The sequence below is a fragment of the Dipodomys spectabilis genome, unplaced genomic scaffold, assembly GCF_019054845.1.
Source record: "Dipodomys spectabilis isolate Male_0828 unplaced genomic scaffold, ASM1905484v1 ptg000052l, whole genome shotgun sequence".
In the NCBI taxonomy this organism is placed as follows: Eukaryota; Metazoa; Chordata; class Mammalia; order Rodentia; family Heteromyidae; genus Dipodomys; species Dipodomys spectabilis.
This window is the reverse complement of record NW_024870729.1, coordinates 1,555,726-1,620,859: the sequence shown is the minus strand read 5'-3', so window position 1 is coordinate 1,620,859 and position 65,134 is coordinate 1,555,726. Positions and strand designations below refer to the sequence as shown.

Here is a 65,134-nt window from a genome sequence, read left to right as displayed (position 1 = left end):
ACTTGGGGCTGGGAAGGTGGCTCAGTGGTAAAGCGCTTGCCTTGCATGCTTGAGGCCCTGGGTTCGATTCCTCAGCACCCATAAGCAAAAAAAAGCAGGAAGTGGTGCTGTGGCTCAAGTGGTAGAGTGCTAGCCTTGAGCTGAAGAGCTGAGGGGCAGTGCCCCGGCTAAGAGTTTAGGTCCACTACCGGACCCCCCCCCAAAAAATCATTATACACTAGTTCTTTCTGACCCTTTATCAAGCCTTAGTATTTTCCTGACTGATATTTATGCCCAATCTTGACCTCTGCCAAATCTATATGGAGATAAAAACTCTTACTGAAGATATTAGAAAATATTTTAGCATCAGAATTTGTTACTGGACATAGACTTTTAAATGCATGTTTCTGTGTGCAAAAATGAAATTACACAGTTAAAGCACAAACACTGTCTTCTACTTACTGTATTCTGTTTAAGCTGCTATCTTCCATAGTCCTCATAGAATAATAGGTTCCCAGACTCAGGTAAAAGCAAAAAAATGTGTAAGGAACTCTTTTAAAAATGCGAGTGGCATCTAAGTTTGTATAGCATATGTGAACAAAACTGAGGATACATCAGCTGCAGAAGGTACGTGGCAAGATTCATTAAAAAAGAAAACAGTAACTAGAACATGAGAAGAGGTAAAAGAGGTTATAAAGAAAGTATTCTTGGAAAAGAAAGTATTTTTAAGTAAATAGGGTAAATATTTTTGGGTAAATACAAGTTAGGTAAATATCTTTGCCCAAAAATAAGTGATTAAAAACTCAATGTTGTCCTGATGGATTTACTCTTAAAAACTTTTGAAATTCTCACTAAAACACTCCGTGTTGTATTTGATGTTAGGACTTAAATTAAATATGTATTTTTTTCTGGCTCAGCGCTTGTATGAAACTTAGATATTTTCTTGTTCTTGGCTCAGATCCTTTCTTGTAAGTGATTTGGACCAAAGATGACAGTTTCTGACTTGGATACCTTCCATTGTGTGACTCACACAAGTGTGCTTCTGGAAAAGCTAAGAACCATCTTCCTCTATTTGTATGGAGGACAGGTCTATTTACTCTGATCTGCCTTAGAACTCATTAGAGTTGATTTTTGTCTCTTATTAAAATGATGCTTCAAATATTCCCCAGATGTGGACTTTCAGGCTTTTTTCTCTTTTACTAGACCTCTCAGGTCCTACTTTTCAGTCTTCTGAATATGCCTAGGCTTCTTCCTTCAGACCTCCAACATGACATTTTCTTGTTGCTTCCTTGCTGCCTAGTCTTTTGAAAGGTTTCTCTTTGTGTTAACATGGTCAGGCCTCTATATAGCAAGAAAAAATCCTCTTCTGCCCTCCTTACAGTTTTGTATTGCTCCTGTGGCCACAAATGGTCCTTTTAGAAGAAATACGATAAAAAAAGACAAAAACACATTAGTACTTTCTGGGTCAGAAAATAACAATTGAGAATTCTGGTGAAGACTGGTAAGGTAGAAGAGCAGTGTCAGGTCAAACTGGGAGAAGCTGTCTACAATTTAGACAGGCCTTTCTCACTTGGAGTGCCACTTCAGTAACAAGGATAGGCTAGGAGAGGAGACATCCTGTCTAACCCCCTACAGAAGGAAGGACATTTGAGGATGCTCAGACAGGGTTCTCTTCTTCATGTAGATGAGGTTACTTCCTTTATTACATCGATCACTTATACTTTACTGGAATTGGTAGCAATTAGATTCACAAATGTATGAGAGAGAGAAGAAAGAGAGAGACAGAGTGATGCTATTCTGCATCTGTATATATCCTATACATCTGCTCAAGGCTCAGAAAAGGTAACCACCTGAGAAGATAAACTTCAACAGTATTCTCTAATGGGATTTGTTTTTGTAGATCTGACAAACTTCCAGATTAAAAGGTCTGACCTCAAGAGAGTACTTTTACCTGATTTTTTAAAATCTGAAGTCACCTGTGTTCAGTTCTTCATGTCTCTCTTACAAGATCTGGACCTAAAGAAGAGTTACCATATGTATGTATCTAGCCTATTTAAGATATTCAAGATGGTGTACAGCTTTCTTCTGTCCCAAACTGCCACTATATACAGTCTTTCAGCCTTTTGCCTCTAGCACCAACCATGTTGTTTCTATCATTCATTTTAGAGGACTAATGATTTAAAAAAAAAAGTGGCTTATGTTCTGTTTCTATAGAGATTGTCTGGTCTACATGTTTAAAATTCCACAAAGGCTGTTCATTAAATCCTCTCTTGTTCTGAGTGATTCCACAAAGGCCATTCATTAAGTCCTCTTGTTCCTGAGAGATTAACCTCCTCTCCTTGTTTTACCAATCTAATTCTCTGGACAGACTTTACAGGTCTATGCTATTCCCTGGGGAGGGGAGTGATGGCTTTCACTCACCTTTGTGCTTTTGACTAAAGTCCAGACATACCTGTTTTATCTTGTTTTTCAAAAAACAAGTTCTTCCTAGTTGGGGAGAATCTCTTGATTCTATCCTAAGTGGCCAAAAACTATATATAAATTTCCAGTTTGTGTATTCTAGTTTTTTGTGTGTTTATATGCTATAACATGGCTTATGTAGTCCATATAGAAGTCTTGAAAAAACAACCTGTGATCAGGGACTCACTGGAAAAGGCATACACACAAAAATGCTTCTACCATGGCAGAGATACCATGCTTCCTAAAGTGGCCAACTCCACAGTGGCTATCATTGCCAGAGTGATGGTAAAATACCAGACATGGGGTCTGCCTATCTTGTTAGCTCCCCTTTAGGAAAATTAGTAATTAACCTATGACCAAAAGAACCTATCTAAAGAAGACTGAATTAATGCACAGGTTATGTTCTTGTACACTGATCTATCAAACATTGGCCAAAGACCTCAATTACCACTGAAATTCAAAATAAAAAATTAACTAATTAGCTGAGTACCGGTGTCTCATGCCTATAATCATAGCTACACAGAAGGCTAAGATCTGAGGATCGAGGTTCAAAGTGCCTGGGCAGGAAAGTCCATGAGACTCTTATCTCCAATTAAGCACCAGAAAACTGAAAGAGGCACTGTAGCTCAAATGGTAGAGCACTCACCTTGAGCTAAGAGCTGAGAGCGCTCAGGCCCAGAATTTAAGCCCCATGACCCACAACAAAAAAATTAATCATTACGGCCAGTTTTCATTTTTCATTCAACTTTTTATGCACATTTAAAATACCTAATCTAAAACTAATTTTGTACTAGTCGATGCATGTGTATATAAACATTTTCAGGATGGCTTGCTATTTTTCACAAATAAAAGTTATTGTCACTCTTAAAATATAGTTGTTTTGTCCCAATCAGGTCAAACCAAAATACAGACATTCAAAATTTAACTCTGACTCAAGTCAAAGGATAAAGGGGGCTATTTTAAACTCAAATGGCAGAGAGGTTCTTGAGTTCTATTTTATTCGGGATTCAATTCTCTTACAATATATGAATCGTACAGAATGTTTTGATTAGGTTAACTGTAATTTAAAATTTTATCTAAAGATTTCCCTGAAGATTAATATACTGGTATAAAACTAGCAGCCAATTCTCTATGACTATAACAAGGATATTGTTTTCTTCTTAGTAATATTTATAAACAACTTGTTTGAGCAAAATATGATTTATCAAAGTAATTGTGTACTATTCATCTTTCAATTTTTGATTACTTAGAAAATTGCATCTTCAAGTCAATTAATATAATTCAACAAAATAACATAAGCAAAGACAAAATTTACATCATCTCAATAGATACAGAAAAGGTACTCAACAAGATTCAATACCCTTTCATGATAAATGCTCTGGAGAAGCTAGGAATCATGGAACATTCCTCAATATAATAAAGGCTGTGTATCACAAACCTATAGCCAGCATTATACTTAATGGTGACAATTTAAAACCTTTTCCTATAAAATCAAGAAAAAGACATTCCTCTTCAATATAGTACTAGAATTCCTAGCAAGAGCAATAAGGCAAGAGATAAACCTAAAGGGAATAGGGAAAGAAGTAAAATTATTCCTCTTTGCAGATGAAATAATCCTGTATTTAAAGAACCCTATAGATGGCTCTCCCAAGTCAAATGAGCTGATCCAAAACTTTTGCAAAGTGGCATGATAGAAAATTAACCCATAAAAATCAGTAGCTTTTCTGTATGCCAACAATGAGAGGAGTGAGACTGAAATCAGGAAAGCAACTCCATTTGTAATAGCCTCAAAACAACAACAACAACAACCAAAAACCTAGGAATTAACTTAACCAAAGATGTGAAGGACCTCTGTGATGAAAACTTTAAAAACTTGAAAAAGGAAATAGGACAAACTTCCATGCTTCTGGATCAGAGGATTAATACTGTGAAAATGGCAATAATGCCCAAAACTATCTACAAATTCAATGCAATCAGAATCCCAACAACATTTTTCAATGATATAGAGGAAGCAATCCAAAAATTTATATGGAATAATAGAAGACTCCAAATAGCAAAAACATTCCTTAGCAGGAAGAACAAACTTTCAACTCTACTAAAAAGCCATAGTTATAAAGAAGCTTGATAATGGCACATGAACAGGCCTGAGCACCAATAGAATGGAATTGAAGATCCAGAAATGAACCCACAGACATATGGCCACCTAATCTTTCATAAGGGGGCCAAAAACACAGGATGGAAGAAAAAGACTCTTCGACAAATGGTGCTAACAGAATTGACTAGTCACATGCAGAAAAATAAAGCTAGATCCTTATATATCATCCTGCACCAGAATCAATTACAAATGGATTAAAGACCTCAGCATAAGACCAGATACCCTGAAAATACTACAGGAAGAAAGGGGGGAAACAACAGGGCACCTTGACACAGGTCAAAACTTCCCAGGTAAAGATCCAGAATCACAACAAATCAAAGAAAGACTGGACTGGTGCGATTGCATCAAAGTGAAGAGTTTGTGCATGGCAAAGCACATGGGTAGCAAGATAAATAGAAAGTCTACAAATTGGGAGAATATATTTACTAGCTATACATCAGAAAGGGCCTCATATCTAAAATATACTTAGAGCTCTAAAAATTAACCTCCCCAAAAACAAATCCTCAAAGAAACAACCCAATTAATAAGTGGACCAAAGACCTAAAGAGAGACTTTTCAGAAGAAGTAAGAATGCCCAGTAAACACATGAAGAGATGTTCAACATCTCTGGCCACAAAAGAAATGCAATTCAAAACAACATTGAGATTCCACTTCACCCCACTTAGAATGGCCATTATCAAGAAAACTAACAATAACAGATGCTGGCAAGAATGTTGCCAAAGGGAACACTACTACACTCTTGGTGGGAATGCCAACTTATTCAACCACTCTGGAAAGCTGTATAGAGGTTCCTTAAAAGACTAAACATCGATCCTGGGCATTTACCCAAAATGACTATAAACCAGGTTGCACTAAAGCCACCAGCACAACCATGTTCATTGATTGCAGCATTGTTTACCATAGCCAAGATATATAATCAACCCAGATGCCCCTCATTAGACCAATGGATCAAGTAAATGTGGTATGTATACACAATGGAATTCTATGCTTCAGTCAGAAAAAATGACATTACCCCATTCATAAAGAAATGGAAAGAAACACTTGGAAAAAATTATACTAAGGGAAGTAAGCTAGACCTACCCAAAGAAACACAGGTTAAACCCCTATATATATATTCATTTATACTATATATTAATACTATGTAAATATTTATATATTTATATTATATACATTTATATATATTTATATATTTATGATATATAAATTTATATAGTAATGGATAGTAAAAGACAAAAAATTACACTGGGACATGATTAATTAAACGGGACTTTAAATATTCAAACAGTGAGGCCAAAGGAGGATATTCTTAGGAGAGGATCACAATGGCTCAACACTATGTGCATATGATCATATAATGATGCTTATAGAAATGAACACCAAGAAAGGGAAACAAAAGGTTGTTTAAATATTAACATACTCAAGAAACTTTATTCCATTATACTCATATCATATTTTGACTTTTATGAAACTGTTCATTTTATAAATATAGGAATATAATTATTTTGTAGGCATGTTTTAATAGCTAAGTCATTTTGCTCAGTTATTTCATTTTTTAAGTCAAAACATCTTCTGAATTTTCCTTAAATTCATTAAATACAGATATTTTGGTATAGTTTAGAATTCCCTTTCTAGAAAAATTTCCTGAAATAAAAGGCAATATTATGTGAAATAATTACTTTCCTTTAAGACAACACAAAGTTACTTGTTAAATCAAGTTACTTGTTCTAATCAAGGAAAGCCAGGATTTGGAATAAAGAAAGTGGAGGGGATGGAAGAAAGACTGCAATTTCTGTTGTATATAATCTGGAGGTTGGTTATTTATTTACTTTGTATTATTTTGGTGTGATTCACAATTGATAGGAGTTGTTCCTGTGTAGAGGATAAACTGGTAACCATAGTTCAGTTGTGGCCACACAGATCTACTAGTTAGTTTACTGTGTAGTTTTACCAACATTTTTCACAAAAATAGATGTCAAAAACTGGGGAGATTTCAGAAAAGTCTGTTATCCCATGGTGGTTGCTGGGCATCCCAATTCTCTATCACATAGCAATGGATTAGGAGTGGATTCTTTTTAGGGAGAAACAGTGCTGCTTATCATAGTGCTTCTTTTTGTTGCATTTATCACTAAGAAGTCTCATCACAGAAGAGGGAAGTACTAAGGTCTTAAGCACACTAATAGTGCCAGATTATCTTCCTGAAATTACCCTAAAGAAGAAATTACTTAGACTTCTTTTTCCTCTTCTGAAATGATGTTGACTGTATTAGTTATTTCCTTGAAGGAGTGTGCCTTTGGATTTGTGCTTACTATGTTGTTAAACCCCAGATTATCTAGTTTTACTACTGGGCTATCTCTCTCGATTTTATGTCCATAGTAATCTCAAAAATAAGCATTTTAGGAAATTATTTCAAATAATTATTTAATGAAATACATCAAGGATAAAGAGGCTTATTGTATTTTTGAAAGCGCATTGGTAGAAATACTTTCTCAGAAATATAAAACAGTAGGCAAAATATAAAACAAACACACATTTTCAAGATATGGTACCATGTGGTGTTTTCAAATATTTTGGAGTCAGACTGCCTGATTTACATCTATTGTTTTTCGAAGTTGTTTGACATTTGAAGAGGACTAACTCTTCAATTTCCTTACAGGAAAAATTAACTAGTAATAAAACTAATATCAAAGACCCATTGTGATGGCCAAATAAATTAATACATCTTAAACTTTTAGAATAGTAATAGCAAAAGAATTAAGTATGCACATAATTCTGAAGAATCCATATTTTTATGCCTCCTGAATTGTAGCATGGCTACACAATGCCATTAGTTACACCAACAAAGCTTGCTTTATTTTGTAGTAGAAACACAGAAGAAAATGTCCTTTCGGTTTGCAACATTTAATTAAACTTTGAAGAAGTTAACACCCTAATTCCTGCAAAACTTGTCTTCAACTTTCCAACCAAACTAAACCATCTCCTATTCTGAGCTTCTTTTACACACTAATTGGTCTGAAAATTAGAAAGGTAATGAACCAGTAGGAACACACTATAATGTTAATATCGATGATCTGGTTGTGATTAGAAAAAAGTATTTCATTAACTTTAGACTATTATATGAATCCCAGAACTCAGGAGGCTGAGGTAAGAGAATACACTTGAGGCTAGAATAGGCTAGATAGCTAAAGCCTGTTTTTTTTAAAATAAGATAAATGAAATGAGATGAAAGTAAAATAAAATATTTAGTGACTATAAGAGTGCCTAAGTAAAAATTACTGGCTATGTGTTAATGAAACTTCCTTCTTTATAATCATTCCCACAGAAAGGGGAAAATTTCCTCCTATATCTTACAGTGGTGTAAAGCTCAATCTTTGGAGCCAAACTAGCTGAGCTTAAACCCTATTTTTGCCCTATTTTTTCTATTGTTGAAAAAATGGCATGATCTCTTGGCCATCTCAATGTACTCATCTGTAAAATGAGGAAAAAAATCTGTTTTGACAGTTAAATGGGTTAATGTATATGAGTGGTAATTGGAGTCTACTCTAAATAAAGAAGCTCCTACATTATAAAAAGTTTTAGAAGTGGGGTACACACCTTCTGTGAGCTATTTTGTCTTACAGTTGGCATTAGTTTTAGAAACCTTTAAGAGTAGGTTGATTAGCCCATTTTTGGTCTGTCTGAACTTCTTTAGTTTTTTAATTCCTTATTGTCTTGTATAATAATTCTACAGCAGTGAATAAATCTCTATTTCCAGCTCATAGATGATCAAAATAATTGTAAGATTATATACTAGCTCTTTTATAAAGGATATGAGGAGTGTGGAGTGGGTATTAATTGAGCAATATTTTTCTCACTTTTATATAGTAGATTGAAAAAATAATAGTACACAAAATAATATATATGAGCAGGGTGCCAGCCACTCATGTCTGTCATCCTAACTACTAGGGAAACTGAGATCTGGAGGATTGTGGTTTAAGGGTAGAGTGAACAGAGAAATCCTCAAGACTTCATCTCTAATATAACCAATAAGGAGCAGGACTAGAGACGTGGCTTAAGTGATAGCCAGCCATGAGCAAACAAGCCAGCTCTCAATTCAAACTCTAGTAAGGAAGAGCAAAAACAAGAAACTTAAAAATGTACAAAAGTTTTATAGAAAGTAGGAACTAAAGAATACTTAAATTTCTGAATGCTTGATTTGAAAGAGGCACATATTTTTACCCAAAATCTGTTTACTTAAAGAAAACATGTAGGGCTGGGAAGGTGGCTCAGTGATAGAGAGCTTGCCTTGCATGCATGAGGCCCTGGGTTCGATTCCTCAGCACCACATAAGCAAAAAGAAAAAAGCCAGAAGTGGCGCTGTGGCTCAAGTGGTAGAGCGCTAGCCTTGAGCTGAAGGGCTGAGGGACAGTGCCCAGGCCCAGAGTTCAGGCCCCATGACTGGACCCCCCCCCCAAAAAAAAAAGAAAAGAAAAAAAAAATGTAGAAGAATATACTAATATGGATTTCTGATTTTATTGAAACATATTGGGATACAATTATCATTAATTCCACTAAAATGGCATGGCAGTTTGATTATAGTTTGTCCTTTGCAAAACTTCATGTTTAAATTCAATCCCAATTTTGAGGTTTAATCTGACAATAGTGTCTAAACAAGAGACCTTTTGGGGAAGGCAAAGATTAGACAGGTCATCAAGGTAGAGCCAATAATTAAATCTTGTGGTTTTATTTTTTTTAATTATTTTTTGGGTCCAGTCATGTGGCCTGAACTCTGGGTCTGGGCACTGTCCCTCAGCTCTACCACTTGAGCCACAGCACCACTTCCAGGTTTTTTCTTTTTCCTTATGGGGTGCTGAGGAATTGAACCTAGGGCCTCATGCATGCAAGGCAAGCGCTCTACCACTGAGCCACCTTCCCAGCCCCAAATCTTGTGGTTTTAAAGGAAGAGGGAATGAGACCAGCAGCACTCACATATGCCCTTCAAGATGATCTCTACCGTCTCAAGACTCTGCCACAGAGTCAGTGGACCAGCTCTGTGAGCCAAAGTAAACCTCTTCCTTCTTCTTGGCTTGCCCAGAGTTATCTTTGTTTTGCTTTGCTTTTTAAGATACAGTCTCACAATGAAACCCAGAATGGAGAGGAACTCTAGATTCCTGAGTGCTGGAATTTACAGGTGTGTGCCACCATGCCTGGCCAGTGTTATCTTAAATGCCACTCACAAAGCTCATTACTAAAGGGACCCATTATTAAAGGTTTCATAAATTCAAAGTGCTTTCTAATTCCACTGTGTGTTTTTAGTCTTTCTTATACCTGATTTCTGGGTAACCATGTGCTTCCTGATGGGTTCCTGCCAAATTATTTCATTTCCTGCCTCCCTTTCCAAATTGCTTTCCCTGTAACCTAGTCTGTTTCAAGTAGAGTGAAAAAGATTTGTTGTCTAAAAACTCATTTTTCCTCCCCTCTGTCATTGTATGATTCATTACACTTATTGCACTCTTATGAGCCCCAGCGTTGTCATTTCTGAAATAAAATGTTTAGCTCAAGTGATTGTTAAGCTTTCCTTAGACCCTGAGATTCCATGATTCCATTATTAAATAAAATTATACTAAGAGTATGAGTGCCCAGTGAACTTGCTATTTCGGGAGAAATTGTATTTCAAAGGTGACCTCTGCTTCTTAGTCCTGATTGAAGTATTCATATTCTCATGCATTCTTTTTATGTTTTGTTTTGTTTTTGGGTCCGGTCATGGGGCCTGAACTCTGGGCCTGGGCGCTGTCCCTCAGCTCTTCAGCTCAAGGCTAGCACTCTACCACTTGAGCCACAGCACCACTCTGGCTTTTTTCTTTTTTGCTTATGTGGTGCTGAGGAATCGAACCCAGGGCCTCAGGCATGCAAGGCAAGCGCTCTACCACTGAGCCACCTTCTCAGCCTCTCATGCATTCTTTTATACATTCAATTGATATTTATTTTTTGTTTGCTTTATCTTTGTTCCTCATTTTGAGATGGTGTCTATCTCAGGCTGGCCTGGAACTTGCAGATCCTCTTATTTCAATCCCAAGACCTGAGATAACAGGCAAGGGCCAGTATAGCCAGCAGATACCTGAGAACTATCAACTATAACTAGAATGGAAGGTTAAAGATTACAGAGTGTCTCCAGCATCCTAAAGTGTACCATGTAATGATAATATATGTTAATAGGTCATTATGAACAAAAACTAATATTAACATTTAAAAGTACAGAAATCTGCTGACCCGTGGAACAGGTAATACTTTAGATCTCACCTGCAAGACTATTTAATGTAGTTGAAATCGAAACAAAAATTAAGCAAGATTTATTTAATCTTATATTAATTTTTATTTACTGAATTTTACCATTATATTTTTATATTAATTTTCAATCTGTTCATAAAGATCATTTTTATTTTTTTCTTACATGAAGTCAGAAGTTAGCAACTGATAATTCATTTGTCTGCTCCAATGATCAATGAAAAGAATTCTGTGCAATGAGCAAACTTTTTTTGATTTTTGGGATTTGAACTCATGTTTTCTTGGTGCTCTACCTCTTGAGCCACACCTCACTCCTAAATATACTCATGCTAGGATTACATTAATCTTCCTTCAGTAAGGCTTTCTGGGTTGTATTTCTCACAGCCATGAGGAAACTCTTGAGGTCAGTGCCTCCTGTCCCTCTGCTTTCTGAGTCTGGTGACTCCTTGGATGCATTGGCCTGATCACGTGCAGGAGTTAGAATGTACTTCTCAACTATGGTCAGATGATAACTCCTCAGGGAGACCAGAGCTTGCACACAGCTATTATATGCTTCTTGCAAGTCAGCATTGTGGCTTGAGATGACAAACTTCCGGAGTGATGGGCAAGTCTCTAAGTGGTGCAGAAAGGCCTGGTGCGCTGGTGGCATATATGTTCTCATTTCCTGGAGGAACTTATCAGCAGATTCTAAGGCGACAAGACAAAGGTGAGAAGCAGAGCAGCCCTGGCTTCCTTGGGGAATCATTATCCCCCATCCATAATAGGAGCTCTGAGGGTAAAATCACCACACATGAAGACTAAATAGCTATTTGTCTTCTACTAGCAATGGCAGTTATGAAAATCTACTGTTCTTCTTGAAAGTAGAATGAACAAAACTCATTTAAACAATTTTAATTGTGATTGTGAAGGTGAGATACAGAGGGGTTACAGCTACATAAGCTGGTTAGGTACAAAAGTCAGACACATTTCTTTTAGGACAATGTCACCCCTTCTCTCACTCTTCCCCAGAAAACTCATTTTTAATCATAAGAATCTTGGCTTGTGCTGTTTTTCTTATTATCTTTCGTATTGGCTTCTGCCAAGAGATCAAAGTACAGACAGGATTGGCAGATGATGATGACACTAAGCTTAAGAAAGCTTAAAGGATCACATGTGTATATCTGTATGTGTGTGTGTGTGTGCGTGCTCACACTTGTGCACACATGCACATATGCACACTAGTCCTAGGGCTTGAACTTAGGGCCTGGGCATTGTCGCTGAGCTTTTTGCCCAAGGTTAGCATTCTGTCACTTGAGCCACAGCTCCACTTCCAACTTTTTAATTGGAGATAAGATCTAATGATCTCAGCCTCCTGAGTAACCAGAATCGCTTTGAACTGTGCCCAGATTAAGAAAAAAATGTTTTCTCCTAGCCAAGGGCTTTCCTCTTGGTTTGTTCAATAGAAACTTAAAACATTCTTTTTCTTCATCACTGAAGCCTCTAGAAAGCACATAAGAAACATGGTCCATCTTCCCCTCTGTTGTGTGTCTCAATGACCCTGTGCCACTGGACTAGCTGGGTGGCTTTCTGAGGTCTCTGCCTCTGACTTCTGTCCATGGTTGTGTTTCATCTACAGGCAACTTTCTATGCCTGACTCTACATGGTCATAACATAAGATGCCTTTCCCAGAACATCTTGCTACTTAGCGAAGTCTCAAGTTCAAGAGGGTAATGAACTCAGGTTTGGGATTTTGTTTTTCTAGTTGATCAACAAGGAGTTTCCCATCCTCTTTTAATGAATGAGGGCTATGTAGTCCCTACTTGACTGACAACCAGAAATGAGTAGCAATGAAATCCTAAGAGTCTGTCATGGCTAAACATCAGTAGTTCATACCTGTAATCCTAGTTACTCAGGAGACTGAGGTTTGAGGATCCTGGTTCGAAGCCAGCCTGGGCAGGAAAGTCCATGAGACTCTCATCTCCAATTAACCACCAGAAAAGCAGAAGTGGAAACTGTATCTCAAGTGGTAGAGTCCCAGCCTTCCTTAAGCAAAAAAGCTCAGAAACTGTGCTAGGCTCTAAATTTAAGCCCCAGGACCAGCGCACACACACACACACACACACACACACACACACACACACACACACACAGTCATATTTGTGTGAGAGATGATTAATATTTGTCATTTCACACCTACCTCCACTGGCACTCTGCTCTACTCCCAGAAGGATATCAAGGCTCTGAAAGATGCTGCTTTGGGCTGCACTTCCCCCTGCAAACTTTTTGGGGGTGTCCCAAACCCCTTCATACAGCAGACCTTCTGACAGCTTGGGATTGCCTTTCCAGCTGGACCAGGAAGGAAGAAAAATCAGATATAAAATCTTTCAGTAAAGGTAATAGAAGGTGACAAGCAAGATTAATAGTGCGGCAGGCACCAATGGAACTTTGGTGTGTTTCTACTGTTAGATAAAAGCATAAAATTCAAGCATAAAAGTACATACCCAGACAAATATATGCGTAGAACATTGAAAAATTGATTGGCATTCACATATTCTGCAAAAATATAAATGATTAATTGAATGATAGCAGAGTTACCTAGGGAGTTCAAGAAACTGTGAAAAACTGCCTAGAGCCACAGCCTACTATTATTTGATTTGAAGAGCTGTCTCTGCCATGGTCCAGTCCTTAATCACACTGAACACACCTATAACCTATTTATTGTCTGTCCAATAGGGCAGATTTTGTTTTGCAAATCACTGTTTATCTGCTGTTTTCAGATTTTATACTTTCAAGCTGCTGATTTTGCTGAATTTTAAACTCAGTTGGTTTTCTCTGTTTATGAGTGAGATAGTGAAGAAGCAGGGCTTACTGGAAGCTCTTCAAACAGGAGCTGTTTTTCAGCACTTAAATTGCTTTCATGTTTTGAAGGTCTCTACTTGATTTCTAATAGCAGGTAGGAAACTCTTTAGAGTTACAAAGGTCTCCTAGTAATCCTGTCTGTGCTGTTCACTACCTAGAAAGCCTTAAGAAGTCATTTTACTTCATCTCACTGACTGACGTCCCAGTCTACAAATCTCAGATAGATAAAACAAAAATAAATAGATAACAACAAAAATAAAATAGATAAGACAGACCAAGTAGAAACATCTGTACTCAGTGATAGCTACTTGTTGCTTCTCTTTTCTTCACAGTACTTCACCTCAATCAACTAGAAATGTTAACAATTAGCCTAGAATATTCTTCAGAAGATACTTACTGCGGATTTCCTCAAATACTTTGCGGGCTTCTTTCAGACAGGAACATATATGTAGCAGTGCCATTTTTGAGGTCTCCTGGTCCTCACATATCACAGCCTTGATTATCTTGGGAATTTCCTGAAAAAGGAAAAAAAAACAAAGCCAAATGTATAAGAGCTTCAAGCACCAAACATTGACACAATTTAAACTTTTATCATCTTTGCAGATTGGCAAATTAAATTTATGTTTCCATTATTTGATATATTTCTAGATTCATTTGGCTTACAAAAATTGAACCCAAAGTATATTTTGCTTAAACAAATTTATAACTAGCAACAATGGTAGCCCCTTTGTATAACTACTTAACAATAAAATATATATAATTAAGAAAACATCACACATGATGGTCAAATTGGTTTCATTCCAGGGAAAGGATAGTTCAACATATGTAAATCATAAATGTAATACAGCATATAAACAGAATATAGGACAAAAAGATCATGGTGCAGATAATTGATGCATAAAAGGCCTTTGACAATATCCAGCAATCTCTCATTAAAGCAATGAAGAAACCAGCAATAAAAGGAATGAATCTTAACATAATAAGACCTATATATAAGAAGCCTGTACCCAGTATCATTAGGAATAAGTAAAGGTTTCTACTCTCCTACTTGTATTCGATATAGTACTAGAGTTTCTAGACAAAGTAATCAGACAAAAGAATGAAATAAAAGGAAGTCAAACAGGGAAGGAAGAAATGAAATCATTACTGTTTGTTGATGATATTATTTTATACTTAAAACATCCTAAGGATTATAAAAAGTCTTTTTGGATCTACAATATCTCATATCCTAGCAACATAGCAAGATATGAAGTTAGCATGCAAAACTCAGTAGGTTTTCTTTACAGTATCCATGAACAGGCTAAGAAAGAAATCTGGAAAACAATCCCATTCTATTCAGAACAGGCTCAAAAGAAAATAATTGTATAAACTTAGCCAATGAGGTGAAAGACCTCTACAATGCAAACTAGAAAACCTTGAAGAAAGAAGCTGAAGAAGACATCATAAGATGGAAACATTTCCTATGTTCATGGATTGGTAGAATCAATATCATGAGAATGAAGATTAACATCATGAAAATGGCCATACTGCCAAGAGCAGATTCAGTGTAATACTCATCGAAACCCAATGTCATTCTTTGTAAAAGAAAAAAAAAACAAAACAAAACAAAACACCCACAAACTTGGTCCTAAAGTTCATATGGAAGCATAAAAGGCCCTCCAGGTAACCCTAATAATTCTGAATAAAATTGCAACACTAGAGATACCATAATATTAAGCTTCAGATTATTCTATAGAGCCATGGTTTAATTTTTTTGTGTACTATGTATACACATAGGGTTAATGGATTATGTGTGTGTATGTACAATAAATTGTTATGCAGCTATAATGCAAAATGAAACTCTCAGAGAGGGGATGGAAGTTGAGACCATCATGTTAAATGAGGTCAGTCAAGTTAAAAAAAAAATCCACATAGTGCAAGATTTTGCTAATTTTTGGAATCCAGACCCAAAATAATGATGGTAATGGTATGATTTGAATGTAGAGGGGAATTTATCTGTGGGTCATCAGTGGGAGAGGAAAAGGAAAGGATAGTGAGATGAGAAGAAAGAGGAGGAGGAGGAGGCGGAGGAGGAGGAGGAAGAGGAGGAGGAGGAGGAGGAGGAGGAGGAAGAGGAGGAGGAGGATATTCACAGAGCATTATGAAACCTACCAAGCACTGATTTCAAAAGGCTGAGTAAAGGCGTATGGGAATATAGTGAACAGGTGAACTTGTTCAAATTACATTTCAGGCATGTATGGAATTTTCACAGTGAAACCCCCCTTGTGGTACATGTAATATATTGCTAATGTAAAAATAAGGTGGAAAAAAATCTGAACATGTCAATAAACTTTCATAAAAGTAAAAAAAAAAAAGTTTCCCTTTCCATTTCTAAAAGACATTGGTTTATGCCACTATATATTAATGACAAATTGCATCAAAGATTTTGTTTCTCATAGGAGTTTAAAATTTGATTCAAAATGTCTGGCTCCTAGATTTATATTTTAGGTGACACAACAAAACAAATAGACGCATATAAAACAAAATGTTTACATTCAATGGTCCATGACCTCCAAATAAATAATCTCATGCTTTCATTTAATCAAGAGAGTCCATTCCTGCTAGTATAGTTCAGTTGCTAAGAGATTGCTCTGCTGATGTGAATACACAGAAAAAAATCCAAGAGTCAGTGGACATACTTTGATTGCAGGAGAAGCTGCTATTTCCACTAGTAGAGAAACCAGGAAGAAACCTTTGCTGCAGTCCCCACCAGGAAATGCAAACAAAATGTCCATGTTCCTAAGAAAATTCAAATAGGAAAAACACTTGGCAAATCATTTATTTGTAAAGAACCCTCAAGCATTTTGTTTATACCATCTTATTTTCAATGGTATGGCTAGTCACTGTTGCTACTACATATGTGAGCATATTAAGAGTCAGTCATATTAGCCCATGGTTTAAGACCATATTCAGTAAACTTGGAAATGTATTCATGAACTTGGCAAATTCCCCCCAATAGGTCTGTTTCTATCATTTCATTAACTTCTTCACAAGCATGTATATTATCATAGACATTTACTCCACGTTGAGAGAGGAAATTTGAGGTAGTTTTAAGAGATAGTTTTGTTGTTGTTTTAAAAAATCTATTTACATTTTTATCTTTATTTGCAACCCTGTTTTCTCAATGGTTTCTCTGCTTTACCAAGGAATTGACTTGGATATTTATAAAATTGTTTGGACCTCATTATTCTTTTGCATTGAAGTTCTGGCGTGGATGCAAATATTGCCTCAGAACCTATAAAACTGTGGGGTTTGTATATAGTTAGATTTGGAGTTTCAAAGCCCCAAATCTTCCACTCCTGTTTTGTCTTTGCTGTGTGGCCCTAGCTAAGGTCAGTCACGTGGCACTGCCTGCATGCTCTTTCTCTCGTCTCTAACTCAGGACTGATGGCACCAACCTGATGCTGAAAAATCTCAAAGAATTTTTAATTCCTGATCGTAGACAAAAAAGCCCTATACAACCATTTTTATAAATCATTTCTTCATTCTTGTCTCCTTCTATTATCATCATTTGTCATTTTCAGTGGCACTAACTCAACTTCAACACTGATGATGCACCAAAACTTTTGTTACTCCAAAGCTATCACAATTGTTGTTTTCTCTCCTGTAAACAGCCCCAGCATTTTTCATCTTCTAACTAATTCCTTCTGTGGCGGCTCAACTCTGATAAATTGCTCAGGGATTCTTGCCTTTAACTTCTTACTTGATTAGAGTCCCTAGCACTTTACTCTTCTTCTTAATCTTCACATATTCCTTTCCTCTTTTTTATTCTACTGTCACCTAGCCAGGATTACACCTGCCATACTTAGTTTTTCTAGCAGCTATATTGTTGCCTCGTTCTGGCACAGAGGTCCTAGATCATATATACAAAATGTTTTGTATGTACGTGTATTGATTATATACTTAGCATGTAAATTATATACATAACATGCAAATCTTGCTTGTATATAACTATCAAATAGATGCAAGTCTGGCATACTAATTGTTATTAAGACATTTGCTAGTCCTAAATTAAGGCTGGGATTATTTTTCCTTCAAATAATTACCTAAATTAGTTTTTATGTGAATTCTAACATTTAAAAATGCAATGTATATTCACTGTGAATATCAAAAAATCTTAGAATAAAAAAAAGAAGCACATACTTACTCATAAGTCATGGGCCTTATGAAAGCATCCAGGAAGTGGTGAGCAATTGGAAGAAAGAAAGAAAACCAATTTTCAGACTAGTTTGAATTATTGTTATTAGACTAAATACTACTTACTATGAGCTACCAGCAATAAAACGTAGGTAAAGCAGAAAAAAATGCTTTCAAATATTTCTCAGGTTTGTTTTGGAATACTATGCAAAGAATATACATATTCCAGACTCTTGTTGCTATTAAGACACTTTCTTTGTCAAATCCTTTTGCTTTTTGGTGCTACTGTGAAGAACACCCCTTATAGGTACACCTTGGAGCTACTGGGCACTGTAAATCTCTCTCTCAAACCTATGCTGCAGCAGGTCCCATCCCTACAACAATTGTGGGCAGGTAGCTCTGAAAGCTAAATGTTGCTGCCTATCCTGCTGAAGATGTACTCACTTCAGTGGAACTGGTCACTTAAATACCAAATTTGTGAAAGTTCACAAAACATGCTAGTCAAATGAAGTCAAACACAAGAATGTCTGCTCTCTGGCTTTATTAATGTGAAATTGAATAACAAAATCAACTAGCTGGGCATCCTAGCACATTCTTATAGTGCTAAAACTCAGGAGCCCGAGGCAGTAAGATCACAAGGTTCAGACCAGCCTGCAATGCATAGCAAGTTGGAGATTAGCCTGGTCTATATGGTGAAACCATGTCTAAAAACAATATCTATTTTTTATATAAAATCAGCTAATTTTGTTAAGTCAAAGTAGGGTATATTTGCATAGTATAGAGAAGGGAATTGGTTAGAAAAGATAAATGAATATATATACATACACATATATATATATACATATATATATATATATATATATATATCTTGCTAGGGTGGTTCTTTCATATGGTATATATGTAATCCTCAAAAGCACACTGAATACACAGGATCTCTGTTGATCCTGTATGCTGACTATATGACTGTCTCACTCATGTACAATGTATCTGTAAATACAGATATAACAGTCCAAAAACAATTTCCAACCCCACACAAAGCTGTGCTGCCAAAAATTAAGTTAATATAAAACTAGATTTATTTATTTGTTTGTTTGTTTGTTTATTTTGCTAATCTCAGAGTGTGAGCTCAGGGCCTCATGCTCAACTTGCTTTCTGGGCTGGCACTCTATCATTTGGGCCATGCTTTCTTGGTCTTTTTGCTATTTAATTCAAGGTAGAGTCTTTTCTTCGAAGGCTGGTTTGAACAGTAATCCACTAGATCCCAGATTCCTTAGTAGCTAAGATTACAGACATGAGTCACAAATGCTTGATAAGAAATGTACTCATTATCTTGCCCATGTAATTGTAACCCCTCTGTACAGTATTTTCACAATAAAAAATAAATAAAAATTTAAAAAAGAACCCAATTTACAACTAGCTTTCGATGATATACATCCCAACTCCTGTTCTATTAACACTGAACTTACCCTCTGGGATCCTTTTTCTTCCAGTTTGCCAGCACACAGTCAGCATAAACCAGAATGGGTGGCAGCCCCAGACTCTCAGAGAGTTTGCAGTATGGAACAGCAATGTTTCTTGGCAGGACCTATGGAGTACAGTGCTCACTTTGAATCATTGCGTCATCTTACCTTGTCTTCCCTCTCCTGCTCACATTCATAGTTAAGATGATGGTGCTTGGACTCCAAACACATTCTACTTTCCATTACTAACCCTGGAAATTTTCAAATGCTTATGTTTTGCATTTAGATTGATATAGCCACAATTTGTCCCAAGAGAGAATATAAAACCCTGTTCTTTTTTTTTTTTTTTTTTGGTCCGGTCGTGGGGCCTGAACTCTGGGCCTGGGCGCTGTCCCTCAGCTCTTCAGCTCAAGGCTAGTGCTCTACCACTTGAGCCACAGTGCCACTTTCAGCTTTTTTTTCTTTTTGCTTATGTGGTGCTGAGGAATTGAACCTGAGGCCTCATGCATGCAAGGCAAGTACTCTACCAATGAGCCACTTTCCCAGCCCAACCCTGTTCTTTTCACTTTCTAATGACCTTGTAAGCTATTTTCCCTCCTTCATCCATTCAGCCTGGGAATATTTGTAGGGAACTTCCTCCATTGAAGTCACCACATTATCCACTGATAAATAAAAAAGATAAAATTTGGTTGTCTCAAAGACGCCTATAGACTTTGGGTTTTGTATTTAAGACCTGTATTGCCCAACACTGGTTGTTCACACCTGTAATCCTAGCTACTCAAGAAGTTGAGATTAGAGGAAGCCACTTGAAGCCATGCTAGACAGGAAAGTTCATGAGACTCTTATCTAGAACACCAAAAAGCTGAAAGTAGAGCTGTGGCTCAAATGGTATAGCACCATTGTTGAGAGAAAAAGCTAAGGGAGAGATCTTGGGCCCTAAGCAGCACAAAAGGAAAAAAATGTGAGATTTCACTGGAAGTATAAACAAATCCATATCCTTGAAGCTCAGTGAAGATGATGATGATGTGTATATGTATACGGGGAAACTTCCCTGACAACCACACTGATGCTTGAGCTCAAAGACATGCCTGTGTCTGGAAGAGGGAGACATTTTTCCCTCATTGGGGATTTCAGTGTGGAAATGCATGTTTTGGAATGGTAGTCTTAGCTTTCTCAGCTCTTGTGCTCATTCACCTTTACACAGAGAAGATATGGAGATTTCCCAACTATTGGGTTTGGAACTGAAATCATAGCTAAGCCCTTTCTTCCTCATAATGCTTCTATTTCTAGCAAAATTCTGTCATCAGCCATTTAGTAAAAGCAATGTGTCCCTGCTAGGCAGTCCTATAGCTGTCTTCTACTCCCTTTAACTGGATAATGTAGTGGTTAATCTTGATTGTCAACTTCATAGGACTTGGCAGCACATAGGAGGTTAGTAAACTCACTCCTGGCTATGTCTGTGAGGTGTTTCCAGAGAGGATTAGCTAAGAGGGAAAGACTCTCTCTGAGTATCAGCAGCACCAACCCTTTGACTGTTGGAAGAAAAGGGGAGGGACAAAGCCTTCTAGTGCAGGCCTTCTCTCACCTTCCTTGATGTAATGAGGTTGAAGATCTCCTCCTCCATCTTTGCCTGCTGCCATGATGTTCTGCCTAAGCATGTGAGACTAGATGTTCGTGGATTGAAGCCTTTGAAACCATGAGCCAGGTAAGTCCTTCCTTTCTTATGTGGTTTCCCTCAGATGTCTTGTCACAGAGATGAGAAAGCTAACTGATACAGGAGGAAAAGAGTCTGATTCACAGCTCTTCCAGCCTGTTAGTTTCATACTGTGAAAGAGCATGTCCTCCAACAAACAGCTCCATGGGTTACACAGCTAACATTTTATTCTCCATGTGTTCGACTTCACCAATTAACCATCACTTGACTTTGACCTCATTGGGCCCTTGTAGTGGTTAGTATGTAATCACACACCATCACCAGGAGCTTGTAGCTGAAATACATCTAAGCAAGGGAAGAAGAGGGAGGTGATGGCTAATTTCAGTGGTAGGTGGTGGAGCTGCAGTTTCACACCATTGAGTAATTCTGACTTGGAAAAAGGACAGGAAATGTTCTAATACATCTTTGTTCTAGGCATTCCTGCTATGAAACACAATGGCTAATTTGTTGTCCTTTCTCAAACAAAATGTGCCTGGAGTAAATTCCTCCCTTTAAATTCCTCTTGTATTTTTCATTGCCACCTCCTACAGAATGACGTAGTATACAAAAACACAATCAATTAAAAAAAAAATTTCATCCTTTCTTTCACAATTGTGGCATCTAGTCTGACAAATCTATTATTTTTAGCAATGCTGTGTATAGTCTAGCCTCCATGACAAGTGCTACTGTTTTCCCTCTTTTCTGATCCACATTGCCTCTACATTTTGTGATAACACTCACTACCATTGAAGTCCCCAGAAACACTGCTCAGAGAGCCTCCAGTTTTGATATCCACCATCCCTGACCCCCAGTATATGCACAATTTGGTAAAACACATTTCTAGCAAGTCTAGTGAGATGGTGCAGTTAAGTAACATTTAAGCTAGATTGTAACAGTAGAACAAATGTGGCAGTTTGGTGATTACAAATAGTCAATAAAGAAATGAAAGGTAATGAATACATTCACATTATAAGACAGGAGTTTTTCCTCTTAGTTTCTTCCTCTTTTCTCTACAACTTATCTTACTGGTGGATTATGTTGTCTTTGTCTTTAGGCAGGGTGTGAAAAGATAAGCAACTATGAAAAGCATGCAAATTGCCTTTCTCCAAAAGGAAAATTTTATTAAATGGTAGAAGGTGCTGCTATAATGTGCTTTATTCCTTCGTGATTTGAAACTGCTTTGGTTTCATGTGATTATGGTTGCCAGTAAGATGTAGAAAGCCAATAAATTTTATCATGTCATATATGTACTAAAAATGTTCATTTTTTTGTTTATCTGAGGGTCAAATTGCCTGTATTTGCATTGGCAGAATCAATATGAGTAAGGAAGGACTTTCATTGTAATGCTGGATAGATAATGAGCAGATGTTGGCAGCTATATATTTTATTTTAATTCTTCTGCCTCTCATTTTCTCTCTCTTTCTTCCTTATCTTCATTTGTCCTGCACTAAACCCTTAGAAGAGTCACTGGGAACATCTTTTGCTTAGATTTACAGTGAAATTGCTATTTAGGCTGATTTGTAATGGTTATGTTCTCATAACTACTACTTTTATAGAAAACAAGAGCATGACTAATATGTATATTCATATAAACATATGTTTTGAAATTATTTAATTCTGTAAAACGTGAAGCCATCTATTCCTCTGTGTTGATAGATGCAAATGCTTGAGCATTAACTAAAAGAGCTATTCAAAGGTATCACTGTAGAAATATTATGACACAAAATATTTATCAGTAGAAGATACAGTAATTAAACTAAAGAAATATTAGGAGAAATATTATGACACAAAATATTTATCAGTAGAAGAGACAGTAATTAAACTAAAGTTCAGAAATTTAGTGAAAAAGGATATAGCTATTTCAAATGACTAGGATGATTGCCTAGTAACAACAAAAAATTTCATGATAGGTTTAAGTTAAAGTCACAGGATAGGAATAATCCAAGTAGAAGACTAAAATAAAATAACGATAGCAGTGGCATGCTAAGTCAGTAAATGCTTGTATTCTTTCCCTGTCTATTCTTTTGCTCAAACTTTAAGATTGAAGTTACAGTACTTAAAATGTTTAAGTCTTTCTTCACAGTGCTGAAGATAAATCCAGGGCCTTCTACATGCTAGGCAAGAACTCTGCCACTGAGCTATACTAGCCCCAAATAAATTGTTTATGTTACATCTATACTGAATATCATTCTAACAGAAATAAGAACCACTGTGAGACATGAGCAACATCAAGAAATGTTCAAACCTTTTTGATATCTCCGTCCCCTTTACCCCACACATATGCCATGGTGATGCAGCCAAGAACCAGATGTGCCAGGCGCTGCAACTTGTGTCCTTGGAGACCATCCACACTGAGCATTGGTAGCTAAGAACAAATGAAGCAAGATTTCATGGAAATCAGTTTGGGTGGTGCTTCAGGTTTCAAAAGCAAAGATATAAAAAAGTTAAGAAATTTAACAAGAAGACAAAATAATTATAGCAAACCTTCTCAACCTCTGCTCGAAGGTGACCATTCGCAATTAGTGTGGGCAGATTTTTACCAATGAACATCCAGGCATCATACTCATCAGGTAGCTCTTCCTTGAAAAAAAACATACACAGAGCTTTGATTTGATTACGGTCAAAAGTATTTTACTGTAAAATAGGAAATTACTATAAAATAGCATTGGCTTTCCACAGACAGCTCTCCTTGCCTTTAGCTCCATTTTATGCAACATTGGCTGTACAACACCCGTCTCCACCCACCAGCCATGCTTTGCCACCTCAGATTGTCTCTGCTTCATCTCTTCTCTCTTCAAGCATGGAATTATACCTATTTCAAATGTCTACTCAAAGTTTCACAAAAACCTTGCTTACTACTCCATCTAATACCAGTCCCCTCCATGATAAGCCCCACTGTTAGATGATTTGTTATCTGCTACACTTTCTTAGCTAATTTTCAGTTCTTTAAGTAGAAAAAACAAGAATGTATAAAATATCACTGTAAGGGCCAGGCTAAAAGGTGCTTTTAAGGGGTCTTGAATTAAAAGCCCCCCAACTTTGTATCCATGCCCTTTGATCTGATCTACTCTCTGTTCAAGTCCCTTTGCACTTACCTTGGGTTCTAGGAAAGAGAGGGTCCGCTGATAAGTATCTTGTGAAGAAAGGAAACTGACCAAAAGGAAACTGCCAAAAACTCAGGAGATCACCTACCAGGCAACTTGTCCCAATAGTAAAGTGATAGCAATTTGCTAAAACTCCTCTAACAACAAAGACGGCGATATTTGTCAAGTTCCAAATTATACCTGTGATTTGCTACTTTAACTATGCACACTGTCCTCATCTCTTACCCCCAATTCTCCCTATTTAACTTGAAGTTAATGCCTGTACCTCAGAAGATGGCCGACTTACTGAAGTAGGTGACTGCCATGTAATGAATCTCCTTTCTCAACCTTTCACCATGTCTCTTTATTTGGCATGTGGGGGTGAGTAGCTACACCCAACCTGAGACTCCTGGGCCTAGGGTCTAAAAAACTGGTTTATCACTAGTGGATTAGTCATTCTACTCAATAATGTTATATATGATACTACTTATTTAATTTTTGTAATGACCTCAAAAGTTGTTTCTTTGCGATAAATAAAAACACCAGGCTCAGTTTATATAATGTTCTGTATAGAGAGTTTATCCTGCCTTATGCCTCTCCCATTATAATCTACTTGAGGGTGTGTCCCTGAAGTTGTAAAAGTGACAGTGCAAATGGAAGGTTTAACAAATCAATATGGATGAGGCTTCAAGCTTCAAAATAAAGTTAGTATCATAAATAAACTGTAAAGCAAGGCGACACAAAGTTCAAATATGAACGTATTTGAAGATCTCAAGGTCTATATCCAGTCTTAATCAGTGAAGGCAGACTTCCAGCCAGGTTGTCACCAGGCAGTCACCTTTTTTCCTCCCTGATCTCACACACCTCTGTTCTGGTACTCTTCCTAGAAATACTTTCTACTGTTTTGTGCTTCACTGTGTAGCATGCTCAATTTTTTAACTGGTGTTATTTTCCCTACATTTTTGTTGTTGCTCTATAGCATAGCTAGCACTTTTAACAGATATAAGATTTAATCCATAACACGAAGAGCCTCTACTCTCTACTTAGTATTATATACAAATAAAGAAAAACAGAGGATTGTTCAAATTCTGCTAAGCTAGAGAAGGTATTTTGTAACTATAATAGAATCAAAGACAAATTATTTTCCTCTAGACAAGGGAATTGATAGAGTATGAGATGCACAGTACTAGGCAGGTTTTAGCTCATAATCTCTAGGAAAGATTTTTGTTAAAGAAGTAATCACTAATAACCCCCTGCCTTTTTGTCAGTTGTGGGGCTTGAACTCTGGGCCTGGATGCTGTCCCTCAGCTCTTCAGCTCAAGGATCTACCACTTGAGCCACAGTGCCACTTCAAGCTTTTTCTGCTTATGTGGTCCTGAGGAATAGAACCCATGGCTTTATGCATGCAAGGCAAGCACTCTACCACTGAGTCACCTTCCCAGCCCCTCATGTTTTAAGCTATCTATGACTAACTCCCTCAGTATCTCAGGGTGCCAAACTGTTTTTCTCCCTGTGGTTGCCACTTCCTTTCTACTGCTTAGAATTTCTTGATAAATAATCAAGGGAAATTTTAATTTTTTTGTTTAACATTTTGTTTTTTGCTTAACTCTTGTCTCTGCAATTACCACAGTTGTGGGATTTTTTTTAAAGACTTGCTTTTTGTATGCTCTATTCTGAAAAAGTTCTGGTGAAAAGAAAATGCCTTCTGGAGTCTCTGTCCAAAACGTTCTATGGCTGTCTGAGGTATGATTATGATTATGATTATGATTATTATACTGTTGTGGTTCTTTCTTTTTTCTTTTGTTCTTCTTTCTTTTTTTCTTTCCTTTTTTTCCTTTGATTTATTCCCTTTTGTCGCTGTTTTTGATTTCTGTACCCTTTGTCTTGTATGTAAGTTTATCTGATTTGGGGAGGGGAAGAAGAAGCACAAAAACAGTGGGACAAAGGGTAAACCAAGTCAGCAGTTATACTCTGGTTTCTCTTCAGATCGTATAAATCTTTCTCCTTTTTACCAAGTCAGCAGTGATACTCACTAGACATCATGTTGGAAATGAACTATACAACTTTGTAGGGAGGAGAGATGGGAGGGGAAAAACTGGGAGCAAATAAGGACGGAGTGACACTGTTCAGAAGGAAATCTACTCATTACCTGACTCATTCAACTCTATCCCCTCTGTGCATCACCTTTACAATTAAAAAAATTAAGAAAAAAATAAGAAAACAAAATAAAAAACAGGATAGTTTAATTGACTTTTTATATAGAGGATCTGCCCATTGATAAAAGTAGGGTGAATTCCCCTGCTAATCAATATTCCTACACTAGAATATTGTCATCTCTCTTTCCCTTTATATCTAAGGCTGTTTTTTTTTTTTTTGTGAACATACTGTACAGAGGGGTTACAATTACATGGTCAGGATAATGCGTACATTTCTTATCAAGCATTGCAGCCTCCTCCTTTGTTTACCCTTCACATTAAGGTTGTGTTTTTTTTATAACGTTAGTTATTTTGGCACTTATTATATCTTCTAATTACTGATCCCTTGATGATTACATACTAACCTTTTTGCCTCTACTTACATTTTATCTTAAGCTGTATGGTTGCTCATTTGCTTAGGGTTTCTACTTATACAAAGTATCATTTTCCATCCTGTCATTTGGGGTGTGTACAGCTGTATGGCTGCGTTGCCCGGGCTGGCCTTAGAGGAAGCATCCTCTGCTCTGCCTTTCCTAGTGTCATTTATTTGGAGGTTGTCTTACTTTTTCATATTCTTGAGACCTTGAGTTGCTTCACTTTCCTAGGATGATTTGCGCACTAGATGCTTTCTTCTGAGTTTGAAGGAGTGGTCCTGTAAGTGATGCTGGCTTTGGGTCCACTTGGGTGTCATGGTGCAGACCGCTGCCCCTCACCCCCAGCATCCTTCCCTTGTTCAGATGTTTGGATAGAGGATCCAGGGGTGGTAGGTGGAGAGCCCTTCTGTCTCCAGGACCCACTCTGAGGAAGTGGGACACCATGAAGGGGTGCAGGAGAATGAGGTGGCACCGCGGCAAGAATGGCCTCCCTCTGTATGGAAGCTGTGAGAAAGGACAAGCACCGAGGGGCAGCTGGGAAAGCTGGACCAGGGGTGTGCCGGCCCAGGGCGTGGCTTGCGTTGCCCAGCGACGGCCGGGGGCGGGGACGACAGTAGCCCCGCCCACAACGCCCAGCCTTCTGCATTGGCTTCAGCCTCTGGGCTTAATGGGAGCAGCAGCGCAGGCACACGCGCGGATTCTGCAGCCAGACTTGGTGTCCACCCCAGAAAGCCCCTGTAACTGTGCTCCAATTCTTTGCCTCCTGTCTCAGGCGTCCACAAGGTGGCACTCTGGAATCCCATGTCACCTTCCCCTGCAGGAGTCCCTCACCCAGAGGTGGAGTCGCTGTGTTCAGTTAAGAGTTGTTCCTGTCCCTGTGCCACTGACTCAAGAATTGTGTGTCTTATCCGGCTGCAGCCTCTCTCCTGCCTGGTCCTTGTGGAGCTCGCCTTAAATTAATTTATTCTGATTCTTTGTGCAGGAGGCAAAAAGGGCTGCGCACAAAGACATGGCTATATTGTCCTCTCTCCTCTGGAAGGGTTTGATAATTAGAATGTTGGTGATATATTATCAACATTTATCTGCATTCTTTGGAATCAATTTAGGGACATGTAGTTTTCAAGACAAGCATTTTTCCCATATACCTTGCACTTTAAAGTTAAAACATGCAAAAAGAAGGAGGAGGAGGGGGAGGAAGAATGGAGGGAAAGGAGGAACAGGAGAAGGAAGGAAAGAAGGAAGAAGGAAGGAAGGAAGAAAGGAAGGAAAAAAGGAAGGAAGGAAGGAAGGAAGGGGAAGGGAAGGGCAGGGAAGGAAAGGGAAGAGAAGGAAAGGGAAGAGAAGAAGAGTAGTTGAGCTTAGATTCTCAGTTGAATCTTACACTCAGTAAGCAGCAAGCATTATAAACACAACACAAAGATTATCTGATGTACCACCTCATAAAACCAGCCAATTAGTAATATATTTTGTACACATTGGTGATAAGTCAACAGCTAACAAAGTTTTTGTGGCTCATGGTCTATTGATACTGTCTACCTTTTCAAAATTCTTTTTGAGAATTTTGGCCATAAGACAGCCAACTTCTCATCTCTACAGTATTATTCTTTTGCAAAAAATCAAGAACTTCCATAGTTTCCTTGTTCCAATACTCTAAGGTCCATGTTGGGGCTGGTAAGAAGTACATGGCTGAATTTCTAGGAAAAAAAATGTTCTAAAAACAGTGAGACACACTTGTTGAAACTCTGTCTGTGATCTTGCCCCTACTTTATCCAACTATTTAATAGAAGTTGCCTGGCAGAATTTTACTTGTTTCAGTGAGTAATAAGAATAAAATAGATTTGCCCATATTTCCCAACTGTCTCTTACCAGTGGATGTTCCAGAGCAAAGCCTATGTCTTCTTTGATGTGGTATTTCTCAAGGCTTTCCAAAGTGCCTTCTTTAGAAGGAGACTGCTTGCCTGCCATTGTGGAAGTCACCTCTACTGACCCTCCTACTGAGTCTCAGCCTCCAGAGCATCTATTTATTATGGTTACCAGTAATCACGTCAGCAGGGAGAGATGACTTCCACTTTGAGACAGTTTCATTTTCTACTTTCCTTATTTGTCATATAATTAACAATCAAACCTCTATTTATTATTCTATTTATCATATAAAGAAACTGAAAGTTCATATTCTGTATCAGATGTTTGTTATCTTGGAGCATTCTTTGCTTAATGCTATCTGGGAATCAAGACATATCTGATTAAAATGATTAGAATATGGATACAGGTAGACACTGTGGACACTATCATGCCTTTGATTTAAAGTAAGAACATTACTATGGATATCGTCCTAAATTATCATTTAATTAGGTCACTGGCTTTTACTGAAAACACCAGAGGTCTTTGGTATCAGTATAGGCAATGCCAACATTCAACTAACACTCAGGGTCTCAGAAGAAGGAAAAACTAGGAACACATCGAGCTTTGGAAAGATGTATCTCCTAACTCCCCATTTTTCTTTCCTAGGTTCTCTTTTGTATTCAGAATAAGAGGTATCATCTTCTCTTCACGTTCCTTGTTAGTCACATTTAGGAAGCTTGCCTGGTATCTCTACATATCTGCCAGCCAGGAGCTGAAGAGGCCACAGTCCTGTGCATTTGGAGACTTGTTGAATATGTTAAAAGCTGAAACTATGATAAGATAACTTAAAATCATTTGTTGTTGTTGTTGCAGAATACAAAAAGGCTCCATTTGACGAATTTTTTTTATAGTTCAGGCAAGTTTATGTTCACAGAGAGGTTCACTAAAACTGAAGCAAAAGCAGAAGCGTATCATTCCTTTTGATGATCAAAAGGAAAGATAAGAGAAAGCGATTAATTTTCAGTAACTGAAAAGACAATGCTGCTTACCACCTGGATTATCAGCTTTGAAATAAACTAGTAAACCATGCGTTTGGTACACCCTGTAGCTCCCACATTAGTCTCTCTTCCTAATGGCTTTACTGGGAACTGATGCTTTTACAAGAATATGTTTTCTTTATAAAACAAAGGGGGAGGGAAGTGGGGAGGGAGGGTAAGGGAAATTGAAACCAAAATAACAGAACAGAGGGAACACAAGGGTGAAGCTCTTTAACAGCTGACTCATAAGGCATATGGAACCAGGCCCAAGGGTGTGAGTGATGAATTCCTACCATATTTGGAAGATAAAAACACTCATAAAATAGTAATGACTAGGAAATATGTGATGTTGCTATTATTTTTTACTCTTTGCACCTTAATCTATCTTTCTAGCTGCTGCTGCTGCTACTCCTCCTAATCCTCTTTTCCTCCATCAAGAACACTATAGACCCAGGCACCAGTGGCTCACGTCTGTAATCCTAGCTATTCCAGAGGCTGAAATTTGAGGATCATGATTCAAAGCCAGCCCAGGCTGAAAAGTCCCAGTGAGACTCTTATCTCCAATAAACTACTAAAAAATTCCAGAAGTGAAGCTGAGGCTCAAGTAGTAGAGCATTAGCCTTGAGCACAAGAGCCTCAGGGACAGCACCTAGGCCCTGAGTTCAAGCCCTGGGATGGGCAAAAAGAAAGAAAGGGAGAAAGAGAAAGAGAGAGAGGAAGAAAGAGAGAAAGAGAGAAAGAGGGAGAGGGAAGGAGGAAGGGAGGGAGGAAGGAAGGAAGCAAGCAAGCAAGCAAGCAAGCAAGCTAGCACTATGGAAGCACTGGCTTAAACTCAGTCTAGGCATGACTCCAGCCCCCTTTTTAGATAGGTCTTGTTTTTGCCCAGTCAGGGACTGTGATCTTCTTAATTGCTATTTCTACTGTGGCTAGAATGACAAGTGAATACTACCACCCTTTTCTGTTGAGATGTGGGCTTGTGAACTTCTCTGTCCTCAGTGGTCTGGAATACAAGTTTTCGTATCTCAGCCTCCTAACTAGCTACAATTACGGGAATGGCTAACTGTTGCCTGGCTGAAATTTCCACCAGTTTAAATATCAAATGAAGTTTCAGATGATTCCAACTTGGAAAAAAACTGTCAGAATTTGCTTTTCAAGCAGCAATTTTTAAAATTATTTTGAACTCTGCTTATGCAGTTATCTCACTCAATCTGCTCTACTTTTAGCTGTTCTGCTTCCTGTCTATCTCTACCCTTTCCCTGTCCTTCAAGTTGCTTCTTTCATACTTCTGAATCTTTATTCTCAAACAGTCTTGCCTTCTTTCATCTTGATTTTTCTTCATTGAAAACCTCCTTTCCCATGGTGGCAGAAGGACATTTTCATTTTATGCTCTCCTGTGGATTCTCATCCTCCTCTTTAACTCTCTACTTGTGCTCAGGCTAACAAGCTAGAGAGTCTCAAAAGTCAGAACTCATCCTTTCCTCTGTGGCCTTGAGATTGAAGCTTGCTTCTTTTGATACTCTCACCTACTTTGATAGCCTGGATGTTCTTTGCTATACAATAATTATATTTCTTGACTAAGCTCCTGGCTATAAAGATGGTATTATCCTCATTGACACCTGAAATATTCTGAGTAAGTTCTGCAGAAGAAATTTACCCATGGCCATGCCAAATGCAAACATATTCCATCTCACTATGTCATCCTCAGTAACACATACAACTTTTCCTTTACCATTGTTCTACACTAATTTATGATAGACAATAGCTATACTTTTAAAAGAAATAAATTCTTAGTTTAAAAAAATAAAATGAACTAGAACATTCAACAAGAACAAAAGAAATCATTGAAACACCAACATTCACTGGTGTTCAGCATTAACACAAGATTAGTTTTTATGCTATTTATTTTTGTTCAAGTTAATAATAGTTTTTTTTCTGTGCATTTATGTGTGTCAAGGATTTTCTAAAAACTTTGCAGTAGTGACCAATTGAGCTCTCAAAATCACCTCCTTAGGAACATTGCATGATATTCCTGAAAGGAAATTAGAATGGTTCATAATCTCCAATGCATTTAATTGCCTAAACAAAACATGATGAAATTTCCTGTTAGGGAAGAAAATATTTTAAACCTCAAAGTATTTATACCATTTTAATAGATGTATGATATCTATTAAAAGAGTAAGTCTACATATGGTACAGCATTATGGAAAATAGTAAGCTGTAGAAAGATTTTTTTAAACAGGAGATTATAGCTACCAAGAAACAGACTTTGAAATCCATTATTTAATATATTCAAAAAATGTAAAAAATGAAATAGATTATAAACTGTTGTAAATGTAAATAATAACCAAATTAATATTCCAAAATTTGCATAATGGAGAATTCATGGACTTTCAGATGTTGCAAGGGAAAATATAGAATAAATCTAAAAGAGAATATAAACTACAATGATTATGGTGAAAAAGAAAGAGAAAGAATAGAGATTGAAGGTATTGGAGGAAATCCAATATGGATTTAATCATACTTTAAACAAGAGTGGAGGGCATACTGGACCTCAAGCCATAAAAGGCCCTTGAAATCATTTGATCATGTGATCATGTGATCCTAGCAACAATCCGCATAATAGAATACCATAATATAAAGTTCACAAGGAAACAGCCCCTGAAAGAAAAAAGATTCCCAGAGTGGTAAGGGAGAGGACAGGCAGTATTTTACTAGAAGCTGAAGATTTTTTAAACATGATAAAAAGACACCGAGTCCCAACTAGACAAAACAATCAAATGAAGTTAAGCAGAATAAAAACCAGAGCCTATCTCATCACAGTCAATATTGCTCAATTTTTCATATGTTGAAATTTTCTAGAAGAATGCAAAGACTTTTCAAAGATCGCTGATATGACTAATGGTTGAATTATCAAAGAAAAAGTTGAACACTGAGGCAATGGTATGAAAAACTGAATGCTGAGGAGAAAATGCAAGTCAAGCTAAGAAAAAATAAAATATCATTTAAGAATGTTAATCTTCACTACAACCCAACTCTCGGGGATCAACTATACTCCCAGGCATCTATCTGCTCATAACATCACAAGCCAGGATACCTTAAAGACACTTGTACATCCATGTTCACTGCTGTACTATACACAATAGCCAAGTTATGGAAACAGCCCAGATGCCCTACGATACCTGATTGGATCCAAAAAATTTAGTACCTATACATAGTGGAATTTTACACAGCCATTAGAAAGAATAATATTATGTTATTTGCAGGGAAATGGATGGACTAGAACAAATTATATTAAGTCAGATAAGCCAAGCCCTGAGAGACCAACTGTTTTCTGTCATATGTGGCATATGGAACATATGGGACATGTTAAATTATACAGGACTTTAGGCACTCATGTACAATGAGACCAAAGTAGGATTTTCTTAGGGTAGGAACACAATAGCTCAATATCTCTTTGGCTCTGATCATATAAAATGATATTTATTGAAATGAATTCTAGGAAATGGAAACAAGAGGCCTCATTTTTTGTCTTGTTCATTTATCTGTCTTTGAGAGGATAAAGAGAGGCCACAGAAATGGAGGAACAAAGGATGAACAAATGCAGCAGTGATACTCACTATATACTGCATAGAAAATGAGCCATACATATTGTGGGTGGGAACAGGAGGAGATAACTGGGAGAAAGTGAGGGAACGGGTGACATTGTCTAAAAAGAAATGTACTCATATGTATGTGTATGTGTGTGTGTGTGTGTGTGTGTGTGTGTGTGTGTGTGTGTATACACATAAATATACACGTGTATGTATATAATATATATTGACTTCTCCCACAGGGCTCTTATGTTCCAGACATTGACATGTTCTCCTGCTTTGATGGCTGAGTAGCACTTGAGAAGCTAATTAGGCTGCTGTATTGCTGTCTAACCTTAGGTACAATCCATTCCAGGATGATTACCTTATACCTTTAAAAATGCTAGTAGATAACCATTAAGCACACTTTACTAATAAATTTTATGTACAATAAAACTATGATTGACAACAATAAACTATTTTATACAAACAACACAGTAATTAAATATACTGTGATGTGTTTCAAGATGTATTTTCAAAATTTTACTTAACTCAGGAACTAGTAATCATTAAACAAATAAAATCTAACAGTATTTGTGTGTGGAAGTAGGGTGAGGGTTGTGTTGTATGCCAGCACCAATGCTTGACTTCAAGAACTCACACTGTTGATCAGCTTTATTTGTTTACAGCTGATGCTCTAACACTTGAGCCACAACTCCAATCTGGAATTTGACTGGTTCATTGAAGATGGAGACTTGCAGAGTTTTCTTGGGTTGGCTTTGAAGGCAATCATCTATGCTTTAGCCTCCTGAGTATCTAGTATTGCAGGCATGAGACACCTAAACTCAGCTAAACTAGTTGTGTTTTTGGGTGTATCTTTGGACTAATTTTCTATGGTATGGTGACACAAATGGGATGATTGAATGCAGACGGGCTCTCCAGGGGCATAAATAAGAGATGGGTCGACAGTCTCTGTCTTTAATAACACACTTGAAGTTGGAGAAAAATGTGTCCATATTATATTGTACAGGGTATGTAAGGAAGAACTCTGATTTGAGTCAGGTGTAAGCTTTGATATTTTATAAAAGGAGCAATTTTCAGGCAACTGCATATGCTTATTCTTAAAGCATCACAAGAATTGTAACTGATGTTTGCATTCATGAATATTGACATCTTACGTTTATTAATTAAAATTTTTCATATGATATAGAAAAGACATACATAGGTTTTAAAATATTGTCATATTTTGAAGTTCAATACATCCTCCTGATGCATAAAAATATTTAAGTAAAAGTTATTAACTTAAAAAATAAATATACTAACTCATACTTTCACTGTATTTGATGTTGGTATAATTTGTGGAGGGGAAGGGAAAAAAATAAATCATTTAACTAGGGATAGAGGTGGACCCATTGCAACAATGAGATGTACAAGTCCTTATGTCGAAAAACAAACTTAACAACTTTGGGGGGGGGGAGGATACGGTGGGAGGAGGAGAGGAGTATGGGAAGGGATGGGAAGGGGAAACAATGAGGAGGCAACAATGCTGGATAAGAAATGTACTCGTTATCTTGCCCATGTAATTGTAACTCCTCTGTACGGTATTCTCACAATAAAAAAATAAATAAATAAATTTTTATATATATATACTCACCAGACATCAGTGGCTCACACCTATAATCCTAGCTATTCAGGAGGCTGAGATCTGAGAATCACGGTTCAAAGGCAGTCCGGGCAGGAAAGTCCCTGAGACTCTTATCTCCAAAAAAACACTCAAAAAACCAGAAGTGGCTCTATGGCTCAAGTGGTAAGAGCTCTTGCCTTGCCTTGATCTGAAGAGCTGAGGGACAGTGCCCAGGCTCAGAGTTCAAGCCACACAACCAACAATAAATAAATAAATAAGCTCTTTACCTGGCTTGTAAAACAGTAACCCCTCTGTATGTTAACTTTATAACAACAACAAAATATTGTGAGAGAAAAAGAAATAAAAGAGTGTGAATAGGTATATAATCTTAGCTACTCAGGAGGCTGAAATCTAAGGATCAGTTTTGGGCAGACAAATCTAATATTCCAATTAACCATAATAGACCAGCAAATAGCTAGAAGGTGGATGTGTAGCTTAAGTGGTAGAATGCCAGCTTGAGGGGGAAAAAAAAGGAAGAGCTCTAGGCCCTGAGTTCAAATCCAAGTATCTACAACCCCCCCCCCACTCAAAAAAAGGAAAAGAATCTAAATGAGTGAAGTTTATTTTTTTAAGTTTTCAGAAATATATTTTTATTTCCTTTAGGCAGATATACAAGGGGTTTTCAATTCAACATGTCAATTTATGAGTACAAGGATCTTGATCAGTGTTACCCATTCCATCTTTCTTCATCCCCTCTAAATTCACAATCAAGAAAATACTGAAAGATTTTTTTATTTGTTTTTACAGAGTGAAAATATTAGACGTAGTAACAATGCAAACCAATAAAAGAGACTTCTTTCTGGAAAAACGTATGAGAGTGCCTATAAAGCAATGAGAATTATTGCCACAATAATAAATATTATGAAATTTTACTTGTAGAGATGATGTGTATGTACCTACACATGTGTACATATATATTGATTGAATTTAAATATACCAAAATTCATCTTATAAACATGAGCAGAGATGAAAGTAATGTTGAACTATGGGAAGAAAAATGAGAATGAATTGAAAAGATTTCGAAAGCTTGCATGCAGATGTGTATTTTAATCTTTAGGCTTATTAATAAAAAATTATATAAGAATTTATAAGCACACAGCCAAAAGATGGGTGAAGTAAAGAAATTGTAAATAGTACAAGAGAAGACATTTTAAAAGGAAGAAACTGAATAGATCTAAAATAAAGCAAACAGTTCAATGTTGTACAAATCATTATTGTCACTGTTATCATCATCATCATAATCATCATCATCATCATCATCATCATCATCATCATCATTATTATTATTAGCTAGTACCAAAGCTTGTACACAGAGCCTCACATACTTGCTCGGCACTCTAGTTCATAGCTGGCACTCTACCACTTGAGCCAAGAATGGCATTTTGTTGTTCAATTAGAGATGCAATTTCCCATACTGCTCTCCCCAGGCTGGCTTTGAACCACAATCTAAGTTTCAGCTTTTTGAGAAACTGAGATTACAGGCGCCTGGTTAGAGTTCATTATTTTTTTTATAACTGAGTGGTATTCCATTTTGTGTATATGCTTTCTTTTCTGTATCCATTCATCTATTAATGGACCTGTCAGTTGATTTTACATCTTAATTATTAGGAATGATGCAGTGATGAACATAGGAATATTCAGCATTTTGACTTCCTTTCCTTTAGTTCTGCGATTTCTGAGTCACATGAAGGCACATTCTAAGTTTTTGTAAAACTTCCATTTTGCTTTCCATAGTCTATAATAGTTTCTATTTACACCAGTAATAGCACTAGATTTTATCCGTTAATATTTTAATTATTTTTTAAAGGCTATGTTTGGAGGAATATCTGTTTCTAAATTGTTTTCCTCATTTTTTTTCCATTTTGTCATATTTTATTTTTTCAGTGCTGGAGGTCAAACTCAGGGCTTTGGTAAGGCAAGGGCTCTGCCACCAAGCTACATTTCCTACCTTTTTTTTTTTTTTGCCAGATTTGGTATCACAGTTCCATAAGCTTCACTAAATAGATTTGGAAGCATTTTTTCTGTATTCTCTGAAATGATCTGTATTATTTTGTTTTAAATATTCCATAAAATATACTAATAGAGATCTGGGGGGTGTAGAGCTTCTTTTGTTGGGGATTCTAAATTATACCTTTAGCTTCTGTTAGAAATATACAACTATTCTAATTTTCTACTTATTCTTGGGCCCATTTTGGAATTTTTTGTTGTCTAGGAAGTTTAAGCACTAGGCTACCTGTAGCTTACTTGGTAGTTGTCTAGCATGCACACAACCCTATGCTCCATCCTCAACTGGAAAAAGAATGAATTATTGCTCTTAAATTGCCATGCATATTGTCATAAAGACATTTTAATGTTTTCCTCACTTTTACTGATTTTATTTTGAAGGTTAAACTGTGGGGATTCTTCTTACAGCCTTGTGCAGTCATTACTGCTCTCCATTATCATCAAAGATTGTTTTCATTCTCTCAACCTGAACCATGAAACAGCAACTCTCTCTTTCTCTAACCCCTAGCTGCTGCTAACTGGCCACTATTGTGCCATCCATCTCTATAGATTTTACTATTCTGTGTAGGACACAGAAGTGGAACCATAATGTTAATGATATAATAAATAAATATTTGCTATTTCACTTAACAATCCCTCTTCAAGGTCTATCCATGTGTAACATATGCTAGAACTCCCTACATTTTTCAGGTTGGATAATATTTTTGTGAGAAAGACTTTCACTCATCCAAATGCATAGGATAGACTTGGAGATTAAAAGAAAAAATACAGCAAAAACAGAACTTCAATGGTGGTCTTGAAAGACAAGGTGTTGTTTGATAAGTGGGTATGTCGTAAGCAATTAAAACAAGGAATTCCTCCCTAGAGGTCAAGGCCCTCCTGTAATTTTTCATTCATTGAATACTATGGGTTTGCATTCTCTCCCAGACTTTTAGGAGTGGCATTTGTCTGTTGCTATTTACCACTACCCCTTTGTTTTTTTGTAGGGGGAAGACTTCTGGATATGTGTTTTCCAGCTCATTCATTCACAGTTTCTACCCATTTTCCCATTTTATTGCTGTCTATTCTTCCTCTTGCTGATCAGCCCCCTTTTAAAAGGTCCTAGTTCTGAAGCATGAACTTTGTCACATCAGCAGGTTGCTATGTAAGTAAGCTACTGGTAATTTTCCACTTGAATGCCTTGTCTTGAAAATGGATTAGCACTGACTTTATTTCTACCTTTCATTGTATGTATTGACCACATTTTTACTTATCCATTCATTCATCTGTGAATATTTGGGTTGTTTTCAACTTTGATTTATGATAAATAATGCTGCTGTTGATCCAAGACAGTGATTTCATTTCTTTTGGGTGTGTCGCAAGTGGAACTGCTGAGTCTTTTGTCAGTTCTATTCTGTGTATGTGAGTGGTTGACTTGCACAAGGGTTCTAGTTGCTTCATTTCCTACCAACACTTATTTTCTATTTTGCTGTTCTTCACAGTCTTAGTGGCATCTTATTGAGATTTTATTATCAGTTTCTTTAATGTGTAATGATACTGGATTTTTCTCAGGTGCTTATTGCCATTTGTGTATCATCTTTACAGAAATGTCTGTTGTCTACTTTCCTTTTTGTTGTTGTAATAATCATTGCTTGTGTATCTTGAATATTCATCCTTTATATGGTATATGTATAGATGGTTTACAGATATCTTCTCCCTTCCCATGGCTTCTTTTTCTCTCCCTTGAAAGTTTATTTTAATACACAAGGGTTTTTAATTTGATGAATTCCAGGTTATCTGGTTTTTTTTTCCTTTTGTTGCAGAACAAATACTATGCTTAAGTATTCTACCTAAATCCAGTCATCCAAAATTCAATATCATGCTGCTTTGTCCCATTTTTTCCTAAACTCTAAATATTTGTTGCATTTTGAATTAATCTATATGAATGGTATAAAATGAAGTAAGAGTCAAACTCATTCTTTTGCATGGGCAAATTATTGCATGGGAACAATTATCCCTTTCTCATTGAATTGTCCTTATGTCCTCATTGAAAATCTTTTGCTGATACCTGGAAAGGTTCATTTCTTGAATCTCATTTTATTATTACTCTAATGGTAAAAATATTTTGTCTGTGCTAGTAGTAAGTTCTGTTTTTAATTACAGAAGTAAACTTCAGTGTTGATTTTCAGAAGTTAAAAAGTTATAAAACTTCATAAAAACTTTATGATAAGACAATTGATACATAGTTAACATATAGGCATTAAAACTTTTTCCTTTTTCTGAAAATACACTTGCATTTCCCCATCCCAAAAACAGACTAAAAGTAGACTAGAAGATGCATGTACTTAATAACTACTATTATCAAAATACTACAACATCCACCTTTTATGACACCAAAAAATTGAATTATCAATTTAACATATCTTTGGGAAAAATAATAATTTAAACAATTGTTTTTTATACTCTTTATTCCTGTCCTTGCAATCAAAACCTACCAATCATTTTTCACAATGTGAAGAGTTTATTTTACTTCCTCCCTTCAAATTTAGATGATTTTTATTTACTAATTTTATTTACCATGACCACTTTCACTTGATTAGAATCTCTAAGTATAGAATATATTGAATAGAAATGATGAAAAAGGGCCTTCTTATCTTCAGATCTCTCAGGTAAGGGTTTTAATCTTCCATCACTTATATATAATATATAATATATTAAGTATAATATATAATAATACTAGTGGAATGCTCATATATGACCTTTCTCATATCTCATATTGACATAATTTCTCATCCTAAATTTTTGGATGTTTTAGTATTTTCTTTTGGATTTTGTCAAATAATTTGTCAACTAAGATGATAATGTATATTTATTTCATTCATTGCATTAAGTTAATACATTATATTTATTTTTATATATTAAATTAACTTGCATTCTAGAAATAAATCACAGTTGACCATGGTACATAATCCCTTTAGTGTGCTGTTTTGTTCAGTTTTCTAATATTTTATTGAGTATTTTTAAATTTTATTTTAGTGTAAAGATGCTGATTAAGGCAATCAGTACATTTCTTGTTGAGCATTGTTACCCTTTCCCTTGTCGTTCTCCCATTATCCCTTGGCTTCCCCACCTCCCTCACTCCTCCCCTCCCCCGCCAAGTTGTGAAGTTCATTTCCAATATATTGTCTTTTGGGTATCATTGTTGCTATGGGTTTTGCATTGCTATTCATCAGAAGTACTGAGCTGTGATTTTTCTTTCCTTGTATATATTAATCATCCTTGTATTATGATACCAAAACACTTAATATATATATATTTATATAATATAATATATATGCTGACTTGGCTCACAGATTTGGAAGTTGAAAGTCATGTGAGGGGCCTTGACAGATGACAGGTGTTAGGTAGCAATGGTGGGAATTTTGTTGGGGCAGAGTCACATTCTTAACCAGTATAGGGACAGAATGATGAGGCCCACTCTTTCCTAACAATTCTTTTTTGTTGTTCTTTTATTATTGACTTTAAGTAATTGTACAAAGGAGATTCCATTTAACAAAGCAGTTTATAAATACAATATATTTTGATCAATGTCAGAAATCTTACCATTCTCTTCCCTACCTTTTATGAGAATATTACAGAACTAAAGGAACACACAAAAGATACCCTTAAGCTACTAGTTTTTTTAAGGATCTCCCACCTGATTGCACTTCAAACCCGCATTCTGCCATCTTTCAACAGCAACACTTACAGACCAAACCCTAAGCACAATGAACCCTTCCTTGGTGGATATATTCATGGAAGTGTCTTTATTTAGCTTTAGTATCCGGTTAATGCTGGTCCCATGGAATACATTTTGAAGTGTTCCTTCTCCTCAAATATTTGGGAGAGTTTGAGAAAAATTGTTATTGCCTCTTTCAGTGTTTAGTATAATTCACCAATAAAGCCATTTAGACAGGGTTTTTTTATTTAGAGAAAGTTTTGACTTCTAGTTCATTCTCTCTACTAGTTATAGTTCTTTTAAGGCTTTCTAATCCTTGGTGATTCAGAGTTAGTACTTTGTATACCTCTAGAAATTTGTTTCTTTCATCTAGGTTGTCCAAGTTCTTGCATATGATTGTTCATGTACACCTCTAATCTTTTACTTCTGTTAAATTGGTAATAATATTTCCACCTGTATTTATTTCTGATTTTAATAATTTGAATATCCCTTTTTCCCATAGCCAATATATCTAGGAGTTTGTTAATTGTACTAGTCTTACTCTAACTTTGGGTTTATTAGCTTCTCTATTGCTCTATTGTTTTGTATTCTTTTTCATATACTCTTTACTACTTCAGTTTGCTAGGATTGAATTTAGTTGGTTCCACTGTTTCTAGATTCATTTTCTAATATTAGTTAGATTTTTGTTTATAAAACAAGGTCTAATTCACAAATACTCTTGATTACTGAAATTAAAGATGCATGCCACGACATTTTGTTGACTTGAGATCTTCTCTTTGTTCTGAGTTATAACTTAACAATCATGATTTCACTCATCAGGGATTTCATGCTTTCACTCATCAGGGATTTCCAGCATAAATAAATTTTATGTTACTGTTTCTTTTTCATTTGTCTCGTTTCTTTCATACTTTCCTTTGTGACTCCCTTTTGACATCTCTGATATTTAATTATTTTTCATTCATTGTTTGCATAAAGATGCTGCTGTTTTCCCATTGATCATAAATACACCCAGCACAGAGTACAGAAGCAGACTATTGAGGACTCAAATGAGATCAGCTTGGTCGAGATAAGCTAAATAATTTCAGATGGGTTGAGGAATAAGCTCATATTTAAATAGTAATGCAGAGAAGATGAAGGCTTATAACTTTATTTTGTCCTTCCTTTTTATCTGCATCACTTCTAACAAACCTAAATCCTAGAAGAGTAAAAGGCATTTTTTATTAGTCAGAGGACTACAGAAATATGTGAGCATATTGAAAGCTGTGGGAGGAAATCTTTTTTCTTCTCTTTTCCTCTCTGGTCCTTTTCTAAAGTCAGTGTAAACACTTCTGTAGAAAATACCTAAAGTCCTGAAGAGAAACTGGGAAAGGTGCCCCAAATCTCTAAGGAGCCTGGAAAGAAAACACATTGTTTTTCTCTTTCTTTGACACTGTATTCTAATAAAACTGATTCCACCCATACAGGCTGGCCCACCAGCGCACAGCCTCAAGGTTTATGCTACCATCGTTTTCTCTGAATAAGGAACTGTATTAAAAGAGCCTCAGGACATCCAATCATACAAGAGAAGTCACTCACTCAAGAATGGCGTCTCCTGTTCCTTCCTGTAATGTCTTCATGGAGTCTGCTTTTATTCTGAGGTCTTTGATCCATTTGGAGTTGATTCAGGTGCAGGGTGATATATACGGATCTAGGTTTAGTTTTCTACAAGTGTTTAACCAGTTTTTCCAGCATCCTTTACTGAAGAGGCTGTCTTTCTTCTATTCTATTTCTTTAGCTCCCTTGTCAAAGATTAGGTGGCTATAGGTCTGTGAGTTCATTTCTGGGTCTTCAGTCCTATTCTGTTGGTCCTCAGGTCTGTTCTTGTGATAGTATCAAGCTGTTTTGATTGCTACGGCTTTTTAGTAGAGTTTGAAATTTGGTATTGATATTCCTCCAGTGCTGTTCTTTCTACTAATGATTGTTTTTGTTATTTGGGGTATTTTATTGTTCCATATGAATTTTTGGTTCCTCAAAGGCTCCACATAGAGCTCCCTATGACCCACCATTTACCCAAATGATCCCAAACAAGGTCATACCAAAGCTACCAGCACAACCATGTTTATCACAGCATTATTTAGCATAGCTAAGATATGGAACCAACCCAGATTCCCCTCAGTAGATGAATGGATCAAGAAAATGTGGTATATATATACAATGGAATTCTATGCCTCCGTCAGAAAGAATGACAATGCCTCTTTCGTTAGGAAATTATATTAAGTGAAGTAAGCCAGGCCCAAAGAAACATAGGTCCCAGGGTTTCCCTTGTTTGCAGTGACTAGTACATGTCTAGGACAAGCAGAGAAGGTCAAAGGTTATGTGCATTCAACCACATGAGATAATGTTAAGCAAAATGTACCCCAAGACAGAGACACAAGAGGGTTTTTTTTTCTTTCTTGCTAGTGTTATTGCATTATGTGATTCTTTTGTTTCTTTTGTATGTTCTTCCCCCATGGCATAACCTCTGTTTTCACTGGATTTGATGCAGGTGTTCTGCATTTTGTATATACATTTTTGTAATTTGGGGAGGGGAAGGGATATTGCAGAATGCTTAAATGGGGATGCAGGCTGACCTATTATGACGATGAGATGTACAGGACACTATATTGAAAAATGAACATTACAATGTCAGGTAAGGGTGAGGGACAAATTGGGGAAGTAGGGAGGGAAGTGATGGTAGAGGGGAAATAAACGAGCAGGTAACAATGCTCGCTATGAAATGTGCTCATTACCCTACTCATGAAACTGTAACCCCTCTGTACAACATTTTTACAATATAAATAAATAAATAAAAACAAAGGAGTAGGTAAAAAAAACAATATAATCTCCAAATTATGTATTAACAAACCTAATTCATGGCTCCATCCTAAATGGGGCACATACTTAAAGCAGGCCTGTGTTTCAAGGTCTGAACCATGATGAAAATGACTGCCCAAATGGGTGGAGCACACCCAAAAGCTCTGAAGAATAAGTTCTGGAAAATAAACTGATAACTAATTATCACCTATAGAAGATGACATGATCCGTGGTACAGACCTATTCAGTTTGTTTGCCTGTTAAAATAGATACACACAAAAATTAGCATTCATTGGAAGATTTTTACAAGATTGAGAACCTTGCACCATAGTGTTAAAAAATATGTCAGTTATGGGGGCACACGCTTGTATTCCCAGCTTTTGGGAGACTGAGACAGGAAAACTGAGTTTAAAGTGAGCCTGGGTTACATGGTAAGGAGCTGTTTTAAAAAATCATCAACACAATGTTGCAGATATAATCCAAAATTCGTGGCAAAAAGCAGGGCACTGGTGGCTCATGCCTGTAATCCTAGCTACTCAGGAGGCTGAGATCTGAGGATCGTGGTTCAAAGCCAACCCCAGGCAGGAACATCCACTAAACTCTTATCTCCAGTTAACCACCAGAAAAATGGAAGAGGCATTGTGGCTCAAGTGGTTGCTCGTTTGCCTTGAGCTGAATAGCTCAGGGACAGTGCCCAGGTCCAGATTTTAAGCTCCACAACCAACAAAAAGCATACAAAAATCTGAGCAAAATTAAAGAGCAAAATTCAATCTACAAGTACTAATCTAGACAGAATACAGATTCTGATTACCCCCACAAGTCAAATGTGAAGACTCTGAAAATAAAGGAAAAGACATTTTCACCAAGAACTAAAACTAAACCAAATACAAATGTATATATGGTACAGAATGAGCTCTTGAAGTTGAAAATGTGTTTGTCTCAATAGCAAAGTAATTATGACAGAGAGAATGTTAATGACTGTAAAGACCATACAATTATAAAACCTGTACAACTATGAGAAAAATGATTTAACATGAATTGACAAAGCCTCAAGCACTTGTGACATAATATCAAAACTTTTGTGTCCTTTGCAAACCCACGGGGGAAAGAAGACAAATACTGATGCCAAATGGCACATATGCAGATATGTTGAACCTCGCAAAACTGAAAAACAAATTATACTCAAGAAGCTCATTCAATATAAATACATAGGATAATGAAACTACTGAAATTAAATGATGAAAAGAAGCCTTCAAAACATGGTTCCATATAAAGGAAAACCCATTCAATTACTTCAAACTTCTCATGAGCAACAATGTTGTAATGAGCAACAATGATGTAATGTGGTATTTTCTTTAGAAGTGTAGAAAGAAAAGAATTAACAACTCAGAATTCTACAACCAGTGAAAAAGAAGTTTTGTGGTTTATAATGAAAGAAACATTAAATTTCAGGAATGAAGGAAGAAAAGCAGAGATACATAAATAGCCTCTCCAAAGGGGTTTCTGGAGTTCCTTAATCCAAGGCTCAGTTGTGACATTGGAATTATGGAGTTTGCTAAACTGTTTATCTCTATGTTGCCCTACTTCCAGAACAGCCTCTGATAATATCTTCTGTTTAGGGAAGCTTTGTATGCAACCATGTAACCATGAGGGATGGAGGAAGCTAATTATAGCTCTGTTCAATCACAAGGGTTTCTAAGGTGACCAGCAGGCACCAGAGGGAAAAAAGGCTTATAGCTGCACATCTCCTGGGAAAGGCAATGATTGCAACATGTACTTGCACTACAGTTATACCTTGCATATTGATCTTCATAGCTTCCAGTTGTATAGTAGGACTGACAGAGCCTCCTTAGATTGCCTGTGTTTCTCTATCAGCATAATTTTTCCCCTTGGAATTTTCCTATTAGTCTGGGCTTTGTAGACATTCTACACAAGAGAAACTGGAAATAAGAAGCTCCTTCATGTGGGGCCCAGGTAGAATCAAATGAAATGTTTTTAGGACATAATTCTCCCTCTCAATTGTATAAGTGCTAGCAAATCCCCTTCTCTCATTTATTTTTATTTTTGTTGTTGTTGTTGTTATGGATTGGGATAAATTTGAAAATTGCCATGGTAGTAGAGAATGACCACCCCCAGGCACTTCACTCTAGGTGAGTATACACACATTTTCATAAATGACACTCTCCATGAGAGAGAGTCGATTGCTAGATGGGATGGATTTACTAAATCACTAAGTAGCCAAGTTTTCTATTCAGATCTCTAGGGATGGACTTACTAAATCACTAAGTAGCCAAGTTTTCTATTCAGATCTCTAGGGATGGACTTACTGAATCACTAAGTAGTCAAGTTTTCTATTCAGATCTCTACTTTGAAATCAGCATTCTAGAGAATGCAGTTGTTGATAATGTTCATTTAACAGGAGCATTAGAATCTAGGCTCCCAAGACAGTCAGATCAGGTAAGTAAAAAGAGCAAGACTTGTAAAGACTTGCATCACTTATATGCCTTGAGTCTCTTCATTAACCCCAAAAGTCAGACACACACTCTCAGAGAACCTTGGGAATCAGTTTGCTCACTTTAAACAGTGTTGGAGAATTGAACCCAGTACCTCATAACTGCTAAGCAAGTACTCCAACACTGAGTTACACTGCCAATCTCTTATCCCATGTGTTTCTCAGGAAAACACTTCTTCCTTTCTACATCATGTAAGTTGAATTATCTCTCCAGTTTAAAATGTAGTATCTTATCTAAATTTTTGTAATTTTCTTATATTGTCTTTTTAATTTCTAATCATTTTATTTGTTTTCTTATTTTTATCTTCCTTACAATGGCCTTCTTTATTGTAATATGAAAACATCACCACATGATTCATTATGTTTCTTCCAGGGTTTCATCTTTTGTTTGCATATTCTAAGGAATTATGCCTATTGTCTGTAAGTTACTTTTCTGGTTGCAATAACTGAGATTTGCATTTGATTAAGAACTTCTGAGCAAATAGCATGTGAAACACTCCATATAATTTTAAAACAATAAAAATTAATGAAATGATTTGTTTCATTATTTTGACAAGAAACACTAGTAAACCGCACCAGTTTCAAAGACAATATAAAACTAGCCTCATGGGCTGGGAAGGTGGCTCGGTGGTAGAGTGCTTGCCTTGCATGCCTGAGGCCCTAGGTTCAATTCCTCAGCACCACACAAGCAAAAAACGAAAAAAGCCGGAAGTGGCGCTGTGGCTCAAGTAGTAGAGCGCTAGCCTTGAGCTGAAGAGCTGAGGGACAGCGCCCAGGCCCAGAGTTCAGGCCCCACGACCGGACCCCCCCCCAAAAAAAAAACTAGCCTCTTTCATGTTCAAGAAACAAAAAATTAAAATACAAAAATCCAGTAACCTCCATATGAACATGAGCAAGCAGGATTCTTTTTTTTAATTTTAATTTTTATTTTTTGTGAACATACTGTACAGAGAGGTTACAATTACATGGGCAAGATAATGAGTACATTTCTTATCAAGCATTGCAGCCTCCTCCTTTGTTTACCCTTCACATCCCTTGCAAGCAGGATTCTTGCAGGGATTTGCAGACGTGAGACTTCACTAAGTGCAGCAGGTTCCTGGAGCAACACTGCCAAGAGAAATTACATGAATTCAGATGTAAGGCGCATTGTATGAATTTATTATTTCTCAATTAAGAAAGGGTCAAGTAACAATTCCTGGGGAATCCTTGCTTAGCATTGCATTTATTGACGATTTATTTTCTTTCTGAGTTAATAATAGACCCCTAATACCTAATAACTCACAAGAAAGTCAATACAACACAATTGCAAAGTTGAGCTCATCAAGGTCCTCTTTTATACTATTATTTTTCTATCTGTGTTTACTTTGTTTTGAGTCATCTGTAGAGCCCAGCGGGCCCATGCCTTGCAGTCTCTTGACACCTCTTCCCCCATGCTGGTATTGAAGATATGGCAAAGATCTTCTCATCACACCTGGCTCTATCCCTCTTAAGGCCAGTGTTTGCCTGAGGTGAGGCTGGTGGTGGTTGTGTGAGAAGTTTTGGGTCCATTACACAAGTATGTCCTAATAGATGTGTCAGTGAATAGGTGCCGTACTTAAATCCCAAAACAAGACTACGAACCACTTCTCAAAATTGTGAGACTTTAAGTGTTCTAATACATTCATGTATGTTTATCTAAATGTATGCATATTTTGTGGCATATCCTTAGTTAGTAAACAGTCTAAAACATTTATCTCTTTCATTCTTAAAATTAATATCAATTAATTATACAAGTATGTTTCATTTTAACTATATTCAAGATATTGAATTTGGCTCCTGACAAATTTTTGTAAGAGGTCTGATAATTAATATTTTTACATGAAATTATATTGTTTCTCGTCAGGAAAAATGGAATGAGAGAGATTTTTTAGTATATATAATGTTATTTTAAGGATTCCAAGCACCTGATTTCAATGCATGTATATGGCTAGGATAAGCACCTCAATTAAGAGACTCCAATTAACGCCAACAGCCTGTTATTTTAGTAACATCAAAGAGACAATTTAGGTAGGAAAATGAACAGCATTTACTTTTAACTTTTTGTGTTTTATACAGTATAGTAGGAAAGTATATAATGTTTACCGTATTTTCCCTTTAAAGGGCAAGCTCCCCTGAAACTGATTCATGGCCCTTTAATTACATCTGCTGGCCCAAACTGGCCTTTAGTGATGTTGTCTGTGGACTATCTAGATTCAGGGATTAGGAGAGAGATTATTTTTAATGGTGTTCCATGGCATTTATTGTCTTTGTTGCTTTTGTATGTCCCTCCCCGACGGTATAACGCCTGTTTTCACTGTATTTGATGTTGGTATAATTTGTGGAGGGGAAGGGAAAAAACAAATTGTTTAAATAGGGATACAGGTGTACCCATTGCAACAATGAGATGTACAAGTCATTATGTCGAGAAACGAACTTTACAATTTTGGCAGGGGCGGTGGGGGCGGGGTGGGAAGGAGATGGGAAGGGGAAACAAAGGAGGAGGCAACAATGCTTGCTAAGAAATGTACTCATTATCTTGCCCATGTAATTGTAACCCCTCTGTATGGTATATTCACAATAAAAAATAAAATAAAATAAAATTAATAAACATAAAATTCAGAATAAGATAACCTGAAAATTCCTAAAGGAAAATTAATCCTGCCAGTTGGAAAGAATATTTGGAATATGAAGGAGGCTCTCATGTACTATCCTATGAATTTAAACTGCCTTGAGGTTAGCTTGCTCAATGTAGTATAATTGTATTCTCTTAGGGCAAAGCAAAACCCCACTGTACCTGTCTGGCCGGACGAGATGCCCATCAGTCCTGGGTTTTCTCCATTCAGAAAAAGAGTCATCAGAGCAACTTCATTTAAGAAATACAGTGTGTATATATACCACATTTTCTTGATCCATTCATCTACTGAGGGGCATCTGGGTTGGTTCCATATCTTAACTATAGTAAATAGTGCTGCAATAAACATAGTCATGCTGGTAGCTTTAGTGTGGTCTTGTTTGTAAACATTTGGGTAAATGCCCAAAAGTGGGATTGCTGGGTCATAGGGGAACTCTATGTGGAATTCTATGCCTCCATCAGAAAGAATGACATTGCCCCATTTGTTAGGAAATGGAAAGGCTTGGAAAAAATTATATTAAGTGAAGTAAGCCAAGCCCAAAGAAACATAGGTCCCATGGTTTCCCTTATTTGCAATATCTGGTATATGTCTGAGTCAAGCAGAAAAGGTCAGATAAGGTGATGTTAGGGAAATGAACCCTAAGATATGTATTCAAATGTTTTTTTTTTCTTTCATGTGATTGTTTCTAACGCATTTATAAGATTATTTCTTTGTTGCTTTGTATGTCCCTCCCCCACAGTATAATCCCTGCTTTCACTGTATTTGAGGTCGGTATAATTTGTGGAGGGGAAGGGGAAAAACAAGTCGTTTAAATAAGGATACAAGTGGACCTGTTGCAACAATGAGAAGTACAATTTGTATGTTGAAAACGAACTTTACAACTTTGGTGGGGGGGGGGGGCGCGGAGGTTTGGGTGGGGGGGGCGGGGTAGGGGGAGGATGGGAAGGGATGGGAAGGGGAAACAAAGGAGGAGTCTACAATGCTTGATAAGAAATGTACTCATTATCTTGCCCATGTAATTGTAACCCCTTTGTACAGTATTTTCACAATAAAAAATAAGGACCCGTTGCAACTATGAGAAGTACAAGTTGTCACGTCGAAAACAAACTTTACAACTTTGGTGGGGTGGGGGGAAGGATTGGGAAATGTGGGATCTTGGCTTAGGTGATAAGTGTCCCTGCCTTGCCAGCATCAGGCCCTGAGTAAAAACCTCAGTACCACCTCCCTAAAACAATATGTATATGCTACTGTTTTATTGTATGCATACATTGTGAGCAGGGAATCAGTTTTCAACAGTTGATAAAAATCTTAAATATTTGGTTTTGTTTGTATAATTAATAGAGAGTAATCAGTTGATTTCCTTATGCTTGAGCCAATTAGATGAGTATTTTTGGAATCTTTTTTACTTTATCTAACCTTTCTACTTTACTTCCACATGACCAATTGTGGTCTGTTTCAATTTGTGTAGCATTCAGAGCTAACATGACCTTTTCACTCCTGACCTGGTTTATTTGTTCCTCTTCATTATTTTCTTGGTTAATCTTACTGGTGTCCTGTTTGCCTCACATACAATATTTCCTCATTTATCTATTTATCACATATGTGTATTTTTCAAATTTTGTATGTTATCTTTTCCTTGCTATTTTTTGCATGTATGTATTTTAAAACTTAAAAAATATTTTTGTGTTTCCAAAACATGAAAAGATAACAGATAACATTTTTGCAAATCACATATGATTTGGGACTAATGTCTAGGCTAAATAAGGAACTTACATACTAAAATTTTTCACAGATTATGCAAATAAAAAGTGAAATTGATCTGCATAGGCATTTCTCTACAGAACACATAGAAATATCAAGAAACTACTTCGTGTTATTTGGCTCAAGGAAATGCAAACCAAACTCATTTGAAGTTCACTCACTTGGATTTGCAGTGGATGAGCTTGTATAGGAACTGGAACCGTCACTTACTGTGTGGTAAGAATGTCAAACGTGTACGGAACCAAGTCAGAAACACTTTGACATTTCCACTCAAGGCTAAACACAGCAAGACAGATAATTCAGATTTGCAATGTGGTATAGATATATCACATTTCCTATTCTTTTATTCTTTTTATAGTTTTGCCAATTAAATAACATTTGGTTTGTTTTGATTATCCATGATAATGAATAATACTGTTATCTATATATGTATAAATGTTTTTGTGGGGTCATGTTTTTTGTTACTTTGGGGTAGGTGTGTAGGAGAAGCTGAGAATTGCATATTGGTTTATGCTTGACTTTTAAAGAAACTTCCACACTGTTTATCAAATGAGTTGTATCATTTGCACTCTGTGTTAGTTTTTCATTGCCATGATACAATCTTCAAGCAAAACAATGAAAGGGAGGAAAGACTGGTTTTGCTTCATGATTGCAGACAGGAAGGTGGGAAGAGAAGAAAAGGAAGATTGAGGGAAAGCAAGAGGAAAAGGGAGGAGAGGGAAGAGGAGAGGGAGAAGGAAGGAGAGAAGGAGAAGGAAAGATGGGAAAGAAAGCATGAAGGTAGGGAGAGAGGAAGGGAGAGTTTGAGAATTCCTTTGTCCCTAGGCTTTCTTTTTCTCTTTCTCTTATCTCTCTCTTTTTTTCTTTTGTTATATTTGGAACCCCTGGTTTTGGAATGATGTCCAACTCAGGGCAGGTCTTCCTTTTAGTTAGTTCTCTCTGGAAACATACTTACAGACATACCCAGCAGTGCTTCTCTGTCCAATCAAGTTAACAACCAAGATTAACCACTCCATGTTCCCACCTGGGGAGGATTTTTTTTATTCTCACAATGTTATCAACATATTTCCTCATTCATCTTCTTGATATAGTCATCCTAATAGATGTGGAGTGGTTCCTCTTGTCATTTCATTTCCTGATGGTTAAAGATGCCAAGTATCTTATGTGTTGATTATCTAGTCCCATGTCATTTCACATATTTATTTAGTATCACACTGGTAGATTTTGTCCAGTTCTTTTATTGGTCCAGTTCTCATCTTCTTTTAGGTAGTAAGAATTCTTCTTTTCTATAAGCTATACTTAAGTCCTTTGTTAAATAAATGATTTGTCAATATTTTCTCCTAATTTTTCTCTTGTGTTTTAAACTGTAAATGTAGATAATTTTGATAAATCTGACAGTGTTGTACTTTACAAAACCCTTTTGATAGAAAAGATGTTACCTTGATCCAAATGACAAAGAGATTCACCTTCCAGGTGTTTGGTGAAAAATAGGTTCATGCACAGAAACAACTCTGCTCATAATATTTTTAAAAACTTGACAGATAGCCCCCCCACACTTACTTCCTGGTTTATCTGTGACAAAATTAGACACAGATCCATCAGATTCTGATTCTTTGTCTCAAAAATAATTAGCTGAACTGTATTTTCTCCATAAATCAATATTGTTTAAAATTCTAGCTATATTTAAGGGTTCTTTTATACCACTGGTCCATAATCTTTTTTAAAATTTGTATTTATTTATTGTTTATACTGTGAAGGTGATGTACAGAGGGGTTATAGTTTCATAAGTAAGTACATTTTTTAAGCCTGAGCCAGTAGAACCCTTTCCTAATAGCCAGTCCTGTAAATAACCTGTCACAGGGTAAAACATTCTTTGATTTGTATCTACTCCCTTGTGATATCTTGTCTAGTCATACCATTTCCTCCCATCCAGTTCCTCATACCATTGTTTACTTCTCCCTATAAAAGAAACAGCATGTTTGCCTAACCAAAGAATTAATCTTATTTTGCTAGTCCTCCTGCTCCATTTCAATAATTCCATCAGATGACAACTCTCATTACTGAGTCTAGAATTGATTTTACTTGATAAGTACATTTATCAGCTATACAAATATGAATTTTGCATTTATGACATTTTTGTCATATCTAAGAACTCTGTGTAACAAAGACATAAAGATTTTCTTTAGTTTTTTTTCTTTTTTTGAAAGTCATCTGTAATTTTAGCTTTCAAATTTAGGTCTTCAGTTTACGGACTAATTTTTATGTACAGATAATAGTTCACCTTTTTCCATGTAATATGCAAGTTTCAGCACCATTTGTCTGAAAAGTGTGTGTATTTCCACTTTGAATTTCTGTGGCATCATGGTATAAAAACTATTTTTCACAGATATGTCTACTCTCAAGGCTGCTTTTTTGATCTATGTCTGCCTTTCACCAGCACCAGTAGCTTTATGTGAAAACCAAGTTTCCCCAATTTGCCTTTATTAATTTGTCATTATTTTCCAAATTGCTTTGTATCTTCTGAGTTATTTGGATTTCCATTGTAGTCTTTACCAGCATTATCCCCACCTCTGGTCCTCAGCTCCACCCAAACCTGAGCTCCTCTCTTCCCTACAGCTCCTGCCTATAGCTGGCCACTCCCTCCCTTCTCCCCAGACCTACCAGAGCTACCCACCTGGGATGGGAGCAGATACCTCCCTCTCCAGGGGAAGATATGGTCCCTCTAATAAACCTTGTAATAATCTTTCTCCTGTGCCTGCCTGCTTCCCTGTGGTCTCCTGGGATGGTCACGATGGATCCTAACAGTCTTAGACTTAATGTACTAATATTTGCTAAAAATCCTGCAGGATATGTATGTGGTAAACGTTGTTATCTCTCTATATCAAGTTGAAAATTACCATGTTAGACATAATTACTCTTCAAATCCCTGACCATGGATTGCCTGTTTAGATTTTAATTTCTCTTAGCAATGTTCTGGATGTGTTCTAATTATTGTATTGTCTTTGATGCTATTGTCAATAGAGGAAAGGGCAGATTCTTGTTCTCACGAAAGAATTTAGAGCCAGACACGTGGGAAGTCTTAAATCACACACACACAAAAAAAAATCAGGAACAGGCAAGCTTAAAGCAGTCTTAGCAGAGCCAGATTTATTTGAAGCAAAGAAAAAAGTACTAAAACATGCCCTCAAAGGAAAATGAAGGCAGGAAGTTTGACCAAGCAGTGAAGTACCTAATCTCTTAGCTCTCTGGCAATTGTATAAGTGGGTTAAATTAGTGTGCTTTGAATATGTACTAAATTGTGTTGATTTCTGGGAAATGAAAAGGTTTTTTCAAGAACTCAAGGAAGGGGAGTGGTTTGCCTAATAGTTTGTCCTCAGGGCCAACTTGGCAATGTAAGGGGAGTCATGTGCACAGAACAACTATAACGAGATATTAATAAGGCCTCTGGTTAATACTTAGCATTCAGTAAGTTCCTGTTGGTTCTGTTTCTGGGGAACGTTGGCCACTGTACCAAGAAGTAGTCTCCACAGTGGTCAGCCATTACGCCAGGATAATAGTGGAGCAGGATGTTGAACAAAAAATTGTTCCCCTTGCATACCCACTTCATTATAGTTTATTCTTAAGGCTTATACTTAAGCTTCGTATATTTTTTATCTTAGCCTTTCCTACTTTTACTTTCACAATGCTTAGGAGGTGATATCAAAATGTATTTAATTTTTTAGATTCTGTTTCTTGGCACAGCTGAACTTAAGTATTAGTCTAAGCAATTTTTCATGTGTGGACTCCTTAGAATTTCCACACGTGTATGAAGAAAATTGTAATTCATCATCTTCAATCTGCATGCTTTTTATTTCTTTTTGTTTTCTGTTAACTTCAAGAATGTTTTATATTGTGTTTAATTTATAGTAATAATAGTTATTATAATAATAGTTATTATTTTGGTTTTCTGAGACAGAGTTCCACTGTGTAGCTCAGACTAGACTTGAACTACTTCTATAGCCATGACCATTCTAACTGGGGTGAGATGGAATTGTTTTGATTTGCATTTCTTTTATAGCCAGAGAAGTTGAGGATTTCTCCATTTGCCTATTAACTATTTTTATTCTTATTCAGAGAAGTTTCTCTTTAAGTCTTTAGCCCATTTATTAATGGGGTGGTTGTTTCTTTGAGGATTTGTTGTTGGAGGATTTAATTTTTTGAGTTCTAAGTATATGTTAGGTATGAGGCCCTTGTCAGTTGTATGGCTAGTACAGATCTTCCAAGCTGTGGGTTTTCTATTGATCATGCTTGTTATGGCCTTTGCCATGCAGAAGCTCTGCAGTTTCATGCAATCCCCTTTTTTTGTCTGGTGAATATTCAATTGATCATTTCCATGTTTATCATTGCTAAGCCTACTTGTTAATTACAATAATTAACTTGGAGGTTCTTTTAGATTTTCTACACATAGTTATTTTGTTCAAAATAAAGGTCCCTTAATCCTCCTTTCCACTCTTAAATTTCCTTGCCCAATTCAGCTATTTCCTGGCATGCTGTAGCAATCAAAAGTACTTACATCGAAGCCGGGCGCTGGTGGCTCACGCCTGTAATCCTAGCTACTCAGGAGGCTGAGATCTGAGGATCGCGGTTCAAAGCCAGCCCGGGCAGGAGAGACCGTGAGACTCCTATCTCCAATAAACCACCAGAAAACTGGAAGTGGCGCTGTAGCTCAAGTGGTAGAGCGCTCGCCTTGAGCTGAAGAGCTGAGGGACAACTCCCAGGCCCAGAGTTCAAGCCCCACGACCGACAAAAAAAAAAAAAAAAAAGTACTTACATCAAGCGTTCTTGTCTTCTTCCTAGTTCCAGTATTCATGGTTAAGTGTGACATTGTTTGTAGTGTCTTATTAGATTAAGGGCCTTTACTTCTATTCCCCAAATTGCTATTTTTCTAATGAATAGATGTTGCATTTTATCAGTACTTGGTAGATTTTTATTGAGGCAACTATAGTCAACTAATGTAATAAATTATATTTTTTAATTTCCAAATTATTTGACTGAACTTTAATTTTAAAAACCCTGTGTTTTATAGTGTGCTAGGTTGAGCTAGCTAACAATTTGGCTACAAATCATTTTTGTAAATACCTAGAAGTAGGCTGGGTAGGCAGTCTCTTGGACATGTGGTTGTTTGTCGTTTTGTCTTATCTTTGGAGCTTGTTTATCTTTTTTGTTGTTGTGTTGATGAGACCTCACTATGTAGCCTAGAGCCCTCCAAACTCTCATCCATTCCTCCTGCCTCAATGCTGGGATTGTAGACATGGCTCATTATGCCAGGCATGACTTGAGGTTTTAATTTGCATTTCTTCAAGGACAAATGATGGAGAAATATTTTCCTTTTATTTTACCCTACAGTCTTCATAGTTGTAAACTTTACATTAAGATTCCTGTCCTATATTCAGATAATACTGGAGCGTTTGTGACACATGTTGGTATTTGTATTTCCTGACATATGGGAGTCCAATTCTTTCAGTACCTTTGTTGCGAAACTGACTTGTCTCCACTGACTTGTTTTCACTGTTGTCACAAGTTAGATGAATACAGCATGAAAGTCTGTTCTTGATTTTCATTTCTTCTGTCAGTCTCTTTATTTGGGTTCTTTATATTTATATGAAGTTTATAGCATTTGTTTGGGATTGCATTGAACCGATAAATTAAGCTGGGAACTGCTGATATATCTATTATTTTGAATTTCCCAACCCAAGAATGTAACATAGTATCTATCATATAGATATTCTTACTTGAATTATAACTAATTATATAAGTTTTTTCAGTAAATAAGTATTGCAAGCATTAGAATTGTACCTAATAATACCATTTCCATGCTACTAAAACTTGTATTTTTTAAAGATCATCAAGTTATTCAATATAGAGATTTGTGAAATTGCATATTGTAATTTTGCAAAAGTTAATTATTAGCTCTGAAAAGTTTATATATCTTTTTTTTATACAGAGACAACTAGTACCCCAGAAAATAAACTTTTATGTATTTTTTTCCCAACATGCACGACTTTTTTCTTTCTTGCTTTGTTGATTTGCCTGGATTTCCCCATTATAACATTAGATTTGTGGACTTTTGCCTTTGTTTTGTTCATTTTTGCTGCTCATTTTTCCAATTTTTTTTTGTTAAGACCACTTTAGAATCATACTGTCTTTCTAAGCACTCAACATCGTTTTTCTGGAGTTCCATTTTCTGAAGTTCATTTTTGTCTGATAATATTAATAGTCTTGCTTGCTTTATTGAATTCTCTTATTTTTTAATTTTTACTTTTTTATTGTGAAAATGCCTTACAGAGGGGTTACAATTACATGGGCAAGGTAATGAGTATATTTCTTATCAAGCATTGTTGCCTCCTCCTTTGTTTCCCCTTCCCATCCCTTCCCATCTTCCTCCCTCCTCCCCACCAAAACCCTTCCTCTCCTCCCGCAAAGTTGTAAAGTTCATTTTTCGACATAATGACTTGTACATCTCATTGTTGCAATGGGTCCACCCTATTTAAACAATTTCTTTCCCTTCCCCTCCACAAATTATACCAACATCAAATACAGTGAAGACAGGGGTTATATGGTGGGGGAAGGATATACAAAGCAACAAAAAATCATCTTATAAATATGTTAGAAACAATCACAAGAAAGAAAAAAACATTTGTGTCTGTCTTTTTTTTTTGTATTTTTTTTTTTGATCAGTTGTGGGACTTGAACTCCGAGACTGGGTGCTATCCCTTTGCTCATTTATTGCTCTACCACTTTGAGCCACAGCTCCATTTCTAGTTATTAGGTGATTAATTAAGGGTAAGAGACTTTCCTGCTTAGGGTGGCTTTGAACTGTGATTCTCAGATCTCAGACTTCTGAGTAGTTAGGATTACAAACATGAGCCACCATTGCACAACTAATCTGTATTTCTTTACATTTAAAATTTGCTTCTTTTAGACATCTATTGTGTCTACACATGACACATATGAAAGTGCTTCCCATTAGAGGTATTTGTTCTTCTTTCTCTATATTTTTATGCCTTTTTTTTTGTCATGGGGCTTGAACTCTGGGCCTGGGTGCTGTCCCTCAGCTCTTCAGCTTAAAGCTAGCACTGTACCACTTGAGCCACAGTACCAGTTCCAGTTTTCTGGTGGTTAATTGGAGATAAGAGTCTTACAGACTTTCTTACCCTGGCTGATTTGAACTGCGATCCTCAGATCTCAGCTTCCTGAATAGCTAGGATTACAGACATGAGCCACCAGCGCCCAGCTCTATTTCTCTTGAGTACATTATATATTCTATTTCATCTCTTCTTATAGTGTCTAAAATTCTTCCTGTTCATCTATTCTACAGATCGACTATTTCTTCTTTTAAAAATTAAAGTCCTACAGTTTAAAATATACATCTGAGGCTAATCTAAATCCACTTTGAAAACAACAGCAACAACAACAAAAACTATACTACAAGTATAAGACAGATAGCTTGTTAACAGAAATTCCTAACACCTCTACGTATCCCTGTGATATTGCTGTCATTCCCTTTGCTAAGTGCCAAGTTCCTTGCTATTATTACTATTTTAAACAGTGTTGTTTCTGATAAATCAAAAATAAGAAAAGCAATTTTTTTTACTTGCGTGCATTTTTTCTTAAATGTTCCTTTGTTTCCTTTTGTAGACACAAGCTTCTGATATCAGTTGACTTCTGTTTGAAAAACATCTTCTGGCATTTCTTGCAGCTGATAAGCAATCATCATGCTAAATTTCAATTGTTGAGAACATTTTATGTCTACCTCTCTTTTGAAAAATAAACTCTGAGAATATTGACTTTTGCTGTTTCATTTTTCCTTCCCACATTTTAATATTTCAAATCCCTGTTCTTGATGAATTGGTTTTGGACACGTAATCTTCTGTGCTGCAATTCTTACCTGTTTGGCTTTCTTTTCCCCCTCCAGTATCTTTGAATGTTTTCTGTCTTTGCTTTTCTGCTATAGGAAGGTATGATTTTAAGATACCATTTTTCTTTGGTGTTTACCCTGCTCTGTATTCTCTCAACTCCTTGTATCTTTATCCTTGGCTATTTTTTTGTTCAAGGAGCTCTGAGCCATGATTACTGCAAATAGTTTATCTGGTCCATTCTGTGTTTTATCTTCTGCTGTCCCCGTTGGATATGTGTTACACCTTCAGTCACTGTATCACAGTTCTTGAATATTCTCTTGGTATTCCAGACTGGAAGACTCCATTGACTGAATTTCAGGCTCAGCCATTCTTTCTTCAGCTGTGGGAGGCCACTGAAGGTATTCTTCCAAGGGTTTCCATGTGTTTCATTTTCTTTTGATTTTTCTTACAATTTTCATCTTTGTGCTACATCACCTGTCATGCTGCACAGTATCTACTTTTTATTAAAACATTGACATATGAATCACTTATTTTAAAGTCTCGATGATTTTTATATATGTCCTATCTGAATCTGGTCTGAACTATTAGTTGCTTTGTCTCTTAAAATTTTTATTTTATTTGTCTTTCAATATATTTTTAACTTTTTCTTTTCTTTCTTCCTTTCTCTTTTTCTCTCTTTCTTTCTTATGCCAGTACTAGAGCTTGAACTCAGGCCCTGAACACTTTCCCTAAGCTATTTTGCACAAAGCTGGCATTTTAACATTTAAGCCGCATCTGAACGTCCAGCTTCTTAATGGTTAATTGGAGACTGTTTTTCTTTGGCTGACTTTGAACCATGAATTTCAGATCTCAGCCTCTGGAGTAGATAGGACTACAGGTGTGAGCCACCAGTACCTGGCAGATAATGAGTGACAGGCACTCGTTGCATAGGAATTTAGTGTGAGGATCCTTGGTAACATAGATAATCTTAGGTACCAGAAGTATCCAAGACCTCAGACATCCTAGTTCTTCCTTGCTCCTGAATATAGGTTTCAAGTTTTACCCTTCAGAGGAAGTCTTGATAGTTAGTTGGCCCTGATTAAGTAGTTAGGGGCAGAAAATGGCTGCTGAGGTAAAGGCACACATGGTGGGAGACAACGATGCTTTCTTGTTCCCCTTTGGTCATGTGGGCTCCATGGGCTCCCAAACTTCCACATATGTGCCTTAAAAGGGCAAGGTAGAGGGTCAGCCCTACTACAGCCCTGCTCCTGTTCTGAGGCAGGGATCTAATCAGAGGGCCCCAAGTGGCCATGGCGTAGCCAATAAGACCAATGATACACTCCCCCAAGAGAGAGGGGAATCTGGACTAAGTATCTTGCCAACCCAGACAAAGGGATTGCAAATACCCAACCAATCAGTCTCCTCTATCAGAGTCTGTTCTTAATAACTCTTTTCCTTCTTTTCACTTCTAAATAAACCTACTCTGTTTAAACACATTTCTTCTTTAAAAAACATTTTAATAGATAGAGGGGAAAAAAGAACAAAAATAGAAACACTGCCTCACAGCAGTATCAATCTATGTGTATTGTGGCTGCATCTCTCTCAATGTGGAGGGAAATGAGAGTGAGGTGCAGTCATTTAAAATTCTGTTTTAGTTAGCCTTTCTTTTCCGGTGGAAGGGCTTTAAGTCTTTCATATAGGCTTTTATCGATTAGGTTTTCCCATTTCCTAAAATGATTCAGGAAAACTGTAAGAATTTGAAATGACAGGAATGTCCCCCCCTCCCCTGTGGGCTGGATAAGGAATGTTGTTTCTTTGGAGCACAAACCTTTGCTAAGGGCAGGTTCTGGGCATAGTTTACAATAAGAACCTAACGGGGTCCTTAGAGAACACTGTACTAAAGTGTAGGAGCCTACGACTTCAAAACCCCAAGAGGGTCTTTTTCCATTAGCTTATGGCCTGGGGATACCTGCCCCACACACACCCTTCCCCCACCACCGTGCAAGCAGCAAGTTTGTCTCTCTTTGGATTTTAGATTTCTTCATCTTGCAATCTCCACCCTTTGACAGGGTCCAAAACCAGTTGTTTATTTTCATTCATTAACTTTTTCTTGTCGAAACAGTGAGTTTGTGTCAAGCCATTTCCATATCAAGAATCTGTTTTTGTCCTCACTTTGTGACTTCCTTTGTATTACTTATATAAGTTTTATTATTTTATTTTACTTCATCTGAAAATCACTAGGATACCTAGTTACATACAAAGGAAAAGAAATGTAATGTTAGTAACCTGACAGGCTACCTCGTGGGCAGGGCTATAAGCACAGTTTTATAAGGCTGGGTTAGTGTGGAACAGGAGAGCAGGAATCTGCATTGTGGAAGGGGTAAACATTTACAGTTGTAGTGAAGTAAGGAGGTCAGGTCTGGCCGGCGCCATATTGGCCACATGGTGTATGGTAGGGTCTGGCATCTTGTCTGCATTCTGGGGGAAGGACTCCAGGACTCCCCCCACCCCATCACCTGCCTCCCAGGTAATGGGCGTGCCGGGACCCATAAAAGCAGGGGCGGGCCCTTGGCTGATAGGTTACTGAATCTGTCAGTCCAGTGCCTGGGACGGGAAATTTCCTGAGGATCTACCACCTGTGCCAACCTATTTAGGCCCGGACCAGCCTAGCTGCCATCACGCCATGTCACGTGTGTCTCTGTCCTATGTCCTGTCTCGTCTCCAGCCATCATGGTGTCCCAACTCAGCTCTTTATTGGAGCTGAATTGGCTTGTTGGTATTGTTTTTGTTCTTTTCTCTTTAGCATGTTTCCTAGCTGTGCTATTGAGGTACCCCGTTTTCGGATGCCCCCTCACAGACCACCACAGACCACGATCAATGCAAACAGCAAAGAGTCGTTTATTGCAAGCTCGAGTTTGGTCCTCCGTGCACTCGGTAACCAGTGATGCTAAGATCATAGAATCAGCAGAGTTTTTATAGTATTGAACAAACAACTTTAAGGAACTTTTACATAAAAAAATTACATGATTGGGTAACATTTAAAGCAAGCCAAGCTGGGCAAATATGCTTGATTGACCTTTACAGAAAAATATCCTTGTTCCATAGCTTGACCACAATGGTTATGAGTCACACATGGACCAACAGTATGCAAGGCATGTTTCACTCTGAGCTCTGAAGAACTGGTTGGTTGGGACATTATATGGTTTTAACTGAAACTCTTAGCCTGCAAACTCTTAGCAGGCAAACGCCTGCCTTAAGCAAATGCCACCTATGGCTCCAAGAATTGTTTATGCATAGCTTTCTGTCAGAAATTTCTGGCATTGGGGCTAAAGTGGGTCACAAGTTAAGTCGCAGAACTGAGATGGAGTGTTAAATAAAAATGGAGTTGCTTAGGTTTCTCACTATGTGTATTTGCACGCTGCAGGCTTTTGTAACAACTGGCAGCCTGCAGCATGTTAATTGTATAATAAAGACTACAATATTTTATATTTTAAAATGTGGCTTCTGAGTTGATTTACCTTACTACAATAGCTGCACAAGCAAAGGAGAAGGAAATTGCATTTTGGAGAGGGGCTGCCATTTGAGATTGCAGCTACCTGTTGTAAGATTTTAGACAAGTAAAGGACCACGCAGAGAGGAATAAAAAGATTGACAGATTGACAGGAAAGTTTACTGGAGTGTGCTCCTGGGTGAACTCCCTGATCAGGATCAAAGAGGTGGCACTGAGTGTAGTTGTAGCAGAGCTTTTATAGGGGGATAAAAGCAGCGCTTGGAGTGAGGAGGGACTTGGTGTTTTTGGTAGGGACGTGGTCTTTCTCAGCAGCAGCTTATTTTCCTCTCATGGTATGACATTTTCCCCGGCTTCTTACCTCCTCCAGCAACCTGACACCTGTGTCACCTGTTTTCATTAAAAGGTCTGTGTCACCTGATTTCAGAGAAAGCCAGTTTTGTTTCTGCCAAAGTGTCTAAGGTGGCAGACTGGGTAGGAAGATGGAGGAGGAAAGGCTAACACCATCTATGTCTTACTATTACAATTTTTGAATTACAATTTTGGATCCCAAGGCTTTGCAACATATGAATTTAATCATATGCTATACTTCTTTACACAATGTGAGCACCATGCTACAGTGTATTCTCAAATCCTCCAGCACATTCTTTGTGTCACTGCTGCTATGATTTCTACTTCTATGCATGCTGCAAGCACAGGACACATGGCTACTTTGTGTTTTAAATAGTCACTTTACTTTTAAGGCAATTACAATATTAAAATAATAACTTGTTTGTCTTTATTCCCAGTGCCCATGCTTTATCTGATGTACTAATCTGTTACTGCTCTAACAATATACATAAATTTCCATAAAAAATGGAAATTTATTTCTTGCAGTTCTAGAGACTGGGAAGCCCAAAATTAAGGTGCTGGCTGTGTGGTATCTGGCAAAGACTGGTTGTCTCCTGTGTATGTGTGTGTGTGTGTGTGTGTGTGTGTGTGTGTGTGTGTATGCATGCGCGCGTGTGCACGCACCAGTCCTGGGGCTTAAACTCTGAGCCTGAACACTGTCCCTGAGCTTTTGTACTTAAGGCTAATGGTCACCAAAATCTACTACTGGATTTTGGTAGTTAATTGGAGATAAGAATCTTGTGAACTTTCCTGCCCAGTCTGGCTTTGAACCCTAATTCTCAGAACTCAGTCTTCTGATTAGCTTGGTGTAAGGTCTTCCCAGTCATACAGGCCCTAGCCTCCCCATCCCCTGCATAAGTCTCCTTCCAGTACCTGCATCACTTAGGTAACTAACACACTGGAGGCAGTTACCTCTCCCTCCTCCGAGGTCATTTCCTTCCATCGGACCAGTATCCCCACTTGGTCACACCTTCCCCCCCTCCCTTGGCCTAGCTAAGTCCTGGTCCAGGAGTGGGTCGCCCTTTCTACCATGCCTCGCCATCATGCTCCGTGGGGTAGCAGTTCTGTAATAAAATAAACTTCTTTTCTTGCCTGAATGCCACATGGTGTTCTCTTTATCTGCTACCTAATTAAACCTACCTATTTAATTTACTTTACACTAAGATTACAGGCATGAGCCACCAGTGCCCAGCTTGGTTGTCTCCTTTAAAAAAAAAAAAACTTTTTTTTTTTTTTTTTGTTGGTTGTAGGGCTTGAACTCTGGGCCTGGGCGCTGTCTCTCAGCTCTTCAGCTCAAGGCAAGCGTTCTACTACTTGAGCTACAGCGCCACTTCCGGTTTTCCGGTGGTTTATTGGAGATAGGAGTCTCACGGTCTCTCCTGCCCGGGCTGGCTTTGAACCGCGATCCTCAGATCTCAGCCTCCTGAGTAGCTAGGATTACAGGTGTGAGCCACCAGCGCCCGGCGTAAAATTTCATTGTAAAGATGCTGTACAGAGGGGTTATAGTTACACAAGTAAGGTAATGAGCACATTACTTGTCGAGCTTTTAATGTATAGAGTTCTGCCACATTCTTGCATGGTAGAAAGCAGAAAGGTAAAATGGACTAAGACTTCCTCTACCCCTTTCATGAACTTTAATATCTTTCGTGGGATCCTGTGCTTGTGAGAACCCAGTTTTAGACATACTTTTTATAAAGCATCTTAGACCCCCCAGCCCTTTCCCCAAATTAGATGATATACCACGTGTTAACCCCCACCCCTGGCCATGAAACTGTAGGTACCGCTAGCCTCCAGTGGCATCAGCAGAATGCTGTCTGTTCAAATCTCATCACAACTGTTGACCCCCACCCCCAGGACTATGTGTTATCACTGATGCCCAGCAACAGCTGCAGAAGTGCCCCCTACTCCAAATGGCTCCAGGATATGACCTCATGAAATTGTTTGTGAATATTGCTCATAAAACTGCTTGTGCAATTGCTTATGATAAGGCTAACTGCAAATTTCACTTCTGTGAATCAGCTTGCTGGCTTGCAAAACCACATCACCACCTGCACATGGGTTTTTGCCTTTATAAGCCCTGCCCTACTAGCGGTCAAGGCCAATCTTTGTTCTGAGACCTGGGAGTCTAGGACTAGATACTGGCTAATAAAACTCCTTTGTCATCTTTAACCATGCCTCTGTGAACTACTTGACTCAAGAGATATTTCATGCTCGTTACTCAATCATTTCCTCAAAGGCTCTACCACCTATTCTATCACATTGGGTAGTTGGTACCAAGGTATACATTTATGAGGACTCACACATTCAAATTATGGCATTATGCTGACTTAAAATGCATGTCATTCTCACATTCTTGCAACCCAAAGACCCTCAAGGTCTTCACTTGTTTCAACACCAAGTTAAACATGTGAAGGTCAGCATCCCATGTAAATACCATGTGAATCACATATGGCTGAGATTCTAGGTAAGTTATTCCCTCATGGAAATTGTCCTTTAGCTGAGAACTATGGAAGCAAAGTTACCTGCTATGAAACTATAATCTTAGGACAGAAGTAGGGTAGATGTTCCCATTCAAAAAAGGAAGAAATAGGCAAAAGGAAAGGGGTCACATGTTCGCAGGGACTCTAACACCCAACAGGATGAACAAGAAAACAGTAAATTTAAAGTTTGAGAGTAATCAACTTTGACTCCATGTCCTACCTTTCCACCATGATCGTAAGAACTTATTTGCGTGATATAAATACAGTTCAAAATACTAAATTGTTGGAGTTCATTCTCAACTTCTAAGAAATTTAAACCAACCGCTGGCCAGGCCTGACCTCTTTACTTCATTATCACTGGATCATAGGTTATAGTAGAGAGAGAGAGAGAGAGAGAGAGAGAGAGAGAGAGAGAGAGAGAGAGAGAGAGAGAGAGATGTCCCATAGTCAAGCATTCATCATATTCCAGCAAACATACTGAAAACTTACTTCATGTTACCTCAGGATGTTGTGTCTATAATAGGTCCTTGCTACCAGCTGTTAGATGATCTGGAATTGGCTTACAGCTGCATTAATTTGGTGACAATTAAGTTTCCTGGTGCATTCAGATTGAATA

The 65,134-nt window shown here is 37.2% G+C and overlaps 1 protein-coding gene across 1 annotated transcript; it reads right to left on the bottom strand.

Annotated features, from left to right (window-relative positions):
- Nucleotides 1-10,958: 10,958 nt before the first annotated feature.
- Ido1 (indoleamine 2,3-dioxygenase 1) lies at nt 10,959-28,661 on the bottom strand. Its single transcript, XM_042679458.1, has 10 exons — nt 28,541-28,661; nt 23,507-23,602; nt 23,268-23,387; nt 19,336-19,454; nt 17,880-17,894; nt 16,372-16,471; nt 14,091-14,208; nt 13,336-13,387; nt 13,032-13,180; nt 10,959-11,542 (listed from the first exon to the last, which is right to left on the bottom strand). The coding sequence occupies exons 1-10, from the start codon at nt 28,637-28,639 to the stop codon at nt 11,196-11,198; spliced, it is 1,215 nt and encodes a 404-aa protein (XP_042535392.1). The 5' UTR covers nt 28,640-28,661; the 3' UTR covers nt 10,959-11,195.
- Nucleotides 28,662-65,134: the final 36,473 nt, after the last annotated feature.

What these genes read in the sequence shown, in the direction of transcription:
- Ido1 (XM_042679458.1), bottom strand. Translation starts at nt 28,639, where the DNA reads ATGGCAGGCAAGCAGTCTCCTTCTAAAGAAGGCACTTTGGAAAGCCTT. An exon ending in TTGCTCTGGAACATCCACTG is followed by an intron (nt 23,603 to 28,540) that starts GTAAGAGACAGT and finishes TTTTTTTTCAAG; the next exon opens with GAAGAGCTACCTGATGAGTA. An exon ending in GGGACGGAGATATCAAAAAG is followed by an intron (nt 19,455 to 23,267) that starts GTTTGAACATTT and finishes TGTACTCCATAG; the next exon opens with GTCCTGCCAAGAAACATTGC.